Below are 72089 nucleotides of genomic sequence, written 5' to 3'. Positions count from 1 at the left end.
CCTCACCCTTCTCATGTGCATATAAGTTGCCAGCGATTCATTGCTTATGTTTGTTGGTCTCAATGAGCGCTTGTTCTTGTCTTGGCTATGCTGAGTATATTTGACCCTTGGCTATTGTCTCTTGACCATTCTCCTGTCTTCCGTTTTAGTACTGCATTGCTCGCTCTAGTTAAGACCTTTTTTTGATAAATCCAATTTGTTTGTGCTTTTCCTGTCTTTTAACTTTAGTCTTTTGCCTGTTAACCCTTCGTTTCCCAACCTAGTTTTCCTGACCGTTGTACCGCTCTTTTTACCGTTCTGGCCTGCGACAGCCCTGCACTTTATTTAAGCGCAGGGACTGTCAACCAATTGTGAATCTGCCATTTAGGACGAATACGCAAGTAGGCTGGAAAAGGGGTTCAAGGTGATTTCAGGGCAGCACTATTCCCTGCCTTACATGACAGTTTTTTTCTGCTGTTTTTCCGTTTAACGTGATTTTTATTGTTTTTTTTTCAAAGAATTAAGCAAAAGGAACACTTCAACAATGAAGTTGCAATGTAATATAGAACAAATTAGTATAAATTCGTCCATAAAAAGACAATGTTATTAATAATGCATGTGTTGTAAAAACGTTGCATTATATATAAACTTTCTGGTGCTTTTCCCATGCACTAAAAAAGTATGTGCGAAAGAGTCCTAAAGGGATCATAAGGGCTTCCTTACATAAACTGATCACAGTGTGTCTAGCTGCTGTGACTCCGAACGGTCATGTGCTGATAGCAAATGTTAAATACCCCAGCAGCTCCCCCACAGGCCAAGTGAAGCATTACACAAAACTTGGACTGTGTAAATGTACTGAAGAGCTGGGTCCAATAAAGCGATAGACACGCTATGCAAACACTCTTCTTCCTAGCTAATAGATAAGGGTCCTAAACAAAAGGATCCCCTCATCTTTTTAAGATTTCAAATTTCCCCAACCAGGGTTCGTCCAACTATTGCACAACTACAACTCCTAGCATGCCCGGACAGACAAACGCACCCTGGTTGGGAAACACTGGTTTAGACATACACATACATTTTGGTTGAAGGGGTTATCCAGGGGGAAAAAAATTATATATATATATCAACTGGCTCCAGAAAGTTAAACAGATTTGTAATTTACTTCTATTAAAAAATCTTAATCCTTTCAGTACTTATGAGCTGCTGAAGTTGAGTTGTTCTTTTCTGTCTAAGTGCTCTCTGATGACACCTGTCTCGGGAACTGTCCAGAGTAGAAGCAAATCCCCATAGCAAACCTCTTCTACTCTGTGCAGTTCACGAGACAGGCAGAGATGTCAGCAGAGAGCACCGTTGCCAGACAGTAAATAACAACTCAACTTCAGCAGCCGATAATTATTGAAAGGATTAAGATTTTTTTTAATAGAAGTAATTTATAATTCTGTTTAACTTTCTGGAGCCAGTTGATATATAAAAAGAAATTCTTTGCTGTAATACCCCTTTAAACATCATTTGAATACGTGGTATTAAAGGGGTACTCCGGCCCTAAGACATCTTATCCCCTATCCAAAGGATAGGGGATAAATTGTCTGGCTGCGGGGGTCCCGCCACTGGGGTCACGCCCCCTCCCATAGACTTGCATAGCGGGGGCGGTGCGTGATGTCACACGGGGCGGAGTCTTGACGTCACAATACTCCGGCAGTTTGTGAGCTGGCAGCGCGGCGTGCAGCTCAAAGAGGTGGGTGCCGAATACAAGATTGCGGGGGTCCCCAGCAGCGGGACCCCCGCGGTCAGACATCTTATCCCCTATCCTTTGGATAGGGGATAAGATGTCTTGGGGCCGGAGTACCCCTTTAACGCAGTAGCAGCTTCAGATGGTACTTGTGCTATTGCAAGAGTCTGGCCTAAGATATGGTTGTTTACTAAAGACTATTTGAAGGTAAGTAGCTTGCAGCCCAGTGTGATGACTTGGGAAGAACTCAGGGTGGTCTATTTACAAGAGTAAAAATAATGCATTTTTATTATAGCTAATAGATATGAGAAAATGAAGTGCAGAAGAACATTCTCCAGATCTCTTTAAGTTGAGGCTACAAAAATCTGCAAGCTATTAGTATAAAAAAATAAAAAATAAAAGGGGAAGCTCTGCAAAAAATACAACCATAAAAACGGAAAATCCCTCTTGGATAATAACATATTTCTGGTACTGTGTGTACATTGGCCCAATTAAATGCATCACATCCTCCCCACAAAGCAGACACCATCCAGGGTGCGGTGTAGACCTCGGAGCAAGTGCCTTTTTGGCCTTCAGTTGGATGCATTTAAAAGTTATGTACCTGGGATTAGAACTTTAATAGGGTTTGTGTTGGAGAAGCTGAGTGAAGCTGGTTACCCGCGAGATCCTCTGAAGATTGCTGAGGAACATTTCTGTCGGCTTCAGCCAAAGGAAACATTCCCTCTTCGGCAAAGTGAAACAGTTTGTGCTATTAGAACTTTTTTATACTTGTTGGCCTACTCCATATCTATGATCGATTTCTATTTTTGTTCAGATTGTATTCTTCATTGGACGTCTGTCCTTTCTGCAAGAGTCAGAACCATGTCAGGAACCCACCGCAAGCAAGGAGGTGGGGAGGTTTTGCTTGCGGTGGGTTCCTGACATGTTTCAGTGGCTATTTAAACCCCCCTGTGACATGATATCGGTGCCATGACTAAGAGCGTCTGCTCGAAACGTGTCGGAGTTTCATTCTTGTTTTTATGAGTGACATGTCACTTGCCACTAATGTGGCTACCAGTTTTTAATATGTTTCATTAAACGTTAAGTTTTACTGGATTTTTTTCCATCGGGAGATGGATTTCTTTTTTCTACTTTCTATGACTATGGGGAGAGGCCGCTCCTTACATCCGTGCTTCCGGACCTTATGTTATGGTGTCTATGAGAAGAACTTGGTGAGATTATCTTTTTACATCCTTTTCTAGAAAAAGTAATACCTACAGGACCCAAAAGGTCTTTTCCTGCGTGGAAAGAAAAACTAAGCCAGTAATTTGCGCTCCATGACAAGGAGCTGTCAGTAAACATCCTCTCAACCCCCCTGTCTGTAAGTGGTATTGGCATGTATTCATGCGTATCACCACCAAATGATGCCTTGAGGGGGATCATGGGCCTAAGACAGTGTTATCCACACCATGAAACATCTGTGACTAAGTAATAGTCAGGGTCAAAGTGGCCCACCAAAGGATCCCCCACTGGACACAGATTCCTTCTCAGTAGCACAATAGGCCCATCAGGAAACAACCTTATCTGAAACTTGCTTTGGAAGACCACTTGGCATCTAGGAATACTGTATACTTAAAGGGGTACTCCGGTGGAAAACTTTTTTTTTTTTAATCAACTGGTGCCAGAAAGTTAAACAGATTTGTAAATGACTTCTATTAAAAAATATTAATCCTCCCAGTAATTATTAGCTGCTGAATACTGCAGAGGAAATTCTTTTCTTTTTGGAGCACAGTGCTCTCTGCTGACATCACGAGCACAGTGCTCTCTGCTGACATCTCTGTCCATTTTAGGAACTGTCCAGAGTAGGAGAAAATCCCCATAGAAAACATATGCTGCTCTGGACAGTTCCTTAAATGGATAGAGATGTCAGCAGAGAGCACTGTGCTTGTGATGTCAGCAGAGAGCTCTGTGTTCCAAAAAGAAAATAATTTCCTCTGTAGTATTCAGCAGCTACTAAGTACTGGAAGGATTAAGATTTTTTAATAGAAGTCATTTACAAATTTGTTTAACTTTCTGGCAACAGTTGATATAAAAAAAAAAAAAAGTTTTCCACCGGAGTACCCCTTTAATGGACTTCTGGTGGAAAAGCTTTATAGGATCTACGAAGATTCCTTCATACCCAAACCTAGCACTTGAGAACCCCTAATGGCACCAGGCACGAAAACATAATCACATTCAGAAACTCCCTTCACTTTTAATACGTTGGGAGTAGAGAATTCCATATGTTTTCCAGGAGACGTAACGTGATCATTTTTAACAGGGCTGTAAATGTCTCAAGTTTTCGACCTGATTTTTCAAGTTCTGAAGTAATATTAGATCGATGTGCCAGAAGCTCTGGTCTCCATTACCGATCCTGCCAAAGAAAAGACCTCGCAACTTTTTTTTTCTAATGTTCTCCGCCAAAACCCATACACCACATCCAAGCGGTAATACTGAATACACACTGTGCAGGAAAAACGTGGAAACCCTATCTTTTTAATGTACTTTGCAGACAGGAAGTGGATCGTATGGTATAGCTTCCACTATAGACAACAAAGGAACCCGATACGACACATGGTCAATAAAACAGGCCCAAGAGTGACATCTTGGAAGCACGCGAAATACCGGGAAATTATTAAAAGATGTGTTTGTCTTTCAGATTAAGAAATAGCACAACTATCTCTGGAAAATAACAGCTACTGCCTACATGACTGATATACCAAATAGACACGTACATGTGTGATAGCCTGGGGGAGTAGGGTATATAGGGTGTAGCTGTGCGGTGACTAAAGGGTGTCTGGTTAACCCTTGCTATTCGTGACGCCAGGGTGTGGCCTCCTCTGTAATGCTTGTCCTACCGCCACCCTTCTCAAGAGCGATAGGGAGGTATGGAATAATTGAATGTCCACATCCGGAGAGTTTGCTGAAAACAGTCGGAACGTTATTGAAGATTTTATGCAAGTTTCCTAACCGGAACAGTCTCTATACATGCAAAGTCTCTTAGAGATTGACAGTGGTTGGGACCTTAGGCAATTTAGAGTCCATAGACTGATATGCGTTGTTCCACTGGATTTAGGGGATTTAGTTGCGGTCCAGTAGTCACGCTAGCTTTAGCGGGGATTAGTTTAGAACTCATGGTTTAGTTTAGGCTGAGGACGGTAGGTTTTTGAGGCCTAGCATGTCTTTGAAAGTTGCGCAGATCCGTCCTGCTAGTCCGGCATCCACGAGAGCAGCAACCCAAGAGAGTGATAATTGGCTACAGCTCCCTTATATGGGCAGGGGCTGGACTAGAGCTAATTGGTCCAATACTTGTGTCAATCACCTTCACACAGAATTATGGGTAGCATGTGACCCAAGGACCTCCAAAGGTCCTCAAACATACCATAGAGGAATTAACATAGTCACATGACTAAAGGTCCTGCGACGCTAACAAGGTAAGTATACTATATTTTATATTAAATATCCATTAATAATATGTTCATAGAAACATTATAGAATTAGAAAAAGAGGAAGCGACTAGGGGCTGTCCCACCTGGGAGACCCTACCTGAACATAGTAACTCTGACTTTGGGGACCACCATAAAACGTACGGTATGCAATACAGTACCGGGACACCACACATGCTCTGAAAAGTCAACTATTAGCTGGTTGGTGATCTATTGATGCCATATAGTCAGGGCCGGCTCTGCCTATAGGCAAGATAGGCGGCTGCCTAGAACGCACTCTTGATGGGAATAAGAAGAGTACAAAAGATAGAAAAGAATGGAATGTAAGCCAGAAGGTTCACAGGACTAACTTTTTTTGAAAATAAGTCAGATTAAAAAAAAGGGGGACAACCCGTTTCGGCGCACACTCGCACCTTCCTCAGGTCCCCAAAATTATATTTTGTAGTCCCGGCTGGAATTCCTGTGTGCTGGCTGTCGTCATTCTTGATGGGAGCCCTGCCCGCAGCAATAAAGTTAGCCAGAATGAAAAGCAACCTAATTACATGAGGAGGAGGTTTGTTACAGTGTGTCACCCCAGTAGTAAAAGGGCCGAGGGGTCAATGGGCGGAAAAATTAGCTTTCACCTAGGGTGGCAAAAATCCTTGCACCAGGCCTGCACATAGTGTCAAAATAATATGTATACTATATTATACAAAATCTGGTTTCCTCAATACAGTGCAAGAATAATGCCGCCGTAAGTTGTCCATGCCATACTAGTTATCTTAATGGCACCGTTCAAAGTTAGGCTGCACCCTAACATTTGTGGGGCTGGGTGCCCAGTGGTGCTCTCTTCAGTTTTAGTGGAGACTGAAGGTACACCTTTAAATGTCTATGGAGATGACAGGAGGAAAAGCTCTACTATAGTAAGTATTCTATCTGATCCCTGTGCTAGATTCACTGCTTAGTCCTGTTTTATAATGTCCTCCACGCTGCTTCACTGCTTAGTTCTGATTTATAATGTCCTCCATGCTGCTTCACTGCTTAGTTCTGATTTATAATGTCCTCCATGCTGCTTCACTGCTTAGTTCTGATTTATAATGTCTTCCATGCTGCTTCACTGCTTAGTTCTGATTTATAATGTCCTCCATGCTGCTTCACTGCTTAGTTCTGATTTATAATGTCCTCCATGCTGCTTCACTGCTTAGTTCTGATTTATAATGTCCTCCATGCTGCTCCACTGCTTAGTCCTGTTTTATAATGTCCTCCATGCTGCTTCACTGCTTAGTTCTGATTTATAATGTCCTCCATGCTGCTTCACTGCTTAGTTCTGATTTATAATGCCCTCCATGCTGCTTCTGTGGATTTTCCATATAAGTAAGTCAGTGTTTTTCAAACAGTGTGCCTTCAGCTGTTGCAAAACTACAACTCCTAGCATGCCCGGACAGCCTTCAGCTGTCCGGGCATGCTGGGAGTTGTAGTTTTGCAAAATCTGAGGACACACTGTTTGGAAAACACTGATATAAGAACAGTGTATGGGAGACACCATAACAGCTATTATCCTCCTTTTGAGGTGTGCAATAGAGATGTAGGATAGCTGGTAGGCATGTGTGTGGGTGTGTGTATAGTGCAACAGAGACATCATAGCAGCTAGTCTCAACCAGCCAGCTCAGGGACAACTGAAAATTAGAGATGGGGCCTGTAGAGGTAAAAACTGGTAAAAAAAATGGCATATGCCAATTATACAATGGCTAGGAGTGGTGCTCCTCCCCATATACACACATGACGGCTTATCCTGCAAAGATCATTCCTGCTTATATTTGGTTATCAAGAGGCAGAACATGAAGCCTCTAGGCTCCAATGCAGATCTGTGAAATGGTCTCCATCTACCATGTGGCATTTCGGCACCCCTTGGGCACCAGGGACCAGGTGCAACTGCTACCACCGCAACCCCTATAGCCACACCCCTGGTTATAGAGTATTACATCCTGGTGAGGGATTTCCATATTTAGTGGAATATGTGCACAGCTCAAGTCCTGTAGGAATGCATGGGAACTGAGTTACTGCACTTTTTTCACAGCAGGAACACTGTTCCCATTAGCAGGAGTCCTGCAGGACCAGCCCTTGAGTGGAAATCTTGGATGAGATCCTTCACTTTTTTTTTCCAGGACTTGACCTCTGAATATGTGTCTTAAAGGCTTATCCTGCAGCCATCATGAACCCCATAGAAGGAGGGTCAGCTTGATTGACTTCATCACTTGTTTCAAATAGCTCCTCCTCAGTACAGTTGGACCACCCATTGTTCTTTTCTACAGAAAGTGGGAGGGGCAATCAAGTATCGGGCTCGGATCAGAGAGTGTGGGCCAGCGTGTGTGTGTGTGTGGGGGGGGGGGTCACACGTTACTTTCTATATTCCTTTATACAGCTCTGACTGCTGCTATGGGACCTAAATGATGGACCACACTCCAGCCAGACAGCCATGGCCTACAAAGCAGAGGAAATTGGTTACGGCTACAGCATCAGGGATCATAATGCTTTGCATTACGAACCATAAGTGACCATGACTTTGACCCAACAGTTTCAAGAAGTCCATCTCGGATGGATTTCTTCTGACTGTTGGGTTGCGGCCATTTGTGGGCCACAACGGGACCCAATTCACTTATATAAGCTGCAGTATTGATCTTTCAGTGTAGCCCTGAGGTCAACACAAGAAATTTACGAGTAATAGCTCCACCTAGCAGTGGTTGCAGTGGTGGTTTCTTGTGACTGTTGGGTTGCAGCCATTTGTGGGTCGCAACCGGACTTCATTTACTTTTCTAAGCTGCCGTATTAATCTTGCAGTATAGCCCTGAGGTCAACGCAAGAGATTTACAAGGCAGAGCTCCACCTGGTCATAGGCGTGCGCATGGTGTGTGCCGGGTGTGCCTGGGAACACCCTAATCAAGCCCGGGGGGATCTGTGGCCGCCACTGAGCAGTCTGCAGGGGCCCCCGTCACATTCTGGACATTCCTGTGTCCTGAAAGATCTTTTCAGGACACAAGGATGTCTTGGTTACCTTTCTGCGCAGGGGCCGCCGGGAAGTAGTGCACACAGGGACGTCACAGATGTCCTTTTCGTGCGCCCATAGCAACGGAGGAGCGGAGCATCGATGAGGAGGACATGCGCCGGCCGGCATGGTAAGTCACCAGCACAACACCTCATCTTCGGTGTTCCGACCACGGCTCCTCCGGTCCCGGGACCTACTGCTATCGTCTATAGGCCATAGCAGTAGATTGTGAACCCGGACCGGGGGAGCAGTGGTTGGAGCACTGAAGTGGGGCAGTACACAGACATACAACCTCCAGCCATACACTGTGTATGGCTGAAGGCTGTATGTCTATGGGGGAACTATACTGCACCTAATGTGGGGAGCTATACTGCACCTAATGTGGGGGAACTGTACTGCACCTAATGTGGGGGAACTATACTGCACCAGTACAGTTTCCCCACATTAGGAGCAGTACAGTTCCCCCACATTAGGTAGGCAGTATAGTTCCCCCACATTAGGTGCAGTATAGTTCCCCCCCATTAGGTGCAGTATAGTCCTCCACATTAGGTGCAGTACAGTTCCCCCACATTAGGTGCAGTATAGTTCCCCCATATTAGGTTGGCAGTACAGTTCCCCCAGATTAGGTGCAGTATAGTTCCCTTCCCCCACATTAGGTGCAGTACAGTTCCCCCACATTAGGTGCAGTACAGTTCCCCCACATTAGGTGCAGTGAGTGTGTGTTTAAGGGTGCACACCCTAATGCAATAGGCTGCACCCGCCTATGCACCTAGTGGTGGATGCAGTGGTGATTTCTTGTGACTGTTGGGTTGCGGACATTTGTGGGTTGCGACAGGACCCTATTCCCATATCTAAGCTGCAGTATTGATTTTGCAGTGTACCCCTGAGGTCAACACAAGAGATTTATAGGTCAGAGTCCCACCTAGTGTTTTTGCAGTAGTATCATGTGATGAGCTCCACCTAGAGGTGGTTAAAGGCAGATAGATTTTTCCATTTCACTCATACTACTGTTCAAGTAATAGTGGTCACGAAGAAGTAAAGGCCCCGAAAAAACAGAAAATATTGAAGTTTTTCATCGTCGTTACCAACTAAATAAATAAAGACTCCTGTTTTGTCAGACTGAATTTTAATATAATGGAGAACAGATGGGGACGTCTTCCTCTCTGGCATGTGTAGTGTTCCACATGTAAATGTCACGGGTCTATTTTTATTCCCTCAACACGTAAAAATATCCCAGAGCGTTGCGAGGCGCAGGACTGTCTTTTGTCTACGTTTTATGAACCATGAACGTGAAGTGGATTGTTGTGAGCGGCCGCAGACCTCTCCTGGATTATATGCTGCATTACCCAACAGAATTAAACATGAGGCGCGCTGTCAGGTGCTGGCACGGTCTTCATGTTTTCGGTTAAGGAAAATTAACCTTACTGGTCCAGTTTTCAAGATGAATGAGATTCTGGAGGAATCGTCATGTAGGATACTGGCAGACTCATGGCTTTCTGGGTACTTACCCAGGCTACTTTCGACAGCTAATGACCCCTTAAAGAGGTATTCCACTTCCCCAGTGTTCGGAACATCTCTGTGCAGCACCAGGCGTGCAGCAGCCGGCGGGTGTGGGCGGCCGGGTCGTGACATCACAGCCATGCCCCTCATGGCAGCACACCACTTCCCTTCAATGTAAGTCTATGGGAGAGGGCGTGATGACTGCCCCACCCCCTCCCATAGACTTTCATTGAGGGGGGCGTGGTGTGACACTATGAGGGGCATGGCAGTGATGTCACGAGCACGCCGCTTGCACCCAGCATTCTAAACGAACGTTGGGTGCTGCACAGAGATCGCAGGGGTCCTGCTGCTGATCTCCTTTGGATAGGGGATAAGATGTCTAGGGGCGGAGTACCCCTTTAAGAAGATGCATGGGAGTAGTCTGTAAAGGGGTACTCCGCTGCTCAGCATTTGGAACAAACTGTTCCGAACGCTGGATCCGGCGCCGGGAGCTCGTCACATCATAGCCCCGCCCCCTCATGTCATCACACCCCGCCCCCTCAATGCAAGTCTATGGGAGGGGGCGTGACAGCAGTCACGCCCCCTCCCATAGACTTGCATTGAGGAGGCGTGACATCATGAGTGGGCGGGGCTATGACGTCACAAGTAGAGATGAGCGAACTTACAGTAAATTCGATTCATCACAAACTTCTCGGCTCGGCAGTTGGTGGCTTTTCCTGCGTAAATTAGTTCAGCCTTCAGGTGCTCCGGTGGGCTGGAAAAGGTGGATACATTCCTAGGAAAGAGTCTCCTAGGACTGTATCCACCATTTCCAGCCCACCGGAGCACCGGAAAGCTGAACTAATTTATGCAGGAAAAGTCATCAACTGCCGAGCCGAGAAGTTCGTAACGAATCAAATTTACTGTAAGTTCGCTCATCTCTAGTCACAAGCTCATGGCGCCGGATCCAGCGTTCGGAACAGTTTGTTTCAAATGCGGAGCGGCAGAGTACCCCTTTAAATGGGCACTGTCAGATCCAAAAACTTTGTATATGTTGTTACTGATGCAAATTAAAGACCTTTTGTAATCTGGTTATTTAAACTTTTTGAATATTTAATAAAAAATAAAATAAAAAAAAGTCTCCTGAAAATATTTGTCCAATATATTGTTTCCCACAAAGGCAACTGCTCTGTCTGTGTCAGTCTTTACTGTCCTTATACTCTATTTTTTGAAATAACTAAATTAAAAACAGAGGAAGGAAGGGATGTAGAAGAGGATAAAGGAATAGCCTCAATAAATACGGTACTTCTGTTCAGTTATTGCAGAAGAAAATGAAGGAAAGGAACCTCAGTTAGGGACGATGACTATTAAAGCCATGTTTCTGTTCACAAACAAGGAAGCTCAAAATGAACCATGAATGGTCCTCAATAGATAGAAGAAGGCTGCAGTATTGTAGTGACAAGGATGACCATTATGATTTTTATGACTGATCAATATATGTATAGATATATATGCTAATATGCTGCAGAAGAACATTATTTCCCTTATGAGACATATCAGCTTGCTATTTGCTTGTAACTAAGATGAAGACCTTGGAACGAGGCCAAACGACGCAAGATTAAAAAGAAGTTGGAAGTTAGAGACAAAACATCTGAAGAAATATAGACCGCGCAGAAGGACGGATACATCCAGAATTTTCTGGTAGAATAGGGAAATGGCAACATAAGTGACCTATGGTTAAGAAACAAATGAATGCTTAAAATGCTAATATATGCAGACACAATACTCAAATAACCAATCAAAATATAACATGATTATTTTGACATGATAACTAACCTCCCCTTTTTTGTCAACTGTAAAAAACAATGTACTTTCGTATATAGCCAGTATGCTTAGAAGGAGATATATACCAACATTTTCTCTGGTGTTTATTTCTTGTGTCGACACTCAGCAGTATACAGCGGCAGTCACTCACATTTTAAGGCCTAACCAGCAGCCAACCTTAACAGTAGTGCAGTGAAATGTATTAAATCTGTCATTAAAAGAACCTGGTAGGGGTACTCCACTGGCCAGCATTCGGAAGTGAATGTTCCGAACGCTGTTTTTGAGCCGCGGTTGTCAGACACACTTGCATTGAGGGGGTGTGACCATGAAATCACAAGGGGCGTGGTCGACCCCTGCGGCTCGAAAACAGCGTTCAGAACATTTACTTCCGAACGCTGGCCAGTGGAGTACCCCTTTAATTGGTTCCAGGACGACCATTGTATGTTGAAACCATTGTATGTTGAGACCATTGTATGTTGAGACCATAACTCTATGGAAACCTGGTAATTGGTTTTGAAGCCACCAAAATGTAATCGAAAAATAGGTTGATAACTAATATATATAAAGCAAGTCCTTACATATAAAAGTAAGAAAGATCTGCTGGGAGCTGTAATCACTGTCTATATAGAGGACAGGAGCTTCTTCAGGGTCCTGTACAGTACGCAATGTCCTAAAAAAGTAACATGGAGCCGCCCTCACCTGGTGTACAAAGGGGCAACCAACCATGGCATAGATAAAGAGTATAGAACATGTAATACCTCCCTGTACTGTAGGGGGTGCTACCAGACACCAGTCAGTGCATACACTTCAGTAATACAGGTGTTTTACCAGTGAATGCCCATTCTGATTGGTCGGTTCTTCCAGCCACTGACAAGTTTCACAGATCTGGACTGTCCGTAGCATTGTATGTTGAGTCTGGTTTCAAGTTACAATGGTCAAGAAAAGACCATTGTATGTTGAAACTATTGTATGTTGAGGGATCACTGTATAGACAACCTAAAATATAAATAAAACATTTACAGCAAACTACAAATTCACTGTTGTCTCTGGGTATAGAAGTCCAGTAGGTGGTCCTACTGGGAAAGCTGTCAATCACTGAGTAGGACCGCCCACTGGACTCCTAAGCATAGAAAGAGCAGGTATTTCAATCAAAAAATTGATACAATGGATACTGAATCATTTCCCACAAAGACATATTAATCTGCTCAGCTCCTCCTGCTCTATAACATGAACAGATATTTTCATGATGATAGGTCCCTTTCTGGGGGTATGTTCTCACGGCATAAAAGGTGCAGAATTCTGCACGTACATTCCACAGTGTGAACGTACCTTAAAGAGTACCTGTCATCAAACCCTATTTTCTAAACTAATAGTATTAGTAATAGTAATAGATTATTATATTCACTAACTACTCCCAACATCCCTCCTGCCCTTAAAAACAAATTTTGCCACCCAATTGAACCCGCCCATATGCTCTAGCCTTTGATACACCTAACCTTACTGGGGTGACACACTATAGCAAACCTCCTCCTCAGGTAATCTCCTTACTATTGGGGTGACACACTGTAACAAACCTCCTCCTCATGTAATCTCCTTACTACTGGGGTGACACACTGTAACAAACCTCCTCCTCATGTAATCTCCTTACTACTGGGGTGACACACTGTAACAAACCTCCTCCTCATGTAATCACCTTACTAATGGGGTGACACACTGTAACAAATCCCCTTCTCATGTAATCTCCTTACTACTGAGGTGACACACTGTAACAAACCCCCTCCTCATGTAATCTCCTTACTACTGGGGTGACACACTGTAACAAATCCCCTTCTCATGTAATCTCCTTACTACTGAGGTGACACACTGTAACAAACCCCCTCCTCATGTAATCTCCTTACTACTGGGGTGACACACTGTAACAAACCCCCTCCTCATGTAATCTCCTTACTACTGGGGTGACACACTGTAACAAACCTCCTCCTCGTGTAATCACCTTACTACTGAGGTGACACACTGTAACAAACCCCCTCCTCATGTAATCTCCTTACTACTGGGGTGACACACTGTAACAAACCTCCTCCTCATGTAATCTCCTTACTACTGGGGTGACACACTGTAACAAACCTTCCTCCTTATGCAATCTCCTTACTACTGGGGTGACCCAATGTAACAAACCTCCTCCTCATGTAATCTCCTTACTACTGGGGTGACAAACTAAAAAAAACCTCCTCCTCATGTAATCTCACTACTGGGGTGACACACTGTAACAAACCTCCTCCTCATGTAATCTTCTTACTACTGGGGTGACACACTGTAACAAACCTCCTCCTCATGTAATCTCCTTACTACTGGGGTGACACACTGTAACAAACCTCCTCCTTATGTTATCTCCTTACTACTGGGGTGACACACTGTAACAAATCTCCTCATGTAATCTCCTTACTACTGGGGTGACACGCTGTAACAAACCCCCTCCTCATATAATTACCTTACTACTAAGTTGCAGATTTCTTCACACACAGCACAACAGCAGAAGCTGTGCAGGAATCATGTGACCTCCACTTCAGAAGAGCCCCGCCTCCTCCACGGCATCACCAAAGGTCCTTCAGCACGTAACTGATCCAATGATGGTCACATTATCGAAGGTCCTTCAGCATCTAGTCAGTCCGGCCGGGGGAGGAGGCGGAGGGAGAGGTAAGCAGAATTCTAGGGTCGTTCCTGCAGGACTTGAGCCCTGCATAATAATAGAGGAGCGTCTCCTTTATCAAGCCATCAGGAGCGCAGCGCTATCACATACACAGTAATAATTATGGCGCATGTGATGTGATAGCGCTCCCGACAGCCAGATAGAGGATACAGTGCAGCACCGTACTTCACAAAAAACTGTGGACACAGATGGCGCCCTCATGAAGGGGGCACTTTAGGCAGCAGCCTATTCTGCCTATGGGAAGAGCTGGCCCTGTGGACTTTGTGCCCTCAAAGAGGTGGGAGATGGTTTGTTTGTATTTGTGAGCATTTGATTTGTGTCTACCCAGGTATGGACCACTCTTCGTCCTCCGGGAGCCAACCACTTTGTCCACCGGGAGCCAACCACTTCGTCCACCGGGGGCTAACCACTTCGTCTTCCGGGAGCCAACCACTTAGTCCACTGGAAGCCAACCACATAGTCCACCGGAAGCCAACCACTTCCTCCACCTGGGGCCAACCACTTCGTCCACCGGGAGCCATATACTTCGTCCACTGGGAGCCAACCACTTCGTCCACCGGGGGCTAACCACTTCGTCTTCCAGGAGCCAACCACTTAGTCCACCGGAAGCCAACCACATAGTCCACCGGGAGCCATATACTTCGTCCACTGGGAGCCAACCACTTCGTCCACTGGGAGCGAACGACTTTGTCCACAGGGGGCCTAACACTTCGTCCTCCGGGAGCCAAGCACTTCATCCACCAGGAGCCAAACACTTTGTCCACCGGGAGCAAACCACTAGGAAATAACTCTACTACACTGACTCGACCCAGGTTAAATCTTTACTACCAGTCACAATTTGTTAGAACTCTTCAAGCTGTGGATAAATTTCTTCCATTTAGTAGAGTTACCTGTTTACAACTCGAGATCCAGTGGGTATTTTGGTTTCCATGTGCACCATGTACCACGATGGGCACATAAACCAGGACAATCGTGCAGGACACTGCTAACCAGGGCGTGCTTCAGGGGATGACCATTGCCAACACACTTGTGCAGCCCCTACAGTTGTGGTGACCACAAGGGAGGTAGCCAGGGCCAAAGACCCACTCTAGTTTCTGTGACCAAGACTACAAATACCAGCTGGCCTTTGCAGAACAACACCTGTGCCGCCCCACAAAGCATTAACATAGTATTGGTTTCCAACCTGTTCCTCTGCTGTTATAGGGACCCAACACATCTGAGAATAGGCCCCTCAAATCTTATTAAAGGGGTATTCCAGTGAAAAACTTTTCCATATGGCTCCAGATCTGTGGTCAGAAAGAAAATAACAACTCAACTTCAGCAGCTGATAAATACTGGTAGGGTTAAGATTTTTTAATAGAAGTAATTCACAAATCTGTTTAACTTTCTGGAGCCAATGGATATGAAAAAAAAATAGTTTTTCACTGGAATACCCCTTTAAAGCTATGGCCTTTGGTAATTGTGTCACGTTTTTTTAAGAGGAGGTGGAGTTTGGTTTTTCACATATAGAACGCCAAATCCCAAAAAGCAGAATAGCGCCAAGTCTCCTTGACCATTCCCATGCATTTGTCTGGCTTTGCCGATGACAAATACATACCTATATATATACTAGCTGAGTACCCGGCATTGCCCGTTTTTTCCTTTCTAATCCTTGTTGGGGAGGAAAATCAACAAAGCAGGAAGCTTTTGACTTCATATCCCGCCCTCATATATTTTTGTCATATCTCAACCCCATATCCCATCCTCATATCTCAACCCCATATCCCATCCTTATATCTCAACCCCATATCCCATCCTCATATCTCAACCTTATATCCCATTCTCCTATCTCGACCTCATATCCTGACCTCATATCCCGTCCTCCTATCCCGTCCTCATATCTCAACCTCATATCCCATCCTCATATCCCAACCTCCTATCTCGACCTAATTTCCCGTCCTCCTATCTCAACCTCATATCCCATCCTCATATCCCATCCTTATATCCCACCCTCATATCCCGTCCTCATATCCCGACCTCATATCCCGTCCTCATATCCCATCCTTATGTCCCATCCTCATATCCTGTCCTCAGATATTGTAAGCTGAAAATAGAAGGGGACGTGGCTTTGTGGGATGGGCGTGATTTGCAAGCCAGACCGGTGAACAAAAAGGGTAGATAATAAAAAGGGGTGGGGATTAAAATGCTGGCGTGTCTTTGTGAGATGGAATGTGGCTTGCAAGCCAGATTGACACATTCACCAGGAGATGCAGAGCGGAGCTTGTGGAGTAAGGTACTGGAAGTCCCATATACTTGCATGGGACTTGAAACAAAAACCCATCTTTTATATATAAGTAGGTAATGGTTCATTTAACTATCATATATTTTTATTTGACATATAAGTAATATGTGTACCAGAGATTATTGAAATATCTCCAGCCGTACGGAAGTTATGTGGGAACATACATTTCCCATTGATTTGCATGGGACTTTAAACAAAAACCCCTACCCTCACAAATGGGGGTAGTTAAGGGTTAAATTAACTATCCTATATTTTAGGTGGGCATATAAGTAACATGTGACCAAGTATTATCGAAATATCTCCAGCCGTTTGGAAGTTAGGCAGTAACATAAATTTCCCATAGACTTGTATGGAATTTTAAACAAAAACCCCGCCCCTGGCAAATGGGGGTGAGTAAGGGTTAAATCACCTATTTTATGTTTGTTGTTGACATATAAGTAACATGTGGCCAAGTTTCATGTTAATATCTTTAGCTGTTTGGATGTGATGCTGGAACATGCACACGCACACATTGAGTTTTATATATATATATACTCAACGATAAGTTTTATCGAGGACACAGTAGGACGTAAAAATAGATTTATTTCCCCATAAGGCGGCATATTGAGAGGTTCGTGCTGTGCAGCTGCTGTCCTACTTGGTTTCACCACAAAATATATTTCTTATGTATCTGCTCAGTAAGGTTTAGTCTCCGAGACTAGAGCCAGAAAGCAGGAGCCCATTCATCATCCCGATAAAAACCTCTTTCCATCTCTTTAAGGAAATCATCGTCATCTCCGGAGTGTTTTATTTAAAGGGGTATTCCGGGCAAAAACATTTTATCCCCTATCCAAAGGATAGGGGATAAGATGTCTGATCGCGGGGGGGGCCGCTGCATTCTCCCTGCAGCACCCGCTTTCTATGCAAGTGCTGAATCTCCAGTTTCGGAAACCTCTGGGTTTCCCAGACTGGGGACGTCACGCCCCCTCCCATAGACATAAATGGAGGGGTGGTGGTGTGACGTCACGTCCCCAAACCCGCAAGTTTCCGAAACTGGAGATTCAGCACCCGCATTCTATGTTTCGGAAACCTCAGGGTTTGGGGACGTGACGTCACACCATGCCCCCTCCATTCATGTCTATGGGAGGGGGCGTGACGGCCCTCACGCCTCCTCCCATAGACATGAAAGGAGGGGGCGTGGTGTGATGGAGAGGGCGGGTTTGGGGACGTGACGGCGGGAGGGGGCGTGGCGTGATGGAAGGGACGGGTTTGGGGACGTGACGTCACACCACGCCCCCTCCATTCATGTCTATGGGAGGGGGCGTGACGGCCGTCACGCCCCCTCCCATAGACAGGAATGGAGGGGGCATGACGTCGCGTCCCCAAGTCCGGGAAACCCAGAGGTTTCCGAAACAGGAGATTGAGCACCCGCATAGAAAGCGGGTGCTGCAGGGAGATCGTGGGGGTCACCGCATCGGGGCCCCCGCGATCAGACATCTTATCCCCTATCCTTTGGATAGGGGATAAAATGCTTTTGCCCGGAATACCCCTTTAAATAAAAAAAATAAGAAAATATTTTTTTTTTTTTCCGAAATCTAAAATTGAAAACAAATAAAGAAGATCTCATCCTCGGCGTCAGGTGATGAGACTCGATCCGACTGCGTCTTCAAGGTTTAAAGGCTTTTTTATATTTGAGGAACAGGCTGTACAAGACGCGCAGGGTGGTTTTTAAATCTCCATTCACGATCTCTGGGGAACGGGAAGAAAAAAAGGAAAAATAAAATTCAGAATAAAAATAGCTTTATAATTCAGGGTAAAATGTCAGCAGACGCCGCGGTGATAACTTATCTTATCACGGCAGATTTTCATTCCTTGGATGATTGTGTACATTGTTATAGGAGATCGCAGTGTCGGAACTTCGGAATATTTTATAGACTTCTTATCAACTTGTTTTCTTTCTTTTTTTTTTTTTTATCATGAAGGTTGTTCTATTAACTCTTCATAACCCGTGTCCTTGGAATAGAGATATTCCAATATAGTTGTCACTTCTGGAACCAACTATTATGAAAAGGGGGTTTCATAGGATTCAAGGCAGAGGTGGCCAGATGGCCCAGTCTACTGAAATCTATGGGAGTTATGGAGAGTGAGCAAATGCTGTAGGAAAGTCCAGCTTATATAAAAGGGGAACTCCGGTACTTAAAGGGGTACTCCGGTGGAAAACTATTTTTTTTTTTTAAATCAACTGGTGCCAGAAAGTTATACAGATTTGTAAATGACTTCTATAAAATAATCTTAATCCTTCCAGTACTTACCAGCTGCTGTATACTACAGAGGAAGTTATTTTCTCTTTTTGAACTTTTCTGTCTGACCACAGTGCTCTCTGCTGACACCTCTGCCCATTTTAGGAACTGTCCGGAGTAGGAGCAAATCCCCACAGCAAACCTATCCTGCTCTGAAAAGAAAGAGAAAAGAGGGACCGTGCCTCGTGTATTACCCAAGACACCAGGTGGACTCAGGGATGGGGGAGGGGCACCAGCCTTTCGGTTGGCCGCTCACCTTATAGCAAATAATCAGCGCTCATCACCCCTTAAGGGGTATAGACGAAGCCTTGGAAGGAACAAAACTGCAAAGCCCAGTGGGTCACAGGAGTGGAAGATCCAATCCTGTTTCGAGTAATGAAATAGGTGCAAAATGACCCGAAGATCAAGTGCTGTTCCAGATTCCAAAATTAAGAAGCCAATGCAGATGTATCGGTTAAAGTACCAGCAGGTACTGTATTTATTAGTTCAAAGACCAATGACGCGTTTCGGAGGTGAGACCCTCCTTCCTCAGATTGGGAAGATTGCCAATCTGAGGAATGAGGGTCTCACCTCCAAAACGCGTCATTGGTCTTTAAACTAATAAATACAGTACCTACTGGTACTTTAACCGTTACATCTGCATTGGCTTCTTAATTTTGGAATCTGGAACAGCACTTGATCTTCGGGTCATTTTGCACCTATTTCATCTATCCTGCTCTGGACAGTTCCCAACATGGACAGAGGTGTCAGCAGAGAGCACTGTGGACAGGCAGAATAGAAATTCAAATAGAAAATAACTTCCTCTGGAGCATACTGCAGCTGATAAGTACTGGAAGGATTAATCTTTTTTAATAGAAGTAATTTATAAATCTGTTTAACTTTCTGGCACCAGTTGATTTACAGTAAATTGTTTTCCGTCGGAGTACCCCTTTAACGACTTATCCACTATCGAAGGGATAAGTTTCTGATGAAGGGGGGGGGGGGTTGAGTCTGACCACTGGGACCACTCGCGATCTTCTGCCTGGCTCCCCGGCAATCCTCATGCACAGAGCATCCACCGCTCCATGCACGAAGCAGTGTTGACCATCGTACGGAGCAGTGGACATGCTCTCCCATAGAGATGCATGGAGGGGGTGTGTCGACCACCGCTCCACACCATCACAACCCCCAGTGGTCGGACATCATATATAACATCTATCAGATATTGTATTTATGGACTATTTTATGTATATAATTAGAATGCTGACCTGCAGGATCAACAGGGTTCTGTAACACCCCTCCATCTAAGAGGAAATCCAGAGCAAGAGAAACGTTGTGAAGCTGTAGAAATAAATAAAAAATACAAACAATATATTATTATATCATAATAGAACAGCTGCACAATATACAATTTCTATTAACTAAAGAACCGCCACATAACTTAAAGGGGTACTCCGGTGAAAAACTTTTTTTTTAAATATCAACTGGTGGCAGAAAATTAAACAGAGGTGTAAATTACTTTTTAAAAATCTACTATTTAAAAATCTTAAAAACTTAATTGTAGTCAGTGTATTAATGTATAGACAGTATAAAGGACCTGTGAGATGTCACATGGTATGTTGTCACATGATGTTACCCAGAGGGCACCAGTTTAACACATGACTCACAGCTTGACCAATGGGCTTTGGCTCACCCTCCCTCTATATAAGGTGGCGGCCATTGCAATTCTCTCTCTTATGCTCCCTGCTGAGGAACAGCAAACACCAAAGATCTCAGTGCTAGAGTCCAGCACCCGGAAGGCCTCAAATCTACAGTCATTCCAGTAAGTCAAGTCTATGTCTGTCACTACCTATAGTCATGTCCAGTCTAAAGTCAAGACTCTAAAGTCTATCACAATTATAATTGGTCCCAGCAAGCTGCGAGGTCCTTCTGTGTTCCTGGCCCCCACTCTGGGATTCTGGCCTATGAAGATAATTCCATCTGTCTTAACTCAGTAAAGCCTCCGTTAAACCATAACCTGGTTGTGGACTCTCATTTCACTGCCTAGCCATTGGAATAGCAGAGAAAACGCTTGGGTGGTTCCCGATACCCAAAAACCACTCTGGCTTCACGAACATTAGGGGTTAATACCATCTGCCCCATCCACCTTCACCGCTGCACCCCGTCAGTAATTACAATGGTCCCACCATTCACCGTGGCTCACCACAGGTCCATGGTAGACTTGAGGCCTCTTTAGGACACGAGACGCTCTCTCCAGACTTGACCTCACTGCAACTCAGCACTAAAGAGAGTGAGGAAGCTCCATATGGGGGAAACTCAGGAGGGGTTCCATAGGTCACCCTGTACTCACCGGGTCACTGACACCTTCCTTGGTTACAATCACATGACAACAGTACTTAAAGGTGTAGAACAAATTACGTACATTGCATTGAATAACATATACATTATTTAACTATTCAGGGCACATAGGTGAAGGGGAGGCCCAGGTGACGGAATGGAGTCTGCCTGACAGGGCAGCTATGGTACAGGGGTGCAACTCCTGTACTGGGCCACCACAAAAGCGTACTCCAACCTGTGGTTCTACAACTCTTAATTTGCCTGCATGCTAGTTGTAGTTTGGAACAGCTGTATAGCACAATGCTGAAGGCCTCTGCTCTATGACCTGTTCACCTCTCTGCCCCCAGTAGTCAAGAAGTTCTACGTATTCCCAGCAATTCTTCTTACTCCAGACCCAATCATGTCCCCCGGATGTCATTTCAGTCGTCCTAATCATTGTAATTACTGACAGACATCAGTCACGACGCTCAATCTGCTCCGTTCTCCAAAATTCTTGAAGACTCCTTCAGATAAAGACGTTGTCATCTTCCACCCGCACCCCCCACCCCCACCCCCTCATCTCGCCTGATTACATGATTTGCAGTCAGGGTATGAGCGGCTGACAGCTTGATTTGAGGTTTGACTTCCTCCATCGGCGCTGACAGACAGGAGGAAGCCGCAGAATATTTAGATCCGCACAAATGTTTTGATTTGAGCGACAGAATAAATAAAATGTTTGTTCGGGAAGGCGTCGAGTCAGGAGAATCACAGTCCCCGCCGGAGATTCATGAATCATTCATCAATCAGGTGGAAATATGTAATTTATGTAAATTCCCCTGAAGAAGTCGTCGGCGGTGCACAGATAGCTTGTCTCAGTTTGAAGTTGAAGTGCCGTTCCCATATGACAATTTATTGATGGATTATTTGTAGAGCATTACGCAGATGTCTTTTCTACAGCACGATGGTCAGGAGGGATGGGTCTACAATTGCCCTATAAAGGGCCCTATAAAGGTTCCACTATTCCCATTGTTGCATTCAAGCACATTGGTCCCTGTCAACGGTAGAGCTAAAAATGTGATTTCCCCCAATTACATGTGTCCGTATGTTTCTACCAATATTGGTCCGTTTCAAACCCATGCTCTCCAAGTTCTTGCCCCTGTATTTAGGCTGAGTTTACACTATTAACCCCTTCCCAGTATCTGACTTGTGGTGGGTGCTAGTTGCTATCTGTACCCGGCATCAAAGATTACTCCGATCCAAGCCTCACTAGTGACCATGGAATCTAGGGGAATAAATACCAGGTTCTTTACCTGATAAGCCCCCATTCACCCCTTTTGGTGTGCTGATCACTTGTCATGGCAACTGGGGGTCATGTTTTGCTTACATCACATTGGGTGCAGGAGGATGCAAAATACATGTATGTATATGGAAATGGACTGACCGTAGTCACTTGTCAACTACATTTGGTCTACTAGACTTAATGGGCCCAGTATAGGTCTACTAAGTACCCTGCCAGTGCATACCGTGAACCCAGGGCCAGTCCTGCCTATAGGCAAAATAGGCAGCCACCTAGAGCGCCCTCTTGATGGGGGCGCCGCTCTGACCGCTACAAGAAAGTTAGTAACCAGCCAGCATCGGAAGCACCCGCCCATCCAGCACCACCGTCACGTGAGGAGGAGGTTTGTTACAGTGTGTCACCCCAGTATTAAGGAGATTACATGAGGAGGAGGTTTGTTACAGTGTGTCACCCCAGTAGTAAGGTGATTACATGAGAAGGAGGTTTGTTACAGTGTATCACCCCAAAAGTAAAGAGATCACATGAGGAGGAGGCTTGTTACAGTGTGTCACCTCAGTAGTAAGGTGGGGCGTGTCAAAGGGCAGAGACAATGGGCGGGGTCAAGGGGTAGGTGGCAAAAATCCTTGCCCCAGCCCTGCCTGAACCTTAGTATATGGGGTTGGACAGGGTTAGGACAACATGGTTGCTGTCTTCCAGAAACCTCCCCATAGGTTGTCTCTGGTAATTCAGCTAAGCCACCTTGCAGTAAAGTGAATGGGTCTGAGATGCAACACCACCTGTCAACAGGTGTGGCACTGTTTTATAACAGGGGTACTCCGCCCCTAGACATCTTATCGTCTATCCAAAGGATAGGGGATAAGATGTCTGATTGCAGGGGTCCCGCCGCTTGGGACCACCACAATTTCTCTGCTGCACCAGCATTGGTTTAGAGCGTCGGGTGCAGTGCCGGAGTCGTGACGTCACGGCTATGCCCCGCTCATGACGTCATGACCACGCCCCCTCAATGCAAGTCTATGGAAGAGGGCATGACATCCGTAAACTTCCATTGAGGGGGCGTGGCCGTGATGTCATGAGCCTCTGCCCCGCATCGCCAGTCATTTGGCGCGGAGTGAAGTTGTATAGGGGCGGAGTACCCCTTTAAGGAGAAGAAAATATGTGGTGGAAGAATTCTTTACCATATCAACTACAACAAGGATTCCCAGGGAAAACAAAACGAGATCTAACATGGAGTTGGGCGCACAGTAACACCAATGTTTTATCTTAAAGTATCCGTCAAGGGTAGAGAAAAGTTTAGGCAATAGTTTGAAAAACAGCGCCATCCTTATCCAAAGGCTATAGGTTGTATTGCAGCTCAGCTCCATTCACTTTTAAGAGCTACAACACCAGACGTAGCCTATTGACCAGAAAAGAGGTGTTTCTGTGTAGTTATGTCTCCCAGGAAGACTTCATCTACATCCTGCAAAGTCCTCAGGAGGACTGGGGATAACCAGCAGCGTGTTCAATTTCCCTGCAGCGCCACCACAGGGGGAATAAAGCATTACATGACGCTCAATAAAATTAATAAACTGCCCTTGTAAGGCTGGGTTCCCATTACGTTTTCCCCCATACGGGAGCACATACGGCAGGGGAGAGCTAAAAACTTGTGCTCCCATATGCCTTTCTATGCGCTCCCGTATGTAATTAATTTCAATTATCCGACTGCAGTGAAACGCTCGGTCAGGTCGGCTCATTTTTGCCCCGTATGCGCTTTTACAACCGGACCTTAAATTGTGCGCTCCCGTATGGGGGAAAATGTAATGGGAATCCAGCCTCATACATGGACATGCTGAGTCCTCCAGACTGAGAGACACTCTTTGTAGCCAATTCTAAATGGGGAGGGACCCTTTTCTATTCACTCAAAGTTCTGAATACGGTAGGTTAAAGGGGGCCCCTGGACATCTTATCCCTTATCCAGGGGATAAGATGACTGATCGCTGGGGTTCTCGCGATCTCGGCTGCGGCACCCCAGATCCGGTGCATGGAGCGAACTTCGCTCTGTGCCGGATGATTGGTGATACGGGGCAGAGGCTCGTGAAGTCACGGTCACGCCCCCTCAATGCAAGTCTATGGGAGGGGGCGTGACGTCTGTCACGCCCCCTCCCATAGACTTGCATTGAGGGGGTGTGGCCGTGATGTCACGACCCTCCGGCGCTGCATTCCGACGCTCTAAATAAATGCCGGGTGCAGCAGGAAGATCGCGGAGGTCCCCAGCGGCAGGACCCCAGCAATGAGACATCTTATCCCCTATCTTTTGAATAGGGGATAAGATGTCTAGGGGCGGAGTACCCCTTTAAGTAAAAAGGAGTTTTATCATCTTTGAAGTCTGAGAAACCTGTAGAAGACAGATGGGTGTCACCTGCTATTGAAAAGTTATTTTTGACAAAAATTGATCTACAAAATATAATACTAATACACACAGGGGGAGATTTATCAAAACCTGTGTAGGGGAAGAGTGGTGCAGTTGCCCATAGCAACCAATCAGATCGCTTCTTTCATTTTTAAAGAAGCGATCTGATTGGTTGCTATGGGCAACTGCACCACTCTTCCTCTACACAGGTTTTGATAAATCTTCCGCATAGAGAGTAAAAGGAGAGACGGAACGCGTTACCTTATCCTCCTGTGACTGGGGTGTCAGGAAGAATGTAGACAGGTTTATAAAATAACCTTCAAGTTGTCCGACCAACAGCAGGAGAATGACCCCGTCCGCAAACTACCGAAAAGACAATGTGGAGATGTCTAATGTTACACAGCAGCTCCTGTCACATATGTCCTCATTATATTCTTGTACATAGGAGCAGTATTATAGTAGTTATATTCTTGTACATAGGAGCAGTATTATAGTAGTTATAGTCTTGTATATAGGAGCAGTATTATAGTAGTTATATTCTTGTATATAGGAGCAGTATTATAGTAGTTATATTCTTGTATATAGGAGCAGTATTATAGTAGTTATATTCTTGTATATAGGAGCAGTATTATAGTAGTTATATTCTTGTATATAGGAGCAGTATTTTAGTAGATATATTCTTGTATATAGGAGCAGTATTGTAGTAGTTATATTCTTGTATATAGGGAGCAGTATTATAGTTGTTATATTCTTGTATATAGGAGCAGTATTATAGTAGTTATATTCTTGTATATAGGAACAGTATTATAGTACATATATTCTTGTATATAGGGGCAGTATTATAGTAGTTATATTCTTGTATATAGGAGCAGTATTATAGTAGTTATATTCTTGTATATAGGAGCAGTATTATAGTAGTTATATTCTTGTATATAGGAGCAGTATTGTAGTAGTTATATTCTTGTACATAGGAGGCAGTATTATAGTAGTTATATTCTTGTATATAGGAGCAGTATTATAGTAGTTATATTCTTGTATATAGGAGCAGTATTGTAGTAGTTATATTCTTGTACATAGGAGGCAGTATTATAGTAGTTATATTCTTGTATATAGGAGCAGTATTGTAGTAGTTATATTCTTGTATATAGGGAGCAGTATTATAGTTGTTATATTCTTGTATATAGGAGCAGTATTATAGTAGTTATATTCTTGTATATAGGAACAGTATTATAGTAGTTATATTCTTGTATATAGGAGACAGTATTATAGTAGTTATATTCTTGTATATAGGAGCAGTATTATAGTAGTTATATTCTTGTATATATGAGGCAGTATTATAGTAGTTATATTCTTGTATATAGGAGCAGTATTATAGTAGTTATATTCTTGTATATATGAGGCAATATTTTAGTAGTTATATTCTTGTATATAGGAGCAGTATTATAGTAGATATATTCTTGTATATAGGAGGTAGTATTATAGTGGTTATATTCTTGTATATAGGAGCAGTATTATAGTACTTATATTCTTGTATATAGGAGCAGTATTTTAGTAGATATATTCTTGTATATAGGAACAGTATTATAGTAGTTATATTCTTGTATATAGGAGACAGTATTATAGTAGTTATATTCTTGTATATAGGAGCAGTATTATAGTAGTTATATTCTTGTATATATGAGGCAGTATTATAGTTGTTATATTCTTGTATATAGGAGCAATATTATGTAGTTATATTCTTGTATATAGGAGCAATATTATGTAGTTATATTGTTGTATATAGGAGGCAGTATTATAGTAGTTATATTCTTGTATATAGGAGCAGGATTATAGTAGTTATATTCTTGTATATAGGAGCAGGATTATAGTAGTTATATTCTTGTATATTGGGGCAGTATTATAGTAGATATATTCTTGTATATAGGAACAGTATTATAGTAGTTATATTCTTGTATATTGGGGCAGTATTATAGTAGTTATATTCTTGTATATAGGAGTAGTATTATAGTAGTTGTATTCTTGTATATAGGAGCAGTATTATAGTAGTTATATTCTTGTATATAGGAGCAGTGTTATAGTAGTTGTATTCTTGTACATAGCAGGCAGTATTATAGTAGTTATAGTCTTGTATATAGGAGTAGTATTATAGTAGTTGTATTCTTGTATATAGGAGCAGTATTATAGTAGTTATATTCTTGTATATAGGAGCAGTATTATAGTAGTTGTATTCTTGTACATAGCAGGCTGTATTAGAGACATTATTATAATACTTAGGAGGCAGTATAATAGAAGTTATCTTTTTAGTCTCTAGAGGATGGCATTATAGTAAACCTATTACTGTTTTGTTATACTTTGTCCATAGGAGTTAATGTTTTTCTCTACTACATATATTTGTCATCCTTCTTCATTCTGTAACATGTGACAGGCTGCTCTCATTTCTCCTTTGTGCTCCTTATTATATACAGTAAAGTTTGATCAATGGATCTCAGATATTTCCTGAAAGGTCCTTCAGGAAATCTTGTATAATTGATGAATTTCTCCCTTCTCTGAATTAATTTGTAATTTACCGAGATCTCTTCTTCCAGGGACTTGGCCTCAGTTGGAATTGAAATTGTTGGTAATTTTAATGCATTACATATATTAAAAGAGAAAAATGTTTACCAAATCAGAATACGCTTTGATGTCCGCACAAAGCTTCTCTAAAAATTATTATTTATATTTCATGCAAAATGAGTCCCGGACTGACTAGATTAAACAGAACAAAATAATGTGGGGTTTGTATAAAATTATAAAAATAAATTGAAAAAAAAGGCTCTGTTTTTGACCTCTGGGACACCGACTGACCATAAAAATGGGGGTTCTGTCCCTGTATGAATGTGGCGGCTTATTCAACACTTGGCTATAGTCGTCTGACAATCTTCACCTTTTCTGCAGATAGGTGATGAGTGACCATTATGGGAAAATACCTGCAGTATGAATGGGGCTTTGAATTTCAGAGCTTTTTTCCCGCTGCAGAAAGTAACCGCTAATTCAGTCTGTACGAAAGTTTCGTAACCAAACGAATGTGTTGCAAGGCGGAATCTGCACGGATATTCCTTATGGACGGTCCTGGCAGATTCCACCTTGAAATTCTATAGGTTAAATAATCCCTAAATCAGATTTTATACAAAACCACAGTAGCTGAGAGAAGAACATTTACACTTGACCTCAGTCTCGAGATCAGGTAGTAATTCTATTCTTGTACATGGGTACATAGGGGGCAGAATTATAGTAGTTATATTCTTGTACATAGGAGCAGTATTATAGTAGTTATATTCTTGTATATAGGAGCAGAATTATAGTAGTTATGGTCTTGTTAATAGGGGCAGAATTATAGTAGTTATATTCTTGTATATAGGAGCAGTATTATAGTAGTTATATTCTTGTATATAGGAACAGTATTATAGTAGTTATATTCTTGTATATAGGAGGCAGTATTATAGTAGTTATATTCTTGTACATAGGGGGCAGTATTATAGTAGTTATGGTCTTGTTAATAGGGGGGCAGTATTACAATAGTTATATTGTTGTACATAAGGGCAGTATTATAGTAGTTATATTCCTGTATATAGGAGCAGTATTATAGTAGTTATATTCTTGTATATAGGAGCAGTATTACAATAGTTATATTCTTGTATATAGGAGCAGTATTATAGTAGTTATTTTCTTGTATATAGGAGCAGTATTACAATAGTTATATTCTTGTACATAAGGGCAGTATTATAGTAGTGATATTATTGTATATAGGAGCAGTATTATAGTAGTTATATTCTTGTATATAGGAGCAGTATTACAATAGTTATATTCTTGTATATAGGAGCAGTATTGTAGTAGTTATATTCTTGTACATAGGGGCAGTATTATAGTAGTTATATTCTTGTACATAGGGGCAGTATTATAGTAGTTATATTTTTGTATATTGGGGCAGTATTATAGCAGTTATATTCTTGTACATAGGAGCAGTATTATAGTAGTTATATTCTTGTACATAGGGGCAGTATTATAGTAGTTATGTTCTTGTATATTGGGGCAGTATTATAGTAGTTATAGTCTTGTTAATAGGGGCAGAATTATAGTAGTTATATTCTTGTATATAGGAGCAGTATTATAGTAGTTATAGTCTTGTATATAGGAGCAGTATTATAGTAGTTATATTCTTGTATATAGGAACAGTATTATAGTAGGTATATTCTTGTACATAAGGGCAGTATTATAGTAGTTATATTCTTGTACATAGGAGGCAGTATTATAGTAGTTATATTCTTGTACATAGGGGCAGTATTATAGTAGTTATGGTCTTGTTAATAGGGGCAGTATTATAGTAGTTATAGTCTTGCTAATGGGGGGCAGTATTACAATAGTTATATTCTTGTAAACAAGGGCAGTATTATAGTAGTTAAATTCTTGTATATAGGAGCAGTAATATATTAGTTATTTTCTTGTATATAGGAGCAGTATTACAATAGTTATATTCTTGTACATAAGGGCAGTATTATAGTAGTTATATCCTTGTACATAGGAGGCAGTATTATAGTAGTTATATTCTTGTACATAAGGGCAGTATTATAGTAGTTTTATTCTTGTATATAGGAGGCAGTATTATAGTTGTTATATTCTTGTACATAGAGAACAGTATTGTAGTAGTTATATTCTTGTATATAGGAGCAGTATTATAGTAGTTATATTCTTGTATATAGGAGCAGTATTATAGTAGTTATATTCTTGTATATAGGAGGCAGTATTATAGTAGTTATATTCTTGTATATAGGAGGCAGTATTATAGTAGTTATATTCTTATATATAGGAGGCAGTAATATAGTAGTTATATTCTTATATATAGGAGGCAGTAATATATAGGGACAGTATTATAGTGGTTATACCTGAGTGTCGAGATCTGTCACCGCAAGGCTTAAAGTCAACAACTGCTTATTCACAAAATTCAGCATTGCCTGAAAGCAAAGGAAGACACATGACTAACTTATCACAATGCCTTATTTCAGTGTTTCCCAACCAGGGTGCCTCCAGCTGTGCCCGTGTCTCCTGCTGGTAGCAGCAATCTTCCGCTACGAGAAGACACAGAGGGAGCTACGAGTCATGCATGCATGCGCCACTCTCAGCTCCCCCTGTGTCTGCTCATAACGGCGGATAGCTGCTGCCAGAAGGACACATGGGCAAAGCTCGGGGCACCATCCAAGGATGGGCAGTAGTGCATCCGCAGTGTCAAATAGGCAGCGGATGCGCTACGTTTGAGCCTACCCTTCAAGAGTACCTGTTACAAGAAAAATCATTTGACATATCTCTAGGACACATGTTTTAAACACTGACCGATCGCTAGAACAAGCAGGGAGAGAAGCGCACATATGGGCACTTCCCTCCCTACTCTCTGGGCCAGAGGAAAAGCTTAGCATATTCTTCTCCCAGGTCATTCCAGCGATCGGTCAGGGTCCCATTTAAAGTGTATGCCCACCTTTTAACACAGTAGTTTCTAGTTCCAAAATGCTATGCTGAAAAATCATCTAACATGAAGGTTGGATATTCCCTTTAAAATGTACCAGATAACAGTATAAAAAAATTCTACTATATGTTACTCACTAGATGCTTTACATGTCTTTCTATGTGTCTAGGGTTTGTATTTGGCTCACAAATCCCTCTGTTCTGCTGCTCACTCATTTTGGCATACATTGCTCAGAAAAGGGTGTTTCTGAGGCAAGCACAAAGCCCGCCCTCACTCACCATGAATTCACTTCCTCCCTGAGTCTGCTGTGCTGGGTCTCTTCATCCAATCACTGCAGGCTGCTCTTTAACCCTCCTCTCTCTGTTTTCATGCTGCAGTCTGTGGACAGGAGTGACCCCAGAGATGTGTTAGTCCTGCCCTCACTTTCTGAACTTTCTCCCAGCCTGTACTTTAGCTGGGACAAAGATGATGCTGCAGCCGGACAGGATTGTGATCTGGATGATTTGGGGACCCCTAGTGGTCCTTTTTAAATAAGCCATGATTTCTATAATACTGTTTTTATGAAGTTTATGATACAATGCCGAGTGATCATGAATGGAGGGAAACGATTTTACCTGTTTAACATCATTTACTGTATGCGGAGTAAGCTCAAAAAGTTGATCGAATCCGTCCTTCTCTAGAAAAGAAAGACAAAGAAAAGTCTTGAAAAGTCCGGGAAAGTAGTAATGGTTGTCAAGAAATATGCATGAAAAATTGCATATCTAATACCTAGAGCTTCACATGTCCACATGACAACACTGACTGTTCTCTGATACAGTGTATCTGTGCAGGTGAACTGTATTGTCTTGGAGTCCAGATTATTGAGCTCACAAAGTAACAAAAGCCCAGCTGTGAGGAAAATTAGGTCTGTACAGATATTGAACCTCTTGTAGCAAACAAGAATGCTCCCATTCACTGACAGCAAGCAGAGGTAATGAAAATGATAATGAAGAAAAAAAAAAGTATATATATATATATATATATATATATATATATACTATTTATAAGTTGCAGAACCATATTATATATAGTCATTAAAGGAGTACTCCAGTACTGGAGTGATAGACTGGTGCCAGAAAGTTAAACACATTTGTAAATTACTTCTATTTGACAATCGTTACCCTTCCAGAATTTATCAGCTGCTGTATGCTTCACAGGAAATTGTGTAGTTCTTTCCAGACTGACCACAGTGCTCTCTGCTGCCACCTCTGTCCGTGTCAGGAACCGTCCAGAGCAGGAGCAAATCCCCATAGCAAACTTCTCTTGCTCTGGACAGTTCCTGACACGGACAGAGGTGTCAGCAGAGAGCACTGTGGTCAGAAAGGAAAGAACTACACAATTTCCTGTGGAGCATACAGCAGCTGATAAGTATTGGAAGGATTAAGATTTTCAAATAGAAATAATTTACAAATCTGTATAACTTTCTGGCATCAGGTGATTTTAAAACATTTTTCCCTCCAGAGAACCACTTTGAAGGGGTACTCCGGTGGAAAACTTTTTTTTTTTTTTTTTTTAAATCAACTGGTGCGAGAAAGTTATACAGATTTGTAAATTATTTCTATTAAAAAATCTTAATCCTTCCATTCCTTATTGGCGGCTGTATACTACTGAGGAAATTCTTTTCTTTTTGGATTTCTTTTCAGTCACGAGCACAGTGCTCTCTGCTGACACCTCTGTCCATGTCAGGAGCTGTCCAGAGCAGGAGAAAATCCCCATAGCAAACATATGCTGCTCTGGACAGTTCCTAAAATGGACAGAGGTGTCAGCAGAGAGCACAGTGGTCATGACAAAAAAGAAATCCAAAAAGAAAATAATTTCCTCTGGGGCATGCAACAATTGATAAGTACTAGAAAGATTAAGATTTTTTTTATAGAAGTAATTTACAAATCTGTTTAACTTTCTGGCACCAGTTGATTTAAAAAAAAGTTTTCCACCGGAGTACCCCTTTAAGCTTTTATTAAGACAATCAGTTTGTCGCACTGGATCTGGCTTTTCTCACCCTGCCGATCACCTGTGATCGCCAGGGAAGAGCCCCATCTAGGCATATACTTTCCTTGCAGCGGCCTCTTCTGGAGAAATGTAGTATTACACATTGGCCATTCAAATTAATATGTATTAAAGGGGTTATCCAGGATAAAACTTTTTTATATATATCAACTGGCTCCAGAAAGTTAAACAGACTTGTAAATTACTTCTATTAAAAAATCGTAATCCTTTCAGTACTTATGAACTTTTAAAGTTGAGTTGTTCTTTTCTGTCTAAGTGCTCTCTGATGACACGTGTCTCGGGAACCGCGCAGTTTAGAAGAAAATCCCCATAGTAAACCTCTTCTAAACTGGGCGGTTCCCGAGACAGGTGTCATCAGAGAGCACTTAGACAGAAAAGAGCAACTCCACTTCAGAAGTTCATAAGTACTGAAAGGATTAAGATTTTTTAATAGAAGTAATTTACAAATCTGTTTAACCCCTTAAGGACGCAGGACGTAAATGTACGTCCTGGTGAGGTGGTACTTAACGCACCAGGACGTACATTTACATCCTAAGCATAACCGCGGGCATCGGAGCGATGCCCGTGTCATGCGCGGCTGATCCCGGCTGCTGATCGCAGCCAGGGACCCGCCGGCAATGGCCGACGCCCGCGATCTCGTGGGCGTCCGCCATTAACCCCTCAGGTGCCGGGATCAATACAGATCCCGGCATCTGCGGCGGTTCGCGATTTAAATGAACGATCGGATCGCCCGCAGCGCTGCTGCGGGGATCCGATCATTCATAACGCCGCACGGAGGTCCCCTCTCCTTTCCGTGCGGCTCCCGGCATCTCCTGCTCTGGTCTGAGATCGAGCAGACCAGAGCAGAAGATGACCGATAATACTGATCTGTTCTATGTCCTATACATAGAACAGATCAGTATTAGCAATCATGGTATTGCTATGAATAGTCCCCTATGGGGACTATTCAAGTGTAAAAAAAAATGTAAAAAAATGTAAAAGTAAAAGTAAAAAAAAAGTGAAAAATCCCCTCCCCCAATAAAAAAGTAAAACGTCCGTTTTTTCCTATTTTACCCCCAAAAAGCGTAAAAAACATTTTTTATAGACATATTTGGTATCGCCGCGTGCGTAAATGTCCGAACTATTAAAATAAAATGTTAATGATCCCGTACGGTGAACGGCGTGAACGAAAAAAAATAAACAAAGTCCAAAATTCCTACTTTTTTAATACATTTTATTAAAAAAAAATTATAAAAAATGTATTAAAAGTTTTTTATATGCAAATGTGGTATCAAAAAAAAGTACAGATCATGGCGCAAAAAATGAGCCCCCATACCGCCACTTATACGGAAAAATAAAAAAGTTAGAGGTCACCAAAATAAAGGGATTATAAACGTACTAATTTGGTTAAAAAGTTTGTGATTTTTTTTAAGCGCAACAATAATATAAAAGTATATAATAATGGGTATCATTTTAATCGTATTGACCCTCAGAATAAAGAACATACGTCATTTTTACCATAAATTGTACGGCGTGAAAACGAAACCTTCCAAAATTAGCAAAATTGCGTTTTTCGTTTTAATTTCCCCACAAAAATAGTGTTTTTTGGTTGCGCCATACATTTTATGATATAATGAGTGATGTCATTACAAATGACAACTGGTCGCGCAAAAAACAAGCCCTCATACTAGTCTGTGGATGAAAATATAAAAGAGTTATGATTTTTAGAAGGCGAGGAGGAAAAAATGAAAACGTAAAAATTTAATTGTCTGAGTCCTTAAGGCCAAAATGGGCTGAGTCCTTAAGGGGTTAAAGTGGTTATCCAGAAAAAAAACTTTTTTTTATATATCAACTGGCTCCAGAAAGGTAAACAGATTTGTAAATTATTTCTATTAAAAAATCTTAATCCTTTCAGTACTTAGGAACTTCTGAAGTTGAGTTGTTCTTTTCTGTCTAAGTGCTCTGATGACACCTGTCTCAGGAACCGCCCAGTTTAGAAGAAAATCCCCATAGCAAACCTCTTCTAAACTGTGCGGTTCCTGAGACACGTGTCATCAGAGAGCACTTAGACAGAAAAGAACAGCTCAACTTCAGAAGCTCATAAGTACTGAAAGGATTAAGACTTTTTTAAAGGGGTTATCCAGGAAAAAAAAACTTTTTTTTTTTATACATCAACTGGTTCCAGAAAGTTAAACAGATTTGTAAATTACTTCTATTAAAAAATCTTAATCCTTTCAGTACTTATGAGCTTCTGAAGTTAAGGTTGCTCTTTTCTGTCTAAGTGCTCTCTGATGACACCTGTCTCGGGAACCGCCCAGTTTAGTAGAGGTTTGCTATGGGGACTTGCTTCTAAACTGGGCGGTTCCCGAGACACGTGTCATCAGAGAGCACTTAGACAGAAAAGAACAACTTTAACTTCAGAAGCTCATAAGTACTGAAAGGATTAAGATTTTTTAATAGAAGTCATTTACAAATCTGTTTAACTTTCTGGAGCCAGTTGATATATATATATATATATTTAAAAAAAAATTTTTTCCTGGATAAGCCCTTTAATGCTGTGGTCTTAAAACTGTGGACCTCCAGCTGTTGCAAAAATACAATTCCCAGCATGCCCGGACAGCCAACGGCTGTCCGGGCATGCTGGGAATTGTAGTTTTGCAACATCTTGAGGTCCACAGCTTGGAGTCCTAGGTATGCCCCCCTAGGTCCTAGGTCCCAGCCCCCCCAGAGCAGAATAGGACTCTTATCTGGCACATAGAGGGGGTGACATTAACAGGAGTCATAGTGCTGAGACCACCCCACTACATAACGTTCAGTTCTGCTACATCTGTAAATCTTGAACTTTCTTGCCTAAGAAATTACTTTTCTTATATGTACCCGTTCTCGAAATTCTTTAAAAAAAATAAAAACATTTTTTTTTTTCTTTAAAGAGACGGAGAGACATGGCAGCCTGACAGGTTAAATGTGTTCTCAGCCATTTCTCACATCGGTGTCAATTATTGTCTATTCGGCTCCATCCCGCCGTGTATACCCTAAACTGCATTTTTTTTTAGCATTCTCTACCGTCACCAAGGCAACGGCAGAGCGGTCCAGCATCTCACAATGAAACGCTGCTCCTCCCTGCGGGGTCAATGCATTTAAGCTGTGCCCAATCGGGCGGCTCCGTAAGGAGAAGTAAGCGGGGGCCTTGAATTAAACATAATATCACTTACTGAGAGCCGCGTCTTCGTCGCTGAAATGAGCCGAGGAGGAAGAGGCATCGAGGTGCATAATGGGTTGTAATGAAAAGAACAAACAAGAGGAAAACATCAGTCATCCGGTCACGGGCTGTAAACATCATACGTGTACAGGTAGCGGGAAAACAATGAAGAGAACACTCACCGCCATGACAGGCAGATGAGAGAAGAGAAGCTTTAAGGGGTACTCTGCTGAAAACATCTACCCGAGCGGCGAGACCCCCGCGATCAGACATCTTATCCCCAATCCTTCGGATAGGGGATAAGATGTTTTCAGCGGAGTACCCCTTTAACCTTGAAATAAACTTGGTTCTAAAGTAAAATGTAGCATTACTGTAAAGTACAGTTAAAAACTTACAGGGAAACAAATAACCGTTGGTAGATTTGTTACCCTTTTACATTCCCAGTCACTTTCTAAGACTTCCTACTTTGAGTAGAACTCTTTTGCGCCCCCTGATGCCAAGTAAGTGTACCTGTCGTTAACAGAAACTTTTTATAAAACGTAGATAATACCATTATATGTATATTCGTAATATAAATTAGTTATAAAAATGTGTGCATTTTTGGGTGAAAAAAATGCTGTCCCTGCAGCTATTGTCTGGGTGTTTCTGTGAGGAGACCAAATACAGGAAGTGAGGGCAGGACAGGACAGGCAGGGCTCTGTGCAGGCTTCTGGTTCGTCAATCATCTTGCTGTGTGAGCTGGGGGCAGGTCATAGAGCCTTAGTGTACAGAGCCCCGCTTGTCCTCAGTGTACAGAGCCCCGCTTGTCCTCAGTGTACAGAGCCCCGCCTGTCCTCCGTGTACAGAGCCCCGCCTGTCCTCAGTGTACAGAGCCCTGCCTGTCCTCAGTGTACAGAGCCCCGCTTGTCCTCGGTCTACAGAGCCCCGCTTGTCCTCGGTCTACAGAGCCCGGCTTGTCCTTGGTCTACAGAGCCCCGCTTGTCCTCGGTCTACAGAGCCCCGCTTGCCCTCGGTCTACAGAGCCCCGCTTGTCCTCAGTATACAGAGCCCCGCTTGTCCTCAGTGTACAGAGCCCCGCTTGTCCTCAGTGTACAGAGCCCCGCTTGTCCTCAGTGTACAGAGCCCCGCTTGTCCTCAGTGTACAGAGCCCTGCTTGTCCTCAGTGTACAGTGGCCCGCTTGTCCTCATTGTACAGAGCCCTGCTTGTCCTCAGTGTACAGAGCCCTGCTTGTCCTCAGTGTACAGAGCCCTGCTTGTCCTCAGTGTACAGAGCCCTGCTTGTCCTCAGTGTACAGAGCCCTGCTTGTCCTCAGTGTACAGAGGCCCGCTTGTCCTCAGTGTGCAGAGCCCTGCTTGTCCTCAGTGTACAGAGCCCTGCTTCTCCTCTGTACAGAGCCCTGCTTCTCCTCTGTACAGAGCCCTGCTTGTCCTCAGTGTACAGGGCCCTGCTTGTCCTCAGTGTACAGGGCCCTGCTTGTCCTCAGTGTACAGAGCCCTGCTTGTCCTCAGTGTACAGAGCCCTGCTTTTCCTCAGTGTACAGAGCCCTGCTTGTCCTCAGTGTACAGAGCCCTGCTTGTCCTCAGTGTACAGGGCCCTGCTTGTCCTCAGTGTACAGAGCCCTGCTTGTCCACCCTCACTTCCTGTATTTGGACTCCTCAAAGAGACACACAGACAATAGATGCAGCAACAAAAATATACACATTTCGTAACCAATGTATATTACAAATATAAATATAATGGTATTATCTACATTATATACAAAGTTGTTGTTAATGACAGGTACACTTAAAATGTTTTAAAACTTATCTTACCTGTCAGGGGTGGATCATCTTTTTTTGTCTTTTTTATGCCCTCGAAAGTTCTACATTCTTCGGCACCATGGATCAGTGTTGTATCGAGCCTTTCATAACAGGCGGGACGTACAGATGGGCCGCACACACGTCATCAGGGGGCTGACTTGTAAGAGAAGGCGAGAAGGGCCTAAGCCCCCCTGTGTTCAACTAATTTGTGACAAGTTGTCTTGAGCCGCACAGGAAGCCAGGAAATGCTCGGGACGACACTACACCATAGTGCCACAGAATGGCGATCCACCCCCTCGATCAATAAAGATAGATAGACAGATAGGTGATGTCCCAGTATGGGATATGCTCCTATAGTCCTGTCTGGTTGAGTCCCTGTACATCCTCAGGGCTTTACTGCAGTGTTTCCCCATAATGTGTATAAGTTTTATATTAAGGGTAAAGGACCTTTGATATGGTCACATGATTGTTAGTCCCATGATAAGGGTTGTCCCATTTTCAAGTCATATGTTTTGCGACCCAGAGAGCACAAGGTGACCAGGTGACCTGCAGTTGGCCTATGGGCTCCTTGCTCAGCCCCCCTTTATAAGAGGGGAAGGTACTACCATCTCTCTTGTGTTTCACTTTCTGCTGAGGTCAAGTCCAGTCCAGACATCTCAGAGCCAAAGTCCAGCACATCTGGAGGTCTCAAGCCTAAATTACAGCCCCATGTCAGTAAGTCAAGTCATCTCTGTCTGCTGTCACTACCTACAGTCATCTCAAGTCATTTATAGTCAGCGTGGCTGTGCTAGAGTCTGTCAAGTCACTGCAAGTCCCAGCAAGCTGCGAGGTCCCCTGTGTTACTGGACATCTCTCTGGGAACCATACTACCCCTGTAAAGACTGTTAGATCTGTTCAACTTCAGTAAAGCTACTGCTAACCTTAACCTGGCATTGGACTATTATTTACTCCTGCCTTACCTAGGAGTAACGGGATCACCTTTGGGAGGTTACATAGGCAAACCACGCCCTGGCCTCACGAACACTAAGGGGTTAACACCATCTGCCCCTACACCTCACATCACACCCCCGTGGTATGAGAGAAATTGATAGATAGATAAGATATGAGATAGATAGATAGATAGATAGATAGATAGATATGAGAGAGATAGATAGAAATGAGATAGATAGATATGAGATAGATAAGAGATAGATAGATAGATAGATAGATAGATATGAGATAGATAGATAGATAGATAGATGTGAGATAGATAGATAGATAGATAGATATGAGATAGATAATAGATAGATAGATAGATAGATAGATAGATATGAGATAGATAGATAGATATGAGATAGATATGATATAGATAGATAGATAGATATGAGATAGATAGATAGATAGATAAAGAGATATATATGAGATAGATAGATATGAGATAGATAGATAAAGAGATATATATGAGATAGATAGATATGAGATATAGATAGATATGAGATATAGATAGAAAGATAGATATGAGATAGATAGATAGATAGATAGATATGAGGTAGATAGATATGAGATAGATAGATGGATAGATATGAGATAGATAGATGATAGATAGATATGAGATATAGATAGAAAGATAGATATGAGATAGATAGATAGATAGATAGATAGATATGAGATAGATAGATAGATAGATAGATAGATAGATAGATAGATAGATATGAGATAGATAGAAATGAGATAGATAGATATGAGATAGATAGATATGAGATAGATAAGAGATAGATAGATAGATAGATAGATAGATATGAGATAGATAGATAGATAGATAGATAGATAGATGTGAGATAGATAGATAGATAGATAGATATGAGATAGATAATAGATAGATAGATAGATAGATAGATATGAGAGAGATAGATAGAAATGAGATAGATAGATATGAGATAGATAGATAGATATGAGATAGATAGATAGATAGATAGATAAAGAGATATATATGAGATAGATAGATATGAGATAGATAGATAAAGAGATATATATGAGATAGATAGATATGAGATATAGATAGATATGAGATATAGATAGAAAGATAGATATGAGATATAGATAGAAAGATAGATATGAGATAGATAGATAGATAGATAGATAGATATGAGGTAGATAGATATGAGATAGATAGATGGATAGATATGAGATAGATAGATGATAGATAGATATGAGATATAGATAGAAAGATAGATATGAGATAGATAGATATGAGATAGATAGATAGATAGATAGATATGAGATAGATAGATATGAGATAGATAGATATGAGATAGATAGATAGATATGAGATAGATAGATATGAGATAGATAGATATGAGATAGATAGATAGATATGAGATAGATAGATAGATAGATATGAGATAGATAGATAGATATGAGATAGATAGATATGAGATAGATAGATATGAGATAGATAGATATGAGATAGATAGATAGATATGAGATAGATAGATAGATAGATAGATATGAGATAGATAGATATGAGATAGATAGATATGAGATAGATAGATAGATATGAGATAGATAGATAGATAGATAGATAGATAGATAGATAGATAGGAGATAGATAGATATTAGATACATAGATAGATAGATATAAGATAGATATGAGATAGATATTAGATAGATAGAACATTCTCACCTGCTTTTGGTAAGAAATTCGATAGCTTTTCCGGTCTTCATCCCGGTTTTTGTTGGCTATAATATTGGGCAGAGAACATCAGATTCATTCAGTGTCAGCCAAAGAAAATGTCAGATATAATTGGCGCAGGAAGAAAACGCCGTCGCCAGCGAAACGCAGGATCCTTTTCTAAAACATGACCTTTAAAGGACCGGCCTAACTATCACCACATGGAAGAATGAGTGTGGTAAAACTTCCTAAACACATTTTGGGTACAAATTATGAGCCGGCGGGAACATTATACGTCAGGGATGGAGTTCCTTTGTGTTTGGGAAAGACGGGTGACAATGACTGCGCCCAAAACACTACAGCCCCCGAAGAGATCGTCACCCACCTTTCCCAAATAACATATATATACCCGGGAATACTTATAATCTATGGGGGAGAGTTTTCAAAACCAGTGCAGAGGAAAAGTGGAGCAGTTGCCCATAGCAACCAATCAGATCACTTCTTTCATTTTTAAAAATGAAAGTAGCTATCTGATTGGTTGCTATGGGCAACCACACCACTCTTCCTCTACACAGGTTTTGATAAATCTCCCCCTATGTATTTGGGTTGTTACAGATAGGGTATTAGTATTCGGTTGACAAGACATGTTTATGGCGTATGAATAGGTCTTGTACAGGACCGCAAAAAAAAAAACATGGCAACCTTCTCCTCAAAACAGCGCCACACTTCTCCACAGGCTACGTGTGGTACTGCAGCATAACGAAACCAAAAGTAAATAATTTTACCTAATGGGTGTAGTTGCCTCTATGATTGGTACCAGTAGAAGTTATCAAGTGATGTGTAATGTGTCTTACCTCCACAACAATTACCTCTACCGACACATTTGGAGGAAGCGGAAGATCGGGCCGAAAATGGCGGGCTAGGGCAACAAGGAGATGAAGGGTGGCAAGAAGGTCCTTACTGTGGATCACTGCGGGAGAGAAATATACATGGATCATATGGTTTATAACAGTGGTCCCTAGCTGTTGCGGAACTACAACTTCCAGCATGCCCGGACAGCCGTTGGCTGTCCGGGCATGCTGGAAGTTGTAGTTCTGCAACAGCTGAATGTCCGCAGTAGAGCCCTGCCCACTCCCCATGAATTACTGACCATTACCACTCACTACTGCAAGAGGAGTTCCAGGCAGCTTAACACTATACCCCAGCTTTTCTAGGCTTCTGAATGGCACCTCTGCTTAGCACTGCCGCCAACATGGCCGCCAAGAATTTACAGGGACTATTATATAAGTTGTGAAGTAAGCCCGTGCATAAAACAATACAGCCATAAGCAGATATGCCATTCAGGAGCAAAGAAAAGCTAGGTGAGAATGTCTGGCCTAGATTTCCCAGGCTCCTGAATGGCCTATCTGCTTGTAATGGTATCACTTTATGCACAGGCACGCTTCACAACTCATAATAGTGTCTGTAATGGTGCTGGGGATAGTAATGGTGGCCAATTGACCGTGTTGGTTGATGTCCTAAGCAGGTGTGCCATTCAGGGGCCTGAAAGAGCTGCGTATGATGGTCAGACCCTGTAATGATTACAGGGTCTGACTGTGACACATAGCTATAAGTAGATATGTCATTCAGGTGCTTGGGAAAGTGGCGTAAGATATTCTCACCTAGCTTTTCTATGCTCCTGAATGGCAAATCTGCACCCTCATGTATTATAGAAATGTCATGCAGTACAATACTTGCCATTATGTGTGCAAAGGGCACTGTTGGGCACTCTGGACCTGGAGTGCAGTCATATGGTATGTGGTGGCGTTTTCAAGTGTTACACAGTACAGTAGGGGAATTTAGGTTCGCACAGGGCACTAGTGGGCACTAAGGCAGCTATGTATCCGGTGGTCCTTGATGGAAGTCATTTTAACCCTTATGGTGAACCTGTGCGGCGCAGCACCGTGGCACCGCACCAACAAGATGACGTACACCTGGGCGAGGGAGGAGTCATCAGCAGCGCGGCCAAGCGTTGGACACTAGAGGTTGCAAAGCATGACTCTAGTGTCCGACTGTTTTCAATGAGTCCCACCATACACCGGGCGAGCTGAGTTAAGGGAAAGTGACTTCAGAGATATATAAAAAGCAGAGGGGATCTGCCCTGTGGTATGGGTTTGTGTGGGTTTTAAAGGCCCCACAGGTATAGTGTGTGACCACCTGCAACATACCTAATAATGTGATGTCCCAATACGGGATATGGTCCCATACAGTACCTGGGCCCTGTCAGGTTGAGTCCCTCTGTGTCCTAGGGGCTCTCCTGCAGCGTCTCCCCCATATTGTTATATGTACAGTGACCCCCCCGACCTACGATGGCCCCGACATATGATGAAATCGACATACGATGGCCTCTCAGAGGCCATCGCATGTCGATGTCAGCATCGACATACAATGCTTTTTTATGTCGGGGCCATCGCATTAAGTGCTATCCAGCAGCGCCAAATGCTTAAGCTGCTGCCGGATAGCAGCTTAATGTTCCCCGTGTGGTGCGGTAAGTATTACTTACCCCTCCACGATGCTCCGGGGTGCCCTTCGGGTCCAGCGCTGGTCTTCCGGTGTCTTCTCGGCCCTCTCCGATGACGTCAATACGCTGCTGCGCACGTCATCCAATAGGAATGGCGTACGCAGCGGCGTAATGACGTCGCTACGCAGGCCCAGTAAGGCCTTGCGGAAGACAGAAGAGGACCGGAGATGACAGAAGAGGACCGGAGAAGACAGAAGAGGACCGGAGAAGACAGAAGAGGACCGGAGAAGACCAGGAGAGCCCAGCGGAGGCCCGGGATCACCATCAGGAGCGGCGGGGACACAATCTCGAGCGGCGGGGACAGGTGAGTACAGCTTCCTATACTTTACATTGCACGAATCCCTCAACATACGATGGATTCGACAAACGATGGCTCGTTTGGAACGAATTACCATGGTATGTTGAGGGACCACTGTTTTATATATACAGGACCTTTTTAGGACCTTTGATTTAGTCACATGATAATGTGGTCACATGTTCAATTCACATGTTTGTTACCCAGAGAGCACCAGCTAACCAGGTGACCTGCCGCTTGACCTATGGGCTCCTTGCTCAGCCCTCCTTTATAAGAGGGGGAGGTACTACAATCACTTTCTTGTGATTCATTCTCTGAGGTCAAGTTCAGTCCAGACGTCTCCGAGCCAGTGTCCAGCACATCTGAAGGCCTCAAGCCTAACCTGCAGCCACATGTCAGTAAATCAAGTCATCTCTTTCTGCTGTCACCATCTTCAGTCAAGTCAAGTCTATTATAGTCAGTGTGGCTTTCCTAAAGTCTGTCAAAGTCCCTGCAAGTCCCAGCAAGCTGCGTGGTCCTTCTGTGTTACTGGCTACCTCTCTGGGATCATGGCCAAGCTGTAAAGACTGTACCATCTGTCTACGTCAGTAAAGCTACCATTAACCCTGACCTGGCCTTGGACATTTATTTGCCCTGCCTAACCTAGGACTAGCGGTGCTACCGTTTGGGTGGTTATCGGGAAAGCCATGCCCTGGCGTCACGAACATTTGGGGGTTAATACCATCTACATCTGCCCCATTCACCTCACCTTCACACCCCGTGGCTCACCACAATAATGCCGCAGGACACCATGCCCCCCCCCCCCCCCTAGCAATGCTGTAATGTCTATGTCTCTTTGCAATAGATGTCTGGGATTGTATATAGGTGTGATGTCCCAGTACGGGATATGTTCCTACAGTCCTGTCAGGGTGAGTCCCTGTATGTCCTCAGGGCTCATCTGCAGTGTTCCCCCATAATGTATATTAAGTGCAAAGGACTTTTGAAGTGGGTCACTTGATTGTTAGTCACATGATAATGTTTGTCACATGTTTAAGTCATATGTTTGTTACCCAGAGAGCACCAGGTGACCAGCAGTTGGCCTATGGGTTCCTTGCTCAGCCCCCCTTTATAAGAGGGGGAGGTACTACAAATGCTCTCTTGTGTTTCACTTTCTGCTGAGGTCAAGTCCAGTCAAGACGTCTAAGGGTCAGTGTCCAGCACATCTGGAGGCCTCAAGCCTAAATGGCAGCCACAAGTCAGTAAGTCAAGTCATCTTTATCTGCTGTCATCAGATTCAGTCAAGTCAATTCAATTGTAGTCAGTGTGGCCTGCACCTATAGTCTCTCAAGTCACTGCAAGTCCCAGTAAGCCTGCGAGGTCTCTCTGTGTCACTCACCACCTCTCTGGGAAACTGGCCGAACTGTATGGACTGTACCACCGGTCTAACCTAAGTAAAAGCTACCGTTATCCTTAACCTGGCCTTGGACTCTTTATTGCCCCTGCCTGACCAGGACTAGCGGTACTACCTTCGGGTGGTTACATAGGCAAACCACGCCCTGGCATCACGAACACGAAGGGGTTAATACCATCTACCCCTGGGCAACACCATGTTCCCCTTACATCTCACATCACACCCCATGGCTCACCACATAGGATTGTAACATATTAGAGAAAAGCCAATCCTGACATTCTCCCTAGAGATAAGCTGCCACCAGGGGTGTCTGGCAGCGGCTTTTTCTAATTTCTTTATTAAAAACACGTGCACTTTCAGGAGTGCAAGACAGCCGCCTTATGGGTAGACACATGGAAACAATCGCTCCCTGCCCATACCGAGCCATTGCAAAGCCCAGAATCACTCACAGGGACCCAATATTTGTTCTTCCCTCCACAGAAATGTATGGCAATTGAAAGCAATGTTCATCCTGAGCCTCCTGTTTCATGAATAGAATACCAGAGCAATACCAGATAGGGTGAAAATGCATAATACCATAGACACTTAACTATGTAATAAAAAATGAAAAAATTAAAGGGGTACTCCCGTGGAAAACTTTTTTTTTTTTTAATGAACTGGTGCCAGAAAGTTAAACAGATTTGTAAATGACTTCTATTAAAAAATGTTAATCTTTCCAGTACTTTTTAGGGTCTGTACACTACAGAGGAAATGGTTTTCTTTTTGGAACACAGAGCTCTCTGCTGACATCACGAGCACAGTGCTCTCTGCGTTCCAAAAAGAAAACCATTTCCTCTGTAGTATTCAGCAGCTAATAAGTACTGGAAGGATTAAGATTTTTTTAAATAGAAGTAATTTACAAATCTGTTTAACTTTCTGGCACCAGTTGATTTAAAGGGGTATTCCAGGAAAAAAAAACTTTTTTTCTTATATCAACTGGCTCCAGAAAGTTAAACGGATTTGTAAATTACTTCTATTAAAAAATCTTAATCCTTTCAATAATTATCAGCTGCTGAAGTTGAGTTGTTCTTTTCTGTCTGGCAACAATGCTCTCTGCTGACATCTCTGCTTGTCTCGGGAACTGCACAGAGTAGAAGATGTTTGCTATGGGGATTTGCTTCTGAACTGGGCGGTTCCCGAGACAGGTGTCATCAGAGAGCACTTAGACAGAAAAGAACAACTCAACTTCAGCACCTCATAAGTACTGAAAGGATTTTTAAAAATTAATAGAAGTACTTTACAAATCTGTTTAACTTTCTGGAGCCAGTTGATATATAAAAAAAAAAAGTTTTTTTTCTGGATAACCCCTTTAAAAAAAAAAAAAAATATTCCACGGGAGTACCCCTTTAAGTAATTTTTGGATTTTGGGCATTTCATGCCTACATCTACTCCCCGGTGGTTGAAAAATAATAAAATTTGATAATTGGGGCCCAGATGCCATGTCTCTATAGCAATGTTTCCAAACCAGTGTGCCCCCTGCTGTTGCAAAACTACAACTCCCAGCATGCCCGGACAGCCGTTGGCTGTCCGGGCATGCTGGAAGTTGTAGTTTTGCAACAGCTGGAGGCACACCAGTTAGTAAACACTGGTCTGTCAGGTAGGGGGAAGCGTAACGTAGTAATTGTTTGGCTAGTAGGATCGTATTTTTGTCTCGCTTTCACAATATTTTGTGAGTCAAAATTTGCTTTGGGCTGACGTAGGGGGCTGCACGGTTGTCAGGGAAACTATAATTATTTGTTCTATTGTATTATATCCCATGCTCTTTTTTTTCTTTTTTTCTGCTCAGTTTGATGTGATGGCGCAGCGTTCACATTACTGGGTGAAGTGAGCCATCTGTTGATCTGGATTTTTGATTCCTTTCTCATCCGTCTTTCCGCAGTTACATATTCATTTCTGCTTGTCTGGATCTGACAGGCGACATGTTTGCCGCCCGGCTGAACTCCCACCGGCTCCTGTACTACGATGGAAGAGTCCAGCACCTGTAAGAGGGTGCCCTGTGGCAGCGTACTTAACCACGTGTCCATGTGTACCCCTAATTTATCTCCCGATATGTTATGTTGAGAGTTTGTCTTCTATGTTTTGCTTCCTGAATCTGTCTTTGCTAGAGTTTGGCCCCTCGGGGGCGGTGCTAATGTCTCTATGTAAAGTAATGGTGGAGAGAGTAGAGTCATTTTTACTCTAATTTTGTCCTGGATTACATCCTTGTGGCTGCTACCAGGAAGATCTATTTGGTCACTGTCAGATTCTCTTTTCAGATTTTATACATCTTTGCAAAACATTACATTTCTAATATACTTCATCTAAAAAAAAAAAAAAAGTACTCCTTTTTATAGAAATCATAAAAGGCTTCCAGAGCATAGACTGGGACAAAGCCCAGGAGGTGAAGGCGGGGCTAACACTCCTCTGTGCTCACTCCAGTCCTGTCCTATCAGACTGCAGCATGAAAACAGAGTGGAGGGGGCTATAAAGCAGCCTGCAGTGATTGGATGAAGAGAGCGAGCACAGCACAGCAGACTCAGGGAGGAAGTGAATGCATGGTGAGTGAGGGCATCGGTGCTTGCCTCGGACACACCCCTTCATGAGCAGTGGATGTCAGAATGAGTGAGCAGCAGAACAGAGGGATTTGTGAGCCAAATACAGAAGCTAGACTCCTTAAAAAAACATGTAAAGCATCTGCATGACTTAGTGAGCAATATATAGAAGCAGTATTTTATTCTGTGATCTGACAGGTACGCTATAAGGATGTGAGTAAGCAGTCCATTTGGACTGATGGATAAGCATGGTCCTGTGATTTTTTTCCCCTGAAGAAACCCAGTATTGATGTTTTTAGGGAGAAACTTATCTGGATGTTTTGAAGTTGTACTGGCTTCTGCATGTTTTTGCTTGAAATACTTCTGACAGAAAGTAATGTAGTCCTTTCATTGTCAGTGTTGTCTCAGCAGCTCACTTGTTCCTCCCTCTCTCCTGAGACAATGCATCATCCTCTACTGTCTCAGGAGGCTTTTCTGGATCTTGAGTGATGTCACCATCTCTGACCATCCTCTCACCATTTCCTTCTCATATATAATCTTTATTAGGACATTAAGAGAGTAATGATTTATACAATATGCTGCCTTGTGTTGAGCGCATTGCGTGGGTGCACAGGCAGAGAAGCATACAGGGAATGAATGCAGCATGTGCTGCAAATTTACTCACTGCAGTGTACTGAAATATTCTGCAGCAACTCTGGGCAGGAAACTGTCAGGGGTACTGTGGGAGGGGAATGATAAAGAATTGAAGAAGTAAAGTAATGCTTTCTGGGAATTGTAGTACTGAGCAATTGCTCAACCAGGAAGTAGTGAGAGCACATGGTAGCGGAGAGGATTACATACCCACAAAACAAATACATTTTTAGATTTCAGAAACGGAGAAGACAGGAAAGCAATGCTATATGCTTATTCAGCAGTTTTTTATTTTACCTGTCGGAGTGCCCATCTAATGTGACAGCAGCACCATCAAGTTGTATCGGAAACAACCGTGTAAGCATTGCCCACATCTGTTTGCTATATATGCTGTTTGTCCTTGCAGTTGGTGTTACTACCGGGTCTAATCTTCTGTCCCATAAAAAGACACATGTACCCCCCTTATTTTTCCATTTTCTGCTTTACGTACACCCTTAGCCCATTATCTGCCCATGCACACAGATCTGAATGTGTGAAACTACATTCAAGTATTAAACATGGACGTCAACAGGCCTTCTCCACAGAGGTAACAGTATGGATGAGACTTCATTAGGACCCTGAGTGCCCATATGGGCCTAGACCTTAGATTTTGACTCAGAAACTGGGAATAAATAACCCAAAATGCACAAACAATTGCCATTTAATGTTCAATAGAATAGTAAAAGCTAAAACTCCCCCAGGGCCCCTTTAATTAGAAAATATAACGAGGGCCCAGGTGGGAGTCAGCATGTTATTTACCTTACTATCTGGCAATGTATATTATAAAATCCGAGCGATGTACAGAATTTCTTCCCCCGGGCTCTGTTTACTTCCGATAAAGCTTTAATCTACAGTTTTTTTTCCTGGCAGGGTCCGCCGTGCCATACGTGCGCATGCAATTACGGCGAGTTTATGTGGGCATCTGCTGGCATCCAGCATACCGGGGATTCATATTAAATATTATTACTGTGGTGAAGCTTTTAAGCCTCGTAAATGGAGAATTGTCGAGCTGTAACAAAGGCGGCAAAACGTCCATTTGTTACTTCTCGTCCATTTACCGCTTTTTACCCATTCGATAGTCAAGGAAAGAACAAACAGTTCTACCTCCGTAATAACATATTAGAGACATTCTTCCGCTCCGCTCCTAAGACATTTTGCATAAAAAGGAAGCACTTTTGCTAAGAGGCGTCGCGCACGACTACTCTGCTCACAAAAGCCACACATTTTGCAGATTTATTAGGGTTAAGATAGATGACAATGACCGTCCTAAGAGCAGGGCCAGATAAACAATACACACCAAACACTATACATATAAATACACCAATCTATGTGAACCCGAGTGTAAATAATGTGAATTAGTATGTTAATATAGGACAGTATTAGAGTGATAACAAGGGAACATCCAGTAAGGAACAAGGAGAAGGCTGCAGGGGGCACTAGATGCTGTGTGAAGGGCACCGCTTCTGCTTAAAAGGGTTATTTAGGATTAGAAAAACTGTGGATTTCTTCCAGTGCCACTCTTGTCCTCAGGTTGTGTGAGGTATTGCAGCTCAGTTCCATTGAAGTGAAAAGAGTCAAGTTGTAATACCACACACAACCTGAGGACAGGTGTGGGGCTGTTTTTAGAAGAAATTAGTTCTGTTTTTCTAGTCTGGATTCTGGATAATAACTAACTTTTCCTCCTATAGAAGTAAGGGAGAAAGTCGCTACGTTCTCCTTTTGCAGAAGTAAGGGAAGTAGTAGCTAACTTCTCCTCGTATCAAAGAAAGGGAAAAAGTAGTTCACTTCTTCTCATATCGAAGTATGGGAGGAAGTAGCTAACTTCTCCTCCTTTATAGGTAAGGGAGGAAGGAGCTAAATTCTCCTACAGAGGTAATAGCTAACTTTCCCATAGAGATAAGGAAATCAGTAGCTAAGCTCTTCTCCTATAAAGGTAAAACAGGACATAGCTAACTTCCTCTCCTATAGAGGGAAGGAAGTAGCTAACTTCTCCGATTGACCCAAGGAAGTAAGAAGCTAACTTCTCCTCTTTTGGAGATAAGGAATGAAGTAGCTAGCCTCTTCTCCAATAGACATAAGGGAGGAATTAGCTAACTACTCCGTCTATAGAAGTAAGGGAAGAATTAGCTAACTTCCTCTCTTATAGAAGTAAGGAAGGAAGTAGCTAACTTCTCCTCATATAATGGTAAGGAAGGAAGTAGCAACTTCTCCTCATATAGAGGTAAGGAAGGAATTAGCTTACTTCTCCTCCAATAGACCCAAGTGAGGAAGAAGCTAACTTCTTCTCCTACAGAGGTAAGGGAGGAAGTAGCTAACTTTGCCTCCTAAAGTGGTAAGGAAGTAGCTAACTTTTCCTCCAATAGAAGGGAAGAAGTAGATAATTTCTCATCCTATAGAAGTAAGGAAGGAAGCAGCTAACTTCTCCAATAGAAGGGAAGAAGTAGCTAAATTCTCATCCTATAGAAGTAAGGAAGGAAGTAGCTAACTTCTCCACCTATAGTGGCAATGAAAGAAGTAGTTAAATTATTTTACTATAGAGGTTAGAGGATGTAGCTAACTTCTCCTATAGAAGTAAGGGACAAAGTGGCTGGGGACTACCTGGGACATAATTGCATGAGAAGAAAGGTAAGTGGTGAGTTTTTAAAGAACAGATGTAGCATTTTTAATGTACCCTTTGGGACAAAGACCCTGTTTACTATGAAGACAACTGGTACCTACAGTGCACATCCCACATCAGCTGGCTTTCCTCCAGTTGCAGATGTGTTTTCACGGCTTCCAGTATCACTCCCAGCTTCCTTTTCTGGTTGATAGCGGATAAGGATATTTCTTCCACTTCTATTTGGGTGTTGGCAATTTTCTCTATGAAGAAGTAGGACGTATAGATTGTCAGATTAATTTTAAAAGGGGTACTCCGCTGCTCAGCGTTTGGAACAAACTGTTCCGAACGCTGGAGCAGGCACCGGGAGCTTGTGATGTCATAGCCCTGCCCCCTTATTACATCATGCCCCGCCCCCTCAATGCAAGTCTATGGGAGGGGGCGTGATGGCTGCCACGCCCCCTCCCATAGACTTGCATTGAGGGGGCAGGGTGTGACATCATGAGGGGCAGGGCTATGACGTCATGAGCTCCTGGCGCCGGCTTCAGCATTTGGAACAGTTTGTTCCCAACGCTGAGCAGCGGAGTACCCCTTTAACTCTACGAGACAAATACCTTCATAATGTTTGTATGTTCCTCTGAATGGGGGACACAAGTTTTCCTCCCAAACTCCAAAAACATCCTGAAGGGTTAAATGCTTCCTATAAAAGTGACCCCCAATGAGATTATGCAATGAGATTGTAAGCCCCAATAGGGACAAGGACCATGTGTGTGGTGTTAAAAAATAAGGTCAATGAGTGTTATATAGAAGTGGTGGATGAAATCTCAAAAATGTCAAGAAGCCAAAAAGAAAGTAATGAAATGTGAAGGTATAGCGCGCGCGCTTAGGATTCTACATGGTAAACAACCTGGAGACGGCAATACGTGCCAAGTCCTCCATGTAATCTGTATCAACAGCTTGAGTACTTGATTGCTGGCAGACAATAATACGGTGTAAAAATAGCTTACGCAAAAGGTGATGAAGAATTAAACCGTCAAAGACGTCCTCTTCCAGGCTCTTCACCACGATATGTTCTTCCTTTAACTCATTGTTGATCCAGTCAATAAGGAACTGAAGAGTAGAAGATGGCAGATAGTCAGTACAAGTCAATGAGCGGTGTGAGTTGTAGACTGTCACAAGTTTAGAAGCGGGCTGCAATTCCCTCATAAAGATGGATATCTATATAATAGTTATCTACTTTTCTGGATTACTTCAGAGCGTCACTTGTTCTGGTGGAGCATGAACGTCTACAGCCAAGTCTGATGCTGGATATGTATTTTTATTGCTTCCAATATCTTCTCACAAACACCCCTATAATCCCGCCATTCTTCTTATGTTACAGACACATGAGTTGCATCAAAGGCAACTATCGAGCCACCCAGCCCCCTACCCCGTACAAATAAGGGGCAAGAACCCCAAAACAGTTATCTACAGGTTGATGTCTCTTCCTTTTGGAGGAGACTTTGGTGTGGTTAGAATCTTAGCCCCTTCATTCACAGCACTCTGTGTCTTATAATTGATACCTGCTGTAGAGGTCGGAATCTGAGAACTTTATTCCTGGACATTTCATTTCTCCCTGTAGATGCCATGGTCATTAGTGACCACAGCATCCAGATGGCTAGACTGAGAGCCGTCTCCGACTCCCTTTGCTCAACACAATTACGGAGGGCCATCGAGTTATCATGTCAACCACAGGCTTAATAAAAGGCCTCCAGGTCTGTCATGATTGTACTCTCATCACACCCTTGATTGATAACTTGATAGTATACTGCAAAATGTTAGTATTGCATTGTACTGTAACAGCAACCAAGCGACTATAATTGTAAAAAAAATATATAAAACTTAAATCGCCCATTTTTTTCAAAATTTTTAACTACAAAAAAAAAATAAAAACATGTGAGAATGTCCAGACCATTAACATATACAGTTATGTGGCAAACTTAAAAAAAATAAATAAAAAATGATTACAAATCTCTACATTTTATCCATAAAAATGGCAGATCACCATGTAAAAATAAGCCCTTATGCAGCATTCACTGTAGACGGAAACATAAAAAGGTTATGCATTCTTAAAGGGGTACTCCTCCCCTAGACATCTTATCCCCTATCCAAAGGATAGGGGATAAGATGTCTGATCGCGGGGGTCCCGTCGCTGGGGACCCACACGATCTCTGCTGCGGCACCCCAGACATTCAGTGCATTGAGTGAACTTCGCTCTGTGCCGGATGACTGGCGATGCGGGGCGGAGGCTCATGATGTCATGGTCACGCCCCCCGCTCATGCCATCATGGCCCGCTCGTGCTGTCACGGCCACACTGTAGTCACGCCCCCTCCCATAGACTTGCATTGAGGGGGCGTGGCCGTGGCGTCACGAGCGGGGCGTGACCGTGACATCACGAGCCTCAGGTGCTGCATCCGACACTCTAAACGAACGCCGGGTGTAGCAGGGAGATCGTGGTGTCCACAGCGGCGTGACCCCCTCGATCAGACTTCTTATCCCAGGTCCTTTGGATAGGGGATAAGATGTTTAGTGGCGGAGTACCCCTATGACAAAGCAAAACTTTTTTTGTTGTTTTTTTTTTGTTTAAATGTATTTTATTTATTTTTACGTTTGGTATTGCTGTAATCATACTTAATTAAGGCTATGTTCACACCACCATTGTAGCGTACAACAGAAACCATGAAAATGGGGGCCAGACCCATTGAACTGCACACAACAGCCTTGCCCAATGGACTTCCCTTACATATAATATTGGGCTCTTTTAGATTCTGTCTTGGAGGCTCTGAACTGGTCATTTGGCCCACACCGTTCCCATATCCTAGTAATATGCTGCCAGTTATTATTTGTATGCATAATGCAGCCCCTTAAACTAAATGATTATATTCAAGCCAATTGTCATACAAAGCCTTCATAAGGGAACATCTTAATCGAACAGATCACAAAGCCCAGAAAAGCAACATAACCGAGCAGAATGTGTCCGTGTCTACGACAGAAGGTCACATTGGAGATATTGCATTTCCATTCTTGCCATTGTGAGAACATGAACAGTCGATCATTTTATTAATGATATTCCGAATACATTTGCATCTTAATCCTTGAAATTTCCATTGTTCCCATTCTACATAATGATTAATCCGCAGAACAGACGTCTGGATAATGAATCGGAGATTAGTACACGGCTCCTAATGCCTCTGTCTCATCTTGGTAAGCAAAGATATCGGATTGGGAGAACGATAGGACAAAAGTTGTAGTCCAAAGGCATCAAAACTTTTTCATTGATGCTGAATGGACATGTGTAGTCCTAGTGACTCCATATTATGGACCTGTAGACCAGTGGTTCTCAACCTTTTTTTCCTGAGTTCCCCTTGACAGCCCATTCCCAAAAATGTTACCTCCATATTAGAGACATTTTGTAATGATTATAGTATAATTCATATTACTTTCCTCTATAACAGGCCCCCTGTTCCTCTCCCTATCTCCCCAGTCCCCTCGATTTACAGGTGAGGTCTTTTCTTTTCTTCACTATCTGGCCTAGACCGCCACTAAGATTTCTCCCATACAAGACTTTTCCAAAGAACCAGCCAAACATTTTAGGCTCCTTTCTGCAGTACAATACCCACCTATTTACAAACTTCCCATGTTTATTGTCGCACACAGTAATAGTACCAGCTTTGCATCCCCATAAAGTTGTTAGGCCCCCTCTGTGCCCCAAATATAGCTGTAGGCCCACAAACTGCCCCCATATATAGTTGTAGGCCACCATACTGTCCCAATTTGTTGCTCCACTGCTCCTCTGGTCTGGGGACCTATTGTTATGGGTCATAGTGGTACATGCCCGGTCGGCAGGAGCAGTGGAACAACAAAGCTGATGGAAGTTACTGCCCGCAGCAGCCCAGTGCCTGCGCTTCCCCTTTTCTGTCCTCCAGCTCCGCTCCTCGGTGCAGTGACGTCAGCCGACCATTTCTTTCAAAGTGGTCCAGACCAGTAACCAATGGCTGTGGCTGCCATTACTGATTTTGGATTTACTCGTTGCTGTCCTGGATTTTGCATACATATGTCCTGTCCCAGTCAGCTATCTGCTCTGCATGTTTATGTTGAGAACTATCATGGGGACCCCAACATGAATGTTTGACTAGTATAGTCCACAATTTCTTAAGGGGTTACAGGGGAACTCTGGGAGAAACAAAAAAATATTTCAAATCAACTGGTGCCAGAAAGTTATACAGATTTGTAAATTACTTCTATTTAAAAATATTAATCCTTCCAGTACTTATCAGTTCTGTATGCTACAGATGAAGTAGTGTAGCTCTTTCCAGTCTGACCACAGTGCTCTCTGCTGACACCTCTGTCCATGTCAGGAACTGTCTGAAGCACGAGAGGTTTGCTATGGGGATTTGCTCCTTCTGTGGACAGTTCCTGACTTAGACAGGTGTCAGAAGAGAGCACAGTGGTCAGACTGGAAAGAGCTACATAACTGCTGATAAGTATTGGAACTAGTATTTTTAAATAGAAGTAATATTCAAATCTGTATAACTTTCTGCCACCTGTTGATTTGAACACATTTTTTTTCTACCGGAGTAACCCTTTAAGGGTAAGGAATGGAACATACATCTACAACTCATTTTCTCCAACAACCTCAAGTCCGACCTAGTTTTTACCTCTGCTACTCTGCACCATTGTCTGGACAATCTGCAGTCTACATACCTTCTAAATGGACTAGAACCCATAGGGAATGTAAGTATTGAAAGGAACATGTCATCACTTTCAAGCTGTCTGGACCAGAAGTCGTTGGGTTGGTCCTCGGGGGCTTCATCACAACCCCCCCCCCCCCCCTCACCTGGCCTTGATTGACCGAGCACTCGTGCCAAGAAAGAACTAAACGTATTGTATCATAATCATTGCATACATAAAATACACAACATACCGTCTTTAGTTCCTTAAGCTTTGGATCGTTCTCCGAGCTGGTCTGTAAAATCTTTTGCACTTCCCCTGCATGCAGGAAGAATATTAATGACATTTATATTCATATATATATATATATATATATATATATATATATATATATATATATATATATTATTATTTTTTTTTTTTTTTTCCCTAGAAGAGATGCATTAAAAATGTGCATTTGGGCATCTTACACTCTTCAGAGTCGGACTAACCATCCAATGTTTACAAGCTCCGCCCCATAGACTTGGTGGCAAATGGACACACCCCTTAGTCCTTTTGCAATAAATTTAGTAAAAACTGAGCAAACCGAGACCCTTCAAAACTATGAATAGCTGATGAATTCAATATTAAGGCGATATAAATAATAGGGATGTTTCAATAACATTTTTAAGAGTGAGTACGAGTACCGATACTTTTTTTTTAAATACTCAGCGATACCAATCACTTTTTATTATGCCATGTGACAGCAGAGGTGTCTCTAAACTTTGAGAAGCCTTAGGCAAACATGAGGCCCTCAATGACACTCATAATTAAGATATGCCCCCAGTAGTGAGGCAGGGAATCCCTTATACAGTATTAGGTAGAGACCCCCAGTAGTTAGGCAGGGAATACCCGCTATTAGGTAGAGACCCCCAGTAGTTAGGCAGGGAATACCTGCTATTAGGTAGAGACCTCCAGTAGTTAGGCAGGGAATACCCGTTATTAGGTAGAGACCCCCAGTAGCTAGACAGGGAATACCCACTATTAGGTAGAGACCCCCAGTAGTTAGGCAGGGAATACCCGCTATTAGGTAGTGACCCCCCAGTAGTTAGGCAGGGAATATCTGCTATTAGGTAGAGACCCCCAGTAGTTCGGCAGGGAGTACCCGCTACTAGGTAGAGACCCCCAGTAGGGAGGCAGGGAATACCCGCTATTAGGTAGAGATCCCCAGTAGTGAGGCAGGGACTACCCGCTATTAGGTAGAGACCCCCAGTAGTTAGGCAGGGAATACCCGCTATTAGGTAGAGACCCCCAGTAGTTAGGCAGGGAATACCTGCTATTAGGTAGAGACCTCCAGTAGTTAGGCAGGGAATACCCATTATTAGGTAGAGACCCCCAGTAGCTAGGCAGGGAATACCCACTATTAGGTAGAGACCCCCAGTAGTTAGGCAGGGAATACCCGCTATTAGGTAGAGACCCCCAGTAGTTAGGCAGGGAATATCTGCTATTAGGTAGAGACCCCCAGTAGTTCGGCAGGGAGTACCCGCTATTAGGTAGAGACCCCCAGTAGGGAGGCAGGGAATACCCGCTATTAGGTAGAGATCCCCAGTAGTGAGGCAGGGACTACCCGCTATTAGGTAGAGACCCCCAGTAGTTAGGCAGGGAATACCCGCTGTTAGGTAGACGTGGTGGCCCGGTACAGGAGTTGCACCCCTGTACCATAGCTGCCCTGTCAGGCAGCCTCCCTGCAGTGTCCCCTGGGCCCTCTGCACCTGTTCCCCTTGTAAAGTTATCTTTATGCTGTGTATTGTTTATAAAAGTTTTGTGTCTTTAAGAACCGTTGACATGTGATTAACCAGTGTCATGTGATTGTAACCCAGTAAGGTATCAGTGACCATGTGACCTTAGGGTGACCTATGGGACCCCTCCTAGTCTCCCCCATATGAACCCGGGGAGGAGCTAGCTCGCTCTCTTGATTTCCAGTTAAGTCTTTGCTGGGGTCCAGTGCAGTCAAGTCCTAAGAGTGTGTCTGGAGTCCAGAGGAGGCCTTAAGTCAACCACGCAGCCACAAGTCTACTAGTCCACAACCCCCAGGTCCTAGTCAGAGCCTTGTAAGCAACAAATGGGGTATAGTCAGTGTCAGTCAAGTCAGTCAAAGTCAACCTGTCTTCAGTCAGCGTGGCCTGCATCAAAATTGTCCCAGTCCACTTCAAGTCCCAGCAAGCCCTAGGGTCTCTGAAGTCACTGGTCACCTCAGTGGGCCTGGCCAAGCTGTATAGACTATTCCACCTGTCTAATTCAGTAAAGCTACCGTTGTTCTGTAACTTGGCGTCTGAGTCATTATTGCCCCCGTGTCTAGCCCAGGATCCAGCGGTATACCTTCGGGTGGTGTAGAGGATAAACCACGCCCTGGCATCACGAACACAAGGGGTTAATGCCATCTGCCCCTAGGGCAATTCCATCTTCCCTCATCACACCCTCTACCACATAGAGACCCCCAGTAGTTAGGTAGAAGCCCCCAGAAGATTGATACATAGGGAATCGTCCCTTTTAGGTAGAAGCACCCAGTAGGTAAGCAGTTAGGTACATAGGGAACCTCCTATTAGGTAGATGCCCCTATTAAGTAGTTTCCCCCGATAAGCCACCTACAAAAGAAAATAAAAATCCCACTCACCTTCCCTCCTCTCCCATACTGAGTCCTCTGCATCCTCTGCTCTGTTAGTGGTACAGGACCTTGTCTTTCCCTCCATTATCTAGAGTGGTGCAGGACCTGCCACCCGATGAAATTACATCACCGTGCCCGGCAGGCCCTGCACCACTCCGGATAACACAGCGAAGTAGAAGGCTAAAGAGGCGTCAGTAAGGGAGCGTGATGCGTTTCGGCCCGTAAGGCCTTAGTCATACACCATGTATGACTAAGGCCTTACGGGCCGAAATGCGTCACGCTGCATGAATCTTTGTTGTATCCCATGGCAACCATGACTTTTAATCAATAAAGTTCTTTTGTTCAAGAGTCAGCGCTGTACATCCTCTCTTTTGTTTGCTATTTATGTGGATTTGTCCAAATCCAGTCCGGGCGCATCCAGGAGTGAGCTGGTATTCGTGCTCTCTGGATAATAAAGTGATTGTAATTTACAGAACGGTGACAGCTGTCCTTTTAATATTACCTGTGGTTTCTACATCAAATAATGTTTGGGATTCTCCCGGCTGAGTTACTGGATCCATTTGGTCTGTTGGGAAATAAAGTCCAATCGGTTAGAATCATTCCTAATACGATCTGAAGTTGCATTCATAAGAGTTGCATTGATTTAAAATGTTCTGTATGCATCCAAAAAGAAAAATACACGGGGATAATACATGTGCACTTTATCCCTATAACAATTGGACGGCACTTCTCCTTTATAAACAACAATTTTAGTTAGAAGAGCTCTACAGAGAAAAGCGGATCACAGGAGGTCTTGCTGCTGGGGCCTTCACTGATCAGCGGTCCCGATGCCCGTGTTCAGCTACCATGCATATGAAGTTGTTTCAGCACACACTGCATATACACTGCACATAAAAATAAAGGGAACACTAAGATTACACGTCCTAGATCTGAATGAATGAACTAATCGTATGAAATACTTTCGTCTTTACATAGTTGAATGCGCTGACAACAAAATGACAAAAATTATCAATGGAAATCAAATTTATCAACCCATGGAGGTCTGGATATGGAGTCACACTCAAAATCACAGTGGAAAACCCCACTACAGACTGATCCAACTTTATGTAATGTCCTTAAAACAAGTCACAATGAGGCTCAGTAGTGTGTGTGGCCTCCACGTGTCCGTATGACCTCCCTACAATGCCTGGGCATGATCCTGATGAGGCGGAGGATGGTCTCCTGAGGGATGTCCTCCCAGACCTGGACTAAAGCATCCGCCAACTCCTGGACAGTCTTTGGTGGATGGAGCGAGACATGATGTCCCAGATGAGCTCAATTGGATTCAGGTCTGGGGAACGGGCGGCCAGTCCATAGCATCAATGCCTTCCTCTTGCAGGAACTGCTGACACACTCCAGCCACATGAGGTCTAGCATTGTCTTGTATTAGGAGGAACCCAGGGCCAACCGCACCAGCATATGGTCTCACAAGGGGTCTGAGGATCTCATCTCGGTACCTAATGGCAGTCAGGCTACCTCCGGCAAGCACATGGAGGGCTGTGCGGCCCCCAAAGAAATGCCCCCCCCCCCCCACCATTACTGACCCACAGCCAAACTGGTCATGCTGGAGGATGTTGCAGGCAGCAGAACATTCTCCACGGCGTCTCCAGACTCTCTCACATCTGTCACATGGGCTCAGTGTGAACCTGCTTTCATCTGTGAAGAGCACACGACGCCAGTGGCGAATTTGCCAATCTTGGTGTTCTCTGGCAAATGCCAAACGCCCAGCACGGTGTTGGGCTGTAAGCACAACCCCCACCTGTGGATGTCGGACCCTCATACCACCCTCATGGAGTCTATTTCTGACCGTATGAGTGGACACATGCACATTTGTGGCCTGCTGGAGGTCATTTTGTAGGGCTCTGGCAGTGCCCCTCCTTGCATGACCATGCCCCCTGATCGTGATATCACGGCTACAGCCCCTCATGACGTCACGCCATTCCCCCTCCATTTATGTCTATGGGAGGGAGCGTATTGGCTGACACGACCCCTCCCATAGCCATGAATGGAGGGGGCATGGCGTGACGTCATGAGGGGGTGTAGCCGTGATATCACGATCACTGCCTCTGGCTCCGAGTGTTTTGAATAAAATGTTCAGAAAGCTGGAGCACTGGAGTACCCCTTTAAATTTCCAGTTCCAAGAAAGTTCATCTTAGCCAGAAGAGAATAACACTGAACAAGGGTCCCTCTGCATACACTAATCTCTCCAGTGACCTACGGTCGAAGTTAGTGCAATGTAACTCAACACTTCACAGAAGTTTCTTGCGTACTTCCTACAAACCGGGTTTTGTGCCCCCATAAAATCAGTGAGTAAAAAGTCTTTACACCACAGTAGGATAACCTGTATAGGTGTTCCACAGTAGAGTACAAGCTTAATGCACTGTATTCTGTCTATAGATTCATCTATAATGGTATCTTCACTTATGTTTGAAAAGCATACTAGAGGCTTTCCACACAGTATATCTGCTGAAAAGAGCAACTCTTAAAGGGACAGTGACCAAATATTAATTTACCTCCACTAAAGACTGTAATGTTTTACTTTGTTGCAAACAGACTGTATTGGATTTAGATTTGCACATAAGATTCAGTAAAGTGTTCAAGTAGCTTTCCTGTAATCCTAGTGTTCAGAGGTCATATTCCTGCAGTTTGCACTACGGGGACAACTTATTTGTCAAAAACATTATTTGGCTCACAGAGACCATCAGGTAATCTATCTTATTAGAATTTTTATTTTGTATTTTTTTTTATTTTTTATAAATGTTTTATGGGATTCTCCATGTGGTTTTGTGTGCACTGCAGACAGATGTTACATTAAATGGGCACTCTCATTAAAAAAAAATTTTGATATTGCACGCTTTATGGTAAATAAAATTCTTTTTAATGTACTTTGTTTAAAAAAAAATAAAAATGAAGCTTTCTATGTTTTGCTTGTGTTTAAAAAAAAAAAAAAAAAAGGCTGCCACTAGGTGTCACCCTACTTGTCCTACTTCCCCCCCATCTCTTGCACAGACTTTGGACTCCAAAGGAAATGCAGTCTGGAGTACTGAGTGCTGAGGGAGGTGTGAGCAGCCTTAGCCAATAATGGCTCATCTCACACACTGAACTGCTCTGGGCTGTCTGTAGCAGAGTGAGGGAGGAAGTTCTCCCCTGTATGGCTTCAGATGATGTCACGCCTGCTGGGTAATGCCCCTTCTCAGTCTGTGTCTGAGCAGAAAGATAATAAAAATAAAGGCAGGGGGTGGTTTATCATGATGGGGGCAGTGAACTGGGAGGAATATAAAAAATTTAACAAGTTCATGAGAGGTACTATTTAAAGGGGTACTACCGTGGCAAACTTTTTTTTTTTTTTTTTTAAATCAACTGGTGCCAGAAAGTTAAACAGATTTGTAAATCACTTCTATAAAAAAATCTTAATCCTTCCAGTACTTTTTAGGGGCTGTATACTAAAGAGAAATCCAAAAAGAAATGCATTTCCTGTGATGTCCTGACCACAGTGCTCTCTGCTGACCTCTGCTGTCCATTTTAGGAACTGTTCAGAGAAGCATATGTTTGCTATGGGGATTGTCTCCAGTTCCTAAAATGGACAGCAGAGGTCAGCAGAGAGCACTGTGGTCAGGACATCACAGGAAATGCATTTCTTTTTTGGATTTCTCTTTAGTATACAGCCCCTAAAAGTACTGGCACAATTAAGATTTTTTAATAGAAGTGATTTACAAATCTGTTTAACTTTCTGGCACCAGTTGATATAAAAAAAAAAAAATAATAGGTTTTCCAGTGGAGTACCCCTTTAGGTATGTAGTGTAACATGTGAAAACTCAAAAAAAATAAATACGGTAAATAAAATTAAATTTAAAAAAAAAGGAGGAAACCCAAAATTGTCTACTCTTTGCAAACCCTTTTTGTTAGAAGGGTCGATCCACTCTAATATGCTAAGGAATCAGTTAGTAGGTGTTCAGTTTCCCTGCAGCACCCCCACAGGCCAAATGGAGCATTGCACATCACCCTCTGAAATCTATAGACAGTCCATGTAATTCACAGCAGAGGCAAATCCTCCAGAGTGAGGGACGCTCTTTGGAAGTGCTCCGATAGATTAGGCCCCGAATGGAAGGACCCCCTTGTCTATTATGTCCGAATTCCTAAAGAGAGCATTTAAAAATATATATATATTTTTTTACACCAAATACATTTAAATCTATTCCTGGATTAACAGACTTACCTCACTGGTCCAAAACCTCTGCATCAAAGGCCTTTAAGCAGCTGCTGTATCCACGCCAAGGGGCCAAATGATCAGCTTCGATATTTAGGAAATGAAAATGTGACCTGAAATTAGGCTTCGAGCCGTCACTTCCTCATCCTGTGATGCAAGTGACACAAACTGTGGTGGAGGCGAGATCAGACACTTCCCTCTGTAAATGAGAACTCCGCATCACAAATTCTGAACGTGACAAATATCACGAGCATAAGGGCAAAAAATACATAGAGTAAAATTAAATGAGGCATCATTGGGTCCTGATAGGCGTCAGACTATCAACAATTCTAGGGTAATGCATGGTCATAGGAAACCTATAGCCCAGTGGTCTTCAACCTGCGGACCTCCAGATGTTGCAAAACTACAACTCCCAGCATGCCCGCACAGCCAACGGTTGTCCGGGCATGCTGGGAGTTGTAGTTTTGCAACATCTGGAGGTCCATAGGTTGAAGATCACTGCTATAGCCCAAAAAAAAACAAAAGCCACAAATGCTGCTCAGCCTTTTCTTGTAACAAAGCGCTGTGGATAGAGGTTAGCGGAAAGTCAAAAGGGATTTATGAAAACGCCAAATTTCCTTTGACATTTTTTCACTCATCTTTGGCGTTTTTCTGCGGTTTTGCAATTTTTGGCTTTCCAAAATCGCAGCATGTTGAGACCATTTTTTTATTTATTTTTTTTATATTTTTTTTTTTAGGCAAAATCTTGTCATTTCTCTCTCTTAAAAGTTTATAGGAACAAAACAAAAAACTAAAATAATAATAATAACACACCATAAAAAACTACATGTGGGTTCAGCATTGAGTTTTTTCCCCCCAATTCTTCAATATAAAAATACTTGAGTCACATGATGAAAGAATCACATGACTTGTCAGAATAAAAATACAAGACTAAAACCCTCTATTTTTGAAAAAGGAAAAAAATTATTGATAGAATGGGGGAAGTAGGATATGGGAAGTGTAGCTGTGCGGTGACTAAAGGGTGCTTGGTAACCCTTGCTATTCGTGATGCCAGGGTGAGGGCTCCTCAGTAATGCTTGTTCTACTGCCGCCCTTCCCAAGAGCAATAGGGAGGTAGATAATAATGGAATGTCCACAACCGGAAAGTTTGCTGAAATAGTTTTAACTTTTACTGAAGATTTTATGAAAGCTTCATAACCGGAACAGTTGCTATACATGCAAGCTTTCTTTAGAGATTGACAAAGGTTGGGACTTTAGCAATTTAGAGTCTTTAGGATAATATGCGCTGTTCCACTGGATTTGGGGGATTTAGTTGCGGTCCAGTAGTCACGCTAGCTTTAGCGGGGAGTAGTTTAGAACGCATGGTTTAGTTCCGCTGAGGCCGGTAGGTTTTCGGGCCTAGCGTGTCTTTGCAAGTTGCGCAGATCCGTCCTGCTAGTCCGGCATCCACGAGAGCAGGAACCCAAGAGAGTGATAATTGGCTACAGCTCCCTTATATGGGCAGGAGCCGGACTAGAGCTAATTGGTCCAATACTTGTGTCAATCACCATTACAAAGGATTATGGGTAACATGTGACCCAAGGACCTCCAAAAGGTCCTCCAACATACCATAGAGGATATTAACATAGTCACATGACCGAAGGTTATGCAACGCTAAACAAGGTAAGTACTATACATTATATAAAATATACATTATTACTAAATATGTACATGTATCAACATTGTAGAATTAGAGTAGAGGAGAGGCGACTTGGGGCTGTCCCACCTGGGGGACCCTACCTGAGCGTAGTTTCTCTGACTTTGGGGACCACCATACAAGGTACGGTATGCAATACGGTATCGGGACACCACAAAAAAAAAAAAAAAAAAAAACACGCCACAAAAACTGCTTCTTGGAAGTGCAAAATGACAGGATAGTTTGTGTTTTTTTTTTTTTTTTTTCTGGTCAAAAAAAGAGGAAACAGCAATGGGGCTCGCAATGGAATTTCCAATCGAAATTTCTAAAGCATGCTTGAAAATGCCATAATTTGAACCCAGTCTCATAGATTAATACAATGTCAGCCACCACTTTGTTATTTGCCCAAAACAAATCTCGAAATTTTTAATTTGTCAAAATCCAAAACTTTGAGAAAATTCGGTACAAACTTGATTTGTTCCAAATAGATTCTCATTTCTTTTTTATTTTGTTACATAAGTTATTGGGATTTTTTTCCCCCTTTTTCCATTTTAGCACGAGGGAAAACAGGAAGTGCAGCCATATTTTTTAGATATATCCTTTTTCCAGGTTATGATAGGATTACGGGGATGATCTTCAAATGCTTGGGGGAGACTTATCAAAAACTGTGCTGCGGAAGAGTGGTGCAGTTGCCCATGGCAACCAGATTGCTTATTTCAATCAGAGACCTGTGAAAAATGAAAGCAGCAATCTGATTGGTTGCCATGGGCAACTGCACCACGCTTCCTCTGCAGTTTTTGATAAATCTCCCCCTTAGATACCAGAGCTGACATTTCTTATGGCATATTTACCATTTTTTTGTCATTTCTGCATGTATTAACATTTCATTCCCTTAGGGCCACTGTTTTCCATGTATTTTATGCAACTATGACTGGGCAGACATAGAAAATGCGTCCTGGTGGGGTTGGGTGGTCAGGAAATCAAAAAATCCTCCCCACCCCCAGCTCACATCAAGTGACAGGCCTAACAACTGGGGGATTAATATGGAGGGTCACTGAATCGTAGCGTGATTAGTTGCTAGGCAACCGGAAAAACTAACTAGGCCCGAAGCCCAGGGAAACATCAGAGCCTAGCAAATCGCTTTCATGGGCGGCTTCCTAAACAGCGTTCAGTCATTTTATTTATTCTCAAAGTATGTCAAAGGCTGGCTGACGCCTCAAAAGCGGCAACGTTTCTTGATGTACGGCCATTTTGATGAGAAAAGCACGGTTCTTTGTCCTCCATGTATCTGAATAACGCACATTTTAGGGAGTTTTTCTGACTGCCATTGACATCAGAGACTGGTTAAGGGACCAAACACCCCCTTCACACTAATGCAGGGTTTCCCAACCAGTGTGCCTCCAGCTGTTGCAAAACTACAACTCCCAGCCCTCCCGGACAGCCAAATCCACAAGTACACCATTTCTTACCAGAAGAACTAAATCAAGACACAGTATGAAAGATTAATGGTCTATTCACACGTACAGTATTCTGCGCAGATTTGATGCGCAGGATTTTCTGCTGCAGATTTCAATGTAAACTGAATGACTGAGATCTTGCACATCAAATCTGCTCAGAATACTGTACATGTGAATAGACCCTAAAAGGTTTATATATATATATATATATATATATATATATATATATATATCTCTATCTATCTATCTATCTATCTATCTATCTATCTATCTCTCTCTCTCTCTCTCTCTCTCTCTCTCTCTCTCTCTCTCTCTCTCTATCTCTCTCTATCTATCTATCTATCAACTGGCTCCAGAAGCAGATTTGTAAATTACTTCTATTGAAAAATCTTAATCCTTCCAATAATTAGCAGCTGCTGAAGTTGAGTTGTTCTTTTCTGTCTGGCAGTGCTCTCTGCTGACATCTCTGTCTGTCTCGGGAACTGCACAGCGTAGAAGAGGTTTGCTATGGAGATTTGCTTCTAGACAGTTCCAGAGACCGGTGTCATCAGAGAGCACTTAGACAGAAAAGAACAACTCAACTTCAGCAGTTCATAAGTACTGAAAGGATTAAGATTTTTTAATAGAAGTCATTTACAAATCTGTTTAACTTTCTGGAGCCAGATAGACAGATAGATAGATATATCTCTATCTATCTATCTATCTATCTATCTATCTATCTATCTATCTATCTATCTATCTATATATATATATATATATATATATATATATATACACACACACACACACACACTTATACATATATTATTATTATTTTTTATTCCATTTTTTGAATTTTTTTTTTTTATAAAAAAAAATAAAAAATAGTTTTTTTCCTGGATAATCCCTTTAAGCCAAACCAAATTTTTGATGGTTTCCATAAAAAAATAATTTTAAAAAAGTGTAAAAGAAACAATTTTGCTGATTGGGAAAATTTTATCTTACAATTCACTTTCATTCTAAAATAACTTTTTTCTCTATGGAAAGAAGAAAAAAAAACAGACCATTCAACACTTATCCGAGAACATCATATTTTATTCATATTTATCATCAAAATCTAGTGGAACACTTGATACAAAAGACAAGAGAAAAACAACTATAAATAGAAAAAAAAAACAGCAAAAATAATAAAATGTGGCTCCACACTAAGAAGAGAATCCGCGTATGGCTCCACTAGGCACACAGGTTTATTAGTAATGCACTATATACTGCATTGTTAGGGTACGTTCACACGCGCAGATTTTTTAGCGGGTTCTCCGCTGCGTTTTTGAAAGTGGGCGGGCTCTTCTCGGCCGCAGCAGATTTTCCGCAGCGGAATTTACGCTGCGGAAAATCCGCCACAGTCCCAACTGACTTCAATGAGGCTTGCTGCGGATTTTCCGCAGTGTACATTCCGCCACGGAAAATCGGCTGCGGACAGCCGAGAAGAGCCCGCCCACTTTCAAATACGCAGCCGAAAACCCGCAAAAAAAAATCAGCGTGTGTGAACGTACCCTTATACAGGATCCCGGGGTTCTTTGGTTTAACCTAGCAGAATGCGGATAGAATCCGTGACTTCAGAATAAAAAATCAAAAACACCTAGAGATATTGCTGGAAGAGAAAGTCAAGTTTTTGGTATTTTTTTTTATTCTACTTTATTTCTAGGGGGTAAAGAAAATCCAGCAGATCCAGAGTCTATTGGTTATTATTGCAGTTTAGCCCGGAATTACAGATCCTGAGTTACAGCCTGTATTATATTTAGGGCCGCAATAATAATCGTGGAAGCTTATATGTGACATCGCCGAATGTCTGCGTAGAGTTTGCGCTAGTTCAGTGGTCTCCAACCTGCGGACCTCCAGATGTTGCATAACTACAACTCCCAGCATGCCCGGACAGCCGTTGGCTGTCCGGGCATGCTGGGAGTTGTAGTTTTGCAACATCTGGAGGTCCGCAGGTTGAAGACCACTGCACTAGTGTTTTAGATTTTGGGATGTGACATCTTTACACCATCATAAACCAGGAAATGTACAGCAATGTGAATGTAAAAAACTAACTGTCCTCAGCTAAACTGTTAGTCACTAAGATTTCCAAAAGACACACGCCTGTTTCCCATAAAAAACAGCAGAACTGCGAGCGCGACTGTGGAGAACAATACTATATCTCAGGATCAGTACAGGATAAGTAATGTAATGTATGTACACAGTGACTCCACCAGCAGAATAGTGAGTACAGCTCTGTAGTATAATATAGGATATAACTCGGGATCAGTACAGGATAAGTAATGTAATGTATGTACACGGTGACCTCACCAGCAGAATAGAGAGTACAGCTCTGGAGTATAATACAGGATATAACTCAGGATCAGTACAGGATAAGTAATGTAATGTATGTGCACAGTGACCTCACCAGCAGAATAGTGAGTGCAGCTCTGGAGTATAATACAGGATATAACTCAGGATCAGTATAGGATAAGTAATGTAATGTATGTACACAGTGACTTCACCAGCAGAATAGTGAGTACAGCTCTGAAGTATAATACAGGATATAACTCAGGATCAGTACAGGATAAGTAATGTAATGTATGTACAAAGTGACCTCACCAGCAGAATAGTGAGTACAGCTCTGAAGTATAATACAGGATATAACTCAGGATCAGTACAGGATCAGTAATGTAATGTATATACACAGTGACCTCACCAGCAGAATAGTGAGTGCAGCTCTGGAGTAGAATACAGGATATAACTCAGGATCAGTACAGGGTAAGTAATGTAATGTATGTATACAGTGACCTCACCAGCAGAACAGTGAGTGCAGCTTTAGAGTATAATACAGGATGTAACTCAGGATCAGTACAGGATAAGTAGTATATGTACACAGTGACTCCCCCAGCAGAATAGTGAGTGCAGCTCTGGATTATAATACAGGATATAACTCAGGATCTTTTTCAGTAGACTATTTCTATACCACGCAAGATAACATTCAAGTAAACCTACTCTTTACGTATCAATATATTAGGCCATCAGTGTAAACCGCCATTGTTCATTATGGCTTCCAGTGGACTCCTAACACACGCCTCAGATTTGGATAGCGCTGCCGGGACATGACATCACAACATGGCACAATGAGGTATTCAGATTGGTGGCGGTGGAGCCTATAAGCTGTCCCTCTACAGATAGTCTAATACCTCATCTTACCTCCAGGTTACATATTGTCCCCGTCACACTGAGGACACGAGCTTTATATCAGGGTAAGGAAATTCATGTCAGACGGAAGCCCCATCATTAGCCGCTGATGTTACTAAGTAATATCAAGTCGATCAATTATTCAGCGGCCGCGGACATTAATCTAACCTGAATGTCTCTTCTGCTTTAGGCTCTTATAATCCAAAAACTGCGCAGAATTCAAGCCATCCGGAATAAGGTGCAGACCTGCAATTTATAGAGTTCATTCACTTACATATAAAGTCAAAAGTTTCTTGAGCTACCGCCCAATGTTAAAAGGAGCGTGACGGGTAAAAAATAAAAAATAAATGTAAAAAAAAAAAGGAAAAATTCTCAAAAAAAGGGGAGACTTTAGTGAAAGGTTATAGTAGTGATATCTATAAACAGGAGGGAATATTCATGGTAAAAATTCGACCCATTTACATGACCAAAAAAAAAAAAAAAAAACGCCCAAAAGTCAGGAGGATTTCTTTGACGTCTCATTCAATGTTCTTGTACTTTGTAAACAGGTTATATAACACTCTCATTGTGGACTTCAAGTCCAGGTTCACAATGTCTGCAAATAAAGGGAGAAAATCAAATAAAAATCATATGATGTTAAAAAAGGCTTCAGGTTAAACAATTTCTATAAAAATGTAAAACCGCCGAAAGAAATGATCAATACTAAAAAGTGTTCCCTGATGTATAAACCCATTCATGAATATTAAAAGGGTTATCCAGGAAAAAAAAACAACTTATAAATATATATATATATATATCTCAACTGGCTCCAGAAAGTTAAACAGATTTGTAAATTATTATAAACAAAATGGAGAGGCTCCTGTCTATCTGACAATCACCGAGGACCCGAGCAACCCAACATACACCTATACCCACGGTGTATAAAAATAGGATCAATATGAAAGAAATAATAAATGGGGCTCAAGGGTCAAAGATATCTGGTTTAATTGATAAGTATTTATTAATATAAAATGTAAAAAAGAACCAAATAGGGATGTACAGGGCCCTTGTACCTCCCTAATTAATTACATAACGATAAAATATAATAATCCCAATATAAAAACTAATAACAACTATAAAATTGATATGCAATTTGAGCCTGTAATATCAGTATAAAGATATAAAGATCTCCTGATCTTGAGGAACAGCACAGTATAAATGTTCATTCAAAAAACTCTTGTTTCCGGAGATCTTCAATATAGAAAAAATAAAATGTAACCGCTACAAGTAGTCAATTGATGCGGTAGTGCTGTATCCGTCCAAATCTTGGCAACTAATTACACCAACACAGTGATACAATGTGGCACTTTGTGAACAGTGGACAGTCATTCAAAATCACTCTTTAAGCATTTCTGCGTATGACATACATCAAAGAAGCCAGTTGGTAGTAATTGCATATATTGCTCACCACTCCGAAATATCACGGATCTCCCTTCAGTATAGTCCTGGGGGCCGGCTGTTAAGCGTCGTATGGCCGGTGCCTTGCCTCTATCAGGGATCGTGCTGCTGGAGTCTCGGCCAACTCCTAAGATCGCAGCACTCGGTGGTGGGCACCGTTTGGGGGACTGCAGCGCTGTCAAGCGGAGTCCCTTGGTCTGGCCAACTTGAAATGATGGTGGTCTATAGACCTCAAGTCCTTATTGCAGATGGTCCAATTGGCTTCTCACTGGTAATTTTTATATGCGATAAGCAGAGTGAATAACCCGGCGGCGTTCCTCGTGCAAAGTTCGCGCGCTCGGGAGATGGTTCACTGTGATGAATGCCTTGGATCTGGCAAATGATTGCTTATTCTCTCAGAAGAGTGTTCTTTAATAACAGGCTCAATATCGCAATGTCTGAATTGCTGGACGCGTTTCAAAACCTTCCTCGGTTTTTTCTTCAGCAGCGGAACGTGTGGATTACAACAAACTAATGGTTTATATATCATAAATCACGCCCCTTCCTAATGACCTAACTGATGACCTCACATCCTGAACAAAAAATCTATTAATTACCATTGTGGACACTATCCAAATATAAAAAGAAGAAATAAATAGATGAACACTATTTTAAGCTTATCTGTGAACCTATCAACATTTTTCTTTTTTTTTTTTTTTACAAACTATATAACATCATAAATCATATATACTACATATATAATTATAAGACATAAAGGAAAAAAAGAAAAAAAGCTGTTAATACTATTCAATACCAGTAAGACACTGGAACTGACGCTGAAATAACATAATATCTAATTGTGAAAAGGGAATAATATATATGTAAACGAATATGTATAAAAAATATATATAATAGAATGAAAATAAAAATAAGAATGGAATATACAATAATAAAATGAAAATATGTAAAACATATATGTATATCCATATATATACACGGATAAAATAATAAAATAGAAATAAAATAAAAATGAAAATAATACAAGTAATGATAAATAAAAATAAGAATAGGAATAAAAATAGAATTAGAAATATGAATATAGAAAATAAATTTCATGGACTAACGGGCATCTCTAAATAGTATTATGTAAATATGGTAGCAAAATGGGACATCTACAGACTCAAAAGTATATATTAATTGTACATGCAGATTTAGGGCTACCAGCTTTCTCTGTGGTAGGGTTGGGAAGGGCCCGACGAAGGGTCTGTCGGAGTACTGGGAAACAGTCAAACGCCGACAGACCGTCCAAAGGGCCCATCCCCACTTTCAATCCAAAAAACCAAAAATTTCTAGATCACTGTTCAGACCTCTAGGAGCCAAGGTGCCGAATTCGAAGATTTTCCTCGACTCGGCTCTTGACATTTTATTAATAAAATTACCCCCCCTCCAATCATGTTGAATTTGTTGTATGGCCATATATTTAAGATTATTTGGATTCCCCTGATGGTACTGTTTGAAATGTGCAGAAAGGGGGTGTTTCTCGTTTTGTTTCTTAATGTTATAACGATGTTCCAATATTCGGGTTTTGAGTGCCCGTGATGTGCGTCCCACGTATTGTTTCTTGCACGGACACTCAATTATATAGATAACCCCCTTACTTGCACAATTCAAAAATTCGTTAATCTTGAAAACAAAATCATTTGAAAAAGATTTCACTGATAAAGTACGTTTATCAAATTTAGTTGCTTTACAACTGGGGCATTGGCCACATCTAAAAAAACCTTTGAGGTCTATAATTGTGGAAGATGCTTTTGTGTGCGAAATTTCTGCTCGAACAGTAGGTGCAACTTTAATGTTCAAATTAGCTGCTTTTGTGTAAATGATTGGTGGTTTGGGTGGAAGGATATCCCCCAACACTTTATCTTGTTGTAATATTGGCCAATATTTAGTAATGATGCTTTCAATTTTTTTATATTTGGTATTGAAGGGTATGATCAATTTGGATTGTTCTAACTCATTTCTGGATCTTGGAATAGAATTTTTGGGAATAAAAAATGCAGATCTATCCACCTTACGTACTTTCTCTAACGATTGCTGGATATTAGACAAGGGGTAATTTTTTTCTAAAAATTGGTTGGTGAGAGTGATGGCTTCTGCTTCAAATTGTTCGTTATGTGTACAATTGCGTTTTAATCTACGAAACTGGCTTGTTGGCACATTAATTAGCCACTGAGGTAGATGACAACTGGTGTGTAATATGAATCCATTTTTGGCTACTGGTTTATGGTAAGTGCTACAAATCAAGCTAGTGTTACTAGTAGTGATAAGTAAATCTAAAAATTCAACAGAAGTAGAACTAATGTTAGGAGTGAATTGTAAATTAAGGTTATTTAAATTAAGTGATGATATAAATGAATCCAATTCGAGACTGGAGCCACGCCAAATGAAAAAAATATCGTCAATATAACGATGCCAGGACACCAGATTTTCCCCCAGCTGGGGATTGATGGTGGTACATTCCCAATTGGCCATAAAAAGATTGGCATAGCTGGGGGCGAATCTGGTGCCCATGGCTGTACCGTTAATCTGTAAAAAATAATCTAAACCAAATAGAAAATAATTATGTGTAAGAATGAATGATATACTCTCTGTGATAAAGTTGATTTGTTCTGGTAATAATTCTGCATATTTATGTAACATAGAAGAAACGGCCTCAATACCTTGCTGGTGATTAATGACGGTATACAAT

The 72089-nt window shown here is 42.3% G+C and overlaps 2 protein-coding genes across 5 annotated transcripts in view; both read right to left on the bottom strand.

Moving 5' to 3' along the window:
- Positions 1–17917: 17917 nt before the first annotated feature.
- Positions 17918–64219, bottom strand: PARVG (parvin gamma). The gene is made up of 14 exons (XM_056517430.1): positions 64118–64219; positions 61601–61790; positions 57848–57910; positions 54955–55019; positions 50998–51100; positions 50113–50253; positions 40765–40880; positions 39923–39978; positions 35474–35493; positions 30851–30912; positions 29662–29730; positions 25004–25105; positions 20012–20084; positions 17918–18213 (listed from the first exon to the last, which is right to left on the bottom strand). Exons 3-14 carry the CDS (start codon positions 57903–57905, stop codon positions 18131–18133), a joined length of 948 nt encoding a protein of 315 aa, XP_056373405.1. The 5' UTR covers positions 57906–57910; positions 61601–61790; positions 64118–64219; the 3' UTR covers positions 17918–18130.
- A 2462-nt stretch (positions 64220–66681) lies between these two features.
- PARVB (parvin beta) overlaps positions 66682–72089 on the bottom strand; it is a 55282-nt gene continuing 49874 nt past the window's right edge. For all 4 annotated transcript variants that reach the window (XM_056517426.1, XM_056517429.1, XM_056517427.1 and 1 more), the window contains exon 13: positions 66682–68519. In XM_056517426.1, coding sequence (XP_056373401.1) covers positions 68443–68519 — 77 coding nt within the window. In that variant the 3' untranslated portion in view covers positions 66682–68442. The remainder of the gene's footprint in view (positions 68520–72089) is intronic.

The sequence above is a fragment of the Hyla sarda genome, chromosome 4, assembly GCF_029499605.1.
Source record: "Hyla sarda isolate aHylSar1 chromosome 4, aHylSar1.hap1, whole genome shotgun sequence".
NCBI classification, from domain to species: domain Eukaryota; kingdom Metazoa; phylum Chordata; class Amphibia; order Anura; family Hylidae; genus Hyla; species Hyla sarda.
This window is presented reverse-complemented; position numbering and strand designations above follow the sequence as displayed.

What these genes read in the sequence shown, in the direction of transcription:
- PARVG (XM_056517430.1), bottom strand. Translation starts at nt 57,905, where the DNA reads ATGGATCCAGTAACTCAGCCGGGAGAATCCCAAACATTATTTGATGTA. An exon ending in ATTTGATGTAGAAACCACAG is followed by an intron (nt 55,020 to 57,847) that starts GTAATATTAAAA and finishes TCCTGCATGCAG; the next exon opens with GGGAAGTGCAAAAGATTTTA. An exon ending in CAGTAAATGATGTTAAACAG is followed by an intron (nt 29,731 to 30,850) that starts GTAAAATCGTTT and finishes CTTTGCTTTCAG; the next exon opens with GCAATGCTGAATTTTGTGAA.